This window comes from Cyprinodon tularosa, unplaced genomic scaffold (assembly GCF_016077235.1).
Source record: "Cyprinodon tularosa strain WSP-4 unplaced genomic scaffold, ASM1607723v1 ctg1032, whole genome shotgun sequence".
Taxonomy (NCBI): Eukaryota; Metazoa; Chordata; class Actinopteri; order Cyprinodontiformes; family Cyprinodontidae; genus Cyprinodon; species Cyprinodon tularosa.
The window spans coordinates 174,866-246,954 of record NW_024037819.1 but is presented as its reverse complement, the minus strand read 5'-3'; the positions used below and the strand labels follow the sequence as shown (position 1 = coordinate 246,954).

At 39.4% G+C, this 72,089-nt stretch overlaps 1 protein-coding gene and 2 long non-coding RNA genes across 3 annotated transcripts; 1 reads left to right on the top strand and 2 right to left on the bottom strand.

Annotated features, from left to right (window-relative positions):
• The first annotated feature begins 37,563 nt into the window (after positions 1–37,563).
• Positions 37,564–38,896, top strand: LOC119781030 (protein ALP1-like). Its single transcript, XM_038281336.1, has 3 exons — positions 37,564–38,385; positions 38,495–38,651; positions 38,802–38,896. Exons 1-3 carry the CDS (start codon positions 37,693–37,695, stop codon positions 38,894–38,896), a joined length of 945 nt encoding a protein of 314 aa, XP_038137264.1. The 5' UTR covers positions 37,564–37,692.
• Positions 38,897–40,118: 1,222 nt separating this feature from the next.
• On the bottom strand, positions 40,119–40,514 carry LOC119781015. Its single transcript, XR_005280485.1, has 2 exons — positions 40,400–40,514; positions 40,119–40,194 (listed from the first exon to the last, which is right to left on the bottom strand). It is a non-coding gene; the product is annotated as an uncharacterized LOC119781015 (long non-coding RNA).
• A 22,785-nt stretch (positions 40,515–63,299) lies between these two features.
• On the bottom strand, positions 63,300–64,198 carry LOC119781009. The gene is made up of 4 exons (XR_005280484.1): positions 64,098–64,198; positions 63,896–63,957; positions 63,418–63,820; positions 63,300–63,328 (listed from the first exon to the last, which is right to left on the bottom strand). It is a non-coding gene; the product is annotated as an uncharacterized LOC119781009 (long non-coding RNA).
• Positions 64,199–72,089: the final 7,891 nt, after the last annotated feature.

Sequence of the window (72,089 nt, the reverse complement as noted above, 5' to 3'; positions counted from 1 at the left end):
CCAGCACCCACTGTAGCAGCGATTAGACATCAGGATTCCACTAAATGACTCTTGGTCATATTTGGTCATGGAAATGTAATGAACATTTGAGGAACATATGAACACTAATGTTATATCAGTGTTTAAATCCTTAGTGAATAAAGCTTGTCTAAGCTGTAGCAACAGCTCAACACGTATTCCTGTAGCATAGCGTAGCATGCAGTCCATTTTTAGCATCAATTAGCATGTCTTTACTCAGCAGTAAACACACGATATGATTAGCATCATCAAAAGACATATTGCTTATTCTGTCCCTAATCATGCCAGACCTGCAAACCTTTTTCCATATCCATTTGGAAAGCTTGAGTTTCATCCATTTTGTATCTCTGCAGTCAGGGGTTGTTTGTCTCAGTCTCACAGCAGGGGTCCCCTCAGTCTCACACCCAGGGCATGGTTCTCATCCAGTTTGGCTCTAAAAGTTCTGAAACTCAAGAGAAATGTGTTGCAAAAGGTCTGTTTGCAGCAGTTCGGTTCTGACTTATTCTTGATGGTTCTGGAGATCTGGTTCCCCTGGGGCCCACATCTCCACTGCAGCAGACCCCATCTCCCTGGGCAAGGGAGAGGAGGCAAGGAGAGCAGGAGCCAAAGAGTGAGGAGGGAAAAAGAAGGCTGGAAAAGAAGAGAGAGAATTCTGTGTGCTCTCTGGTTTTCTCTGTCATTACAGAGAGGGGGTGGTTTTCCACACCTCTGGTGGCTTCCATGTGATTTGCCTGTGGAGGCTTTGGCTAAAAAGGGGGGCCTGCAGAAATCCCACACCTGATTCCAAATCATCATGTCAAGATCAAATATGGACACTGGTTCCCAATGTCCAAAAAGTATGATCATGGCATATTGCACAACATTCATGATTAAAAAACATTTTCATCTGTCAATATGTTCTATCCAGAACTCATCAAGTGGAAAAGATTTAGTTTCATCTGGTTTAATATAGTTAAAAATATTCTTAAATTAACCTTTTACTATCAATGTTGTTGGAAATTTTATTTTCTATTCATTTCTTCTTTCCTGTATTGATGTATGCTATTTGCTCTCTAAAAAATGCTTCTTAACTTAGTCTGTTTCACTTGTAAGGCCACAAAATGGTGGTTATAGTGAGGGGTGGTTATAGACAAGACGTACATTTTCCCATAACAAAACCACATACCTTTTTCAAGGTAATTGTTTTACCAAAGTGTCTGATTGTTTTGACTCTGCCTTTAAAGCAAGGGAACAACTTTGTCTAATTCAGAACAGGGTAGACCATCATACTGTGAATGTGAATGTCTTGTTCTCTTGTGCTATATATGCGCTTTGCAATTCCAAACCTGACTGTTTTCTCGTTTGTTTCACAAATTTTATTTAGTACTTTCCTCAAGCCTAAGTGTAACTGCATATCTGGTACTACCAGACCCATGAAATTGTCGCTTAATTGCTGACTAACATAGACCTGGGGTATACCTCACTCTGAGCTATGCAAGCCCTCTTGCAGGATATCATGTCCAGCAAAGCCAGACTGGTATAGCATATACATGACGAATCTGTCTGGTAAACAGATGGTAGAGCACGATTTCAAAGGTGGGACTAACAGGGTCGGCATCATCAGGTTAGAACCAATCAGAAAACTACTGATGTAATGCAATAACTCCAAACGACGGCCTCTGTTTTTTTGTAATTTCGTAGTTGACATTTGAATTATCTGAAGCCGTTGAAGAAACTCTCCAGTGAACAATTTCTGCCACTTTTGCCTAAAAAATTCTAAGGATATAAGGTGTGCCCTCTATTACATTCTTAATCAAGTGGGAATGCTTATGCATTCAGGAAATGTAACCCTCCTTTGTGTGGCATTTACAGTTTTCCGACAGTTTGGCCCAGACCGCGAAGAAGTCCACACTTTCCTAATAGAAATCCAATGAGACTTTCCAAAGATCACAGACAAAATCCAAAACAATACATATTTTCGTATCGCTCCCATTTCTAAAGTGCTTGATGTACAAACATGAAACTTGGTATAGAACATCTTTAGACCCTTCTAGCACTCACATTGGACAATTTTTTTCAATATCATTGACGGTTTAGCTGTTTATCTGACTTGTTCGGGCATAGGAAAATGCTGATTCTGAGAAAAATCCTCATATTCAGAAAAACCACATTTTTACATCGTCATTGTAAATGTATCCATGATGAGGCAGACAGTTTATTGATATAATTCATTGATACGTAATTGATATATGTATATATAGTTATTTACATTTCATATTAATTATTGTAAATATGATTGTATCTTTATATTGTTTTATTGAGTGACACATGGTTTGATTTATTTATGATTATTCTCATGATTATATCTACAAGCTTGTTCTTGCGCTGTTTTGAGAAGACGTTATTTCACCAACGTCCGTCTTGGGTTACCATGGAAAGAAACACCAATGTCAGTCTTTCATGGAAATCAACGGAGGTTTTTCACATTACTCACAAACATTATAAGCTGAAGTTTGTTGAGTAAAAACCAAGGACAGCATCAAGGACAATCACCTTTTAATTCACGGATAATTCCCTCATTGTGGCATGCAGCCAACGAGGTATTTTATTATTTGTATATAACGTTACATTGTTTCATTCTGTTGTAAGCCAGTTACAATGTACACTGTGTGGTTTGATGGTAGCTAATTAGTTAATTGTGTCAACTGTATTGTTCTGTACAGTTTTCACGGTGCTAATGAAGATTTGGAGGCTTCATTAAATCAGTTCAAGAAATCCATTTGTGCTTGTCGTGCCTGGGGGGATTTACAGTCACCGTGGCCAAATAGTTTTTAGTAGAAACATGAAAGTTGGCACAGTAGAAGCCGAAGGATGGCTGACGAATTTTTTGAATACCTTTTACTGTTTTGGCTCACCGCTTGTTTGTTCGGAGGGGAAGTTTTGCTTTTGACAGCTCAGCTCTACCATGGAACTCCATGGTATTTAACGAGACCAGCAGGTGTGAAAAAAACCTTTTTCTTTCTCCATCCCATTAAGGCTGTGAATGAGCTACAGTCATGAAAGTTACCCCAATCGGAGACAAAGGATAGCTGTCGCTTAGACTGAAAGAATTTTTTAGATACCATTTACGGTTTGTCTTCAGCACTTGTTTGTTCGGAGCTGATATTCCCATTCAAAAAAGCCTGAGAACAAAGGAACGAAAGTGATGCGCATGTCTCTCTGTCACTGACAGGCTCATTAAGCTTTGTCAAGGTAACCGAGCTTCAAAGAGATTTTACCTCCACCACTTTAAACAGCACATTTTAATCTAATGGAGGGAGACAACACTGATTTAACATTAGGAAATTGATACAATATGACTGCTGGCCAAGACCCTTCCCTTCACACGCAACCCTGATAGACTTTCAAAATAAGACTCCGGGGACCCTACAAAATAAAAGCCCGTACATTAAACTCATATTTTTTTCCCAGCATATGGCTTAACATTATGACCCAAACTCAACCACTTTTTAAAAATTAGACTCTAGGGGGGTTTTCAAAACACACCCCACAGCAAATTTCAAAATAAAAGCCTTCCACTGCCACTTCATCTACTGCCCTAATAACAGGGGAAAAGAGTGATTTTAAGGATTTGAAAGTCATCAAGTATCACTGCTGGGTCTGACCCTTTTTATCAACACACAACCATGCTAGACTTTCAAAATAAGACTCCGGAGATCCTACAAAATAAAAGCCTCTATATTATACTTGTGTATTAATTGATGCAAATGGCTCAGCATTATGACCCAAACTCTACCAGCTTGTTTCTATTAGACTCTAGGGACCTTTTCAAAACATACCTCAGAGCGAGTTTCACAATAAAAGTCTCCCATTTATGCTCTTATACAGCATCTTTTCACCCAATAACATGGAAAACAAGTGATTGCATATTTAGAAATGGATTCTATATCACTGCTGGGCATGACCCTTCCCTTGACACACATCCGTGATAGACTTTCGAAATAAGACTAAAGGGATTCTACAAAATAAAAGCCTTTCTTACATACACTCATTCATTGTGCCATATGGCTCGTAGCTATGACCCAAACTCAACCAATTTCTTCAAATTACACTACCAAGGCCTGTTGACCACACACCTCAGTGCATATTTCTTAATCAGGTTCTAAGATTTACACTGTAATAAAGCATCTGCTAACCTCGTAACATGCAGCCTAAGCCTGCCAACGGTGCTGTCATCAACACAGCGGCTCATAACATGCAGGTTAGGTTTTTGATAAATTCAGCTCCTTAAGTTTTATTAGCTCTCTTTTTATAAGCTTCTCTCTCTGTCCTTCCTTTGCTTCTTATGGTCAGTCTTGTACTTTGGTTTGTGGATTTTCAAGCTTCTAAGGATGACACTGTTTTCTCTTTGCTGATCAACTGACACATTTTAATTAATTTCAAATTTTTTTACAAGTCTTGACATTTCCACATATGATTTCAGACTTTAATACTTATTATACATATTCAACATCTATCTTCATATCCTTACGCTACTCATTTTTGTCTTCAACTAGTTAAGATTCAACTTTTTACTGTTTATGTTACAGTTTTTGCTATTTTATAAAATTTCTGCATATTTTTTTCCAATTTTGGCTTGATTCTGCTCTCTTTCTGGAAAGGCATTAAGCTTTTCTGCTTGCTGTTAATTCATAACATGTCTGCCATGTTGGCTTCAGCTACTTTTAAGAAACTAATTAGACTTTTTTCTTTTTGCTATTCCATACAATTTCAGCAGCTTTGACTTTAATTTTTTTCAGCTTGTTTCTGCCATTTTAACCTTACAGCTTACAGTTTAGCGTACAGCATTCACACTGCATTTTCGCAGGAAATGCAACTTTTTCTAGTTCTTGTTCACTTTTTATTTTTCTGACTAACTAGTCCCGCAGTTTTCAACCGATTTCAACAATTTTGGTATCAAAACGTTCAGCTTGTTAAGGAGAATCATGCTATGTCTTTTGGTAAAGATATTTTTTGTAGTTTTCGCGATATTCAGCTTTTTCTGCGTTTTCTTTTGTCCCATTGAAATGCATGTAGAATTCTTGCATTTCAGCAAATTTCAGCTAAAACTTCATCATTTTTGACCTTTAACTACTTCAGCATACTTTTAGCTAGAAACACCATTCAACTTTTAAAATGTTTCCATATCGTTCTGCTATTACTGTTTAACTCGGCTTTTTGCTAACTTCTACAGTTTTGCTTCAGTGAAGCTTCAAACTTTAAAAGAAAATTTTAAGATTTTTAAATTTATAATGGAAGTCTATGGACGGAATTCTTCAACCGCTAGAGTGCGTGCTCTAGCTTTTGAGCTGTTCTGGTTTTTCCGCACAAATTGTTCTCACTCCCTCATTTTTCACTCAGTTGATATAAATTATACATCAAAATGTAGGGATTTTTGTCAGGATTCAGGAAATGTAACCCTCATTTGTGTGGCATTTACAGTGTTCCGACAATTTGGCCCACACCACGAAGAAGTCCACACTTCCCCAATAGAAATCCAATGAGAGACTTTCCAAAAATCACAGACAAAATCCAAAATGATACATATTTTCATATCACTCCCATTTCTTAACCATTTGATGTACTAACATGAATCTTGGTATTGAACAACTTCAGACCGTTCTAGCACTCACATTGAAGGATTTTTTTCAATATCATTTATGGTTTAGCTGTTTAGCTGACTTGTTCGGGCATAGGAAAACGTTCATTCTGAGAAAAATCCTCATACTCAGAAAAAACACATTTTTACATCGTCACCGTGGCCAAAGAATTTTTAGTAGAAACATGAAAGTTGGCACAGTCGAAGCTGAAGGATGGCTGACGCCAACAGTGAAATTACTTTTTGAATACCTTTTACAGTTTTGGCTCACCGCTCATTTGTTCGGAGGGGAAGTTTTTGCTTTTGAGAGCTCAGCTCTACCATTGAGCTGTATGTTATTTAATGAGACCAGACGCAGACGCAAGTTTAGACTTTATCTTACTTTTTAGGTAAAGGTGATGGGTGATATGGAAAAGACTTTATAATAATAATTTCTTAATTTTAATCACAGTAATGACGACTGATGATAAAAAAGAAAATACAAATTTAGCATAACGAAACATTCAAACTGCCGGCTGAGATGACCTATTCAGCATGTATCTGTTATTATGTCTGAACAATACGGATAGGATTTTTTTCAAGTGTGCCCCAGGCCGCTTGGAAAATGTGATCCTACTCAACTCGTTATAAACCCATTTAAAAACAACTACAGGTACAAAGTGATGTACACATCACATAATATATTTTTAAACACAATTTAAATAATTTTGGCCTTTTTTAGGAAAAATCTCCTCAGGCATATCTGATCCACCTTCCTCCATATTTGTTATTTATTACAGACCTGATTTGGGCTGCAGGTGTGTGGCATCTACGTGCAGTACGTCTATCGTTTCCGTACAGGAGACGTCAAGGAATTCATCTTTTGGTGATATGAAAAATTATTAGTGTGGGGAATTATTTAAGAAAGTATTTACCACAAAACATTGCTCATCCGTGATACTAATTCCAAAAATTACAGTTTTTTAATGCAGTCGCCTGTCACTGTCATAATTTTGCCTAATCACATACCTCGTTATGACTGGCATCCTCTGCAATTTCAACCGTCCTCCGTCCTGGCCCCGCCTGTAGGAGGGTCATCTCTTCTGATGGTTTGGGAGTTCTCTCACAGGCGGTTTTAAGCAGGAAAAATGACACAGGAGTTCTTTTTGGGGCAAACCTTTTCTTAGATAGCAGAGTCTTGGCTTTCTGCTTCTTATTAAATAACCCAGGGAAAGACCTAGAAAAACAAATATAATGGAAAAACATACACAGTTTAAGATTAATTCAAACTGAAGATTATTTATTCTCAGAAGTCAAAAGGAGATAAAAATTTTGTAATTCAACATTTATGTTGCCTTGATGGAAATGACAAAAAAAACTACTATTACTACTATGCTGATCATTTATTCAGATGATGTTTATCAATATGCAAACAAAATGCAGAAAAAAAATTCCTACAGAACTTCTCAATGTCAAACGTTGGTAGAATTGAAGTAAAAAAAGTGATCCAACTTGAGAAGTTGAAGCATTTCTGAACAACATCCTAACCTGGCCATGTCTGGCTGCATATCAATTCCAGAAGATGCCTGTGCAGGTGAAAAGGCTGAATTTTGCCTGGGTAGGTTTTGCCAGTCTTGCCTTGTGTCCCTAGCGCTTGTTGTGGGGCTCACAGTGGTCTCACCCTGAGCTTAATTTGCAATAAATTCAACAAAGTTGGTCAGAAACAAGACAAGGCTACCATAATATAAGACGGGTTCTTAATATATTGCATAAAAAACATAATTGTCAGGACACAGCGATGCTATCATTAGACGCACGTCAAGCTTTCGACAGAATAGAGTGGAACTACCTATTTAAAGTGCTTCCTAAGTATGGATTAGGTGAAGCCTTTCTAAAATGGATAAGACTACTATACACTGATCCCACAGCACAAGTTTTAACCAATAATAACATGTCAAAACCTTTTAATTTGCAACGGTCAACCAGACAGGGTTGCCCCCTGTCACCACTGCTTTTTGTATTGGCAATAGAACCTGTGGCGATGGCAGTTAGAGCAAATACTGGAATATCAGGTATTAGAATTGGAGGAAGAGAACATCTCATTTCCTTGTTTGCTGACGACATCATATTTTTTATAGATAATTTGAAGACCAGTATTCCAAATTTACTAAATCTAATAAAAGAATTCGGTGAATTTTTCAGGATATAAAATCAATAACTCAAAATCAGAGTTAATGTTTCTTAATGAAGATGAAAGGAGAAGTCCCATTGTGACTACCCCATTCAAAACAACTACAAAAGGTTTTACATACTTAGGCATTAAGATCCCTCCCCCCTCCCTCAATTAAATAAACGCAGCAAATTATGAACCCCTTGTGGAAAAAGTCACAGAGATGTTAAATCGATGGTTAAATTTGCCTATATCCATGACAGGTCGAATAAATTTATTAAAAATGACAATCTTGCCCAAATTTTTGTACTATTTTCAAACACTTCCATTGCCACTGTCAGATTCATTTTATGACAATTTGGACAAATTATTTAATCAATTTATTTGGAGTGATAGAAAAGCAAGACCCCGTCTAAAGCTACTCTATTTGCCCTATGAAAGAGGTGGACTTCAAGTCCCCAACCTCAGATGGTATTATATGGCCGCCCAACTAACATCAGCCACCCATTACTTCTGCCAGATGGCGCCTCCAGCTTGGGTAGATATTGAACAGCAATCTGTTCCAGATTTCCCATTAAACACCTTCATATATTCTTCAGACATAAAGACATTAAAAAATAAGACAAAGAACCCTTTCTTAAAAAATACAATTATAACTTGGTACGCAGCACATAAACATGTAGGTGACCAACCAGAACTATCACAATTTACTCCGATTTGGGGTAATGAAAGGTTCCCCCCTGGAAAAGATGATGGAGGATTTAAAATATGGAAAACCAAAGGCATTCAGAAAGTTAAAAATCTTTATGCTGATGGCATGTTGCTTACATTTGACCAGCTAAGCAAGAAGTATTTAATTCCCCCAAAACATTTTTTTAAATATTTACAATTGAAAAACTATATGTCATCAAAAATGAAAGGAATAGTTGATATTCCACCCTTAACAAAAATAGAACAGATCTGTGTTGGGGACTTAAAAGGGAAAGGTTTTCTGTCGGTTTTTTATAATCTGTTGATGCTTTCCTCTAAGGATTCAGCAATTGACAAGTTAGACGCTTGGAGAAGAGAGACTTTTGAAGATATAGATGAGAAGGACTGGAACCAGGCCTGTTTAAAAGCGCAAAAACAAACGATAAACACACGATTTAAACTCCTGCAATATAAATGGCCTATGAGAATCTATATAACACCAGTTAGGCTTCATCATATGTCCAGTGATATTCCAGACACGTGTACTAAATGCTTATTTTAAAAAGGAACTCTTCTCCATTGTTTATGGGAATGTCTTAAAATCCAGAAGTTTTGGAGGGAGGTTATTAGGTGTCTATCTGAAGTGTTTAAGGTTAAAGTCCCATTAGAGGTTAAAATCTGTGTTCTAGGAATATACCCAGTGGAATTTATACAATCACAGACAAAAACCAAATTGATAGATTATGGACTTCTTCAAGCCAGAAGATCTATTGCATTATACAGGAGGAGCATGGACGCCCCCTCCCTGGGACTCTGGAAAAAAGAAATTGCAAATTCACTCGGACTGGAAAGATTAACATATATCGCCAAGGGTAAACAACAAGACTTTGAGAACCTCTGGGAGCCATATATGAGGATTATAGAGACTGAAGGCGGAGCTTATTAAATGGATGACTTGAATACAGTTTTTATTTCCATATTGTCTTATTACTTTTTCTGTATCATAATCTAAAGAGTTTTGTATTTTTGAACAAATGCAGGTTTGAATTATGAGTGCGTGAGTGAATGCTAGTATGCAGAGGTTCATGTCTGCAATGTTAAGTTTGTTTGTAAGTTTATTGTACATTAAAAGAGAAAAATTCAATAAAATATATTGGGAAAAAAAAAAAACAAAGTTGGTCAGGTCACTGTGTAATTATTGGATGCTTATTCTCATTAATCATAAAATTTTCAAGTCTGTATTAGACTGTATCAAAAAAATTTTTACAACACTAATTACAAGTATGAATCACCCTACTCTTATGCCTGAAATGACATAAAACAATGTATATGACAGCAAAAATCCATCAACCCACATGCATGCTCTCTACCAACAAAAAGTTAATAACGGGTTAGTGTGCTAGTTAGAGGTTAGAAAGCTAAACTTACTGTTTGCTGCTGGACCATTTATTGATGACCTCAACATAGCAACCAAATCAATGGCAGCTTTGCGCAATTATATTAAGGGTGAGGTCAAAGAAAGATAAAAAAAAATTCACAAAGAAAAGTAAACCACCCAATAAACCAATAGTTTACCTCTTTACTATCTGCCATGTGTTCCAACTGGGACGTTTCATTTATTTGGTTGACAGTGGAAAAGCACACAAACAAAGACACAAATAAACCGTGAAAAGCACTACAAATATTGGAATACATCAGTTAGCATCAGTTTGCATGATCACTGAAGCGCTGCAGTAGCTAACGCTAGCATGTAGCAGTCCAGATTTTTCTCTCGTGCCGAAACATTGTAACTATTAACTATATATCCCTAAAAATTCAAAGCTAGCAAATAGACTTATGTCATTCTACGGCTATTTATTCGAAGATAGCCCTACTCCATGAGAAATAATTGTGCTTTTTGGGGGTTGTGAATTCCGCTTACCTCACGTAGTGCAAATGATAGAGAAAGCGCTGCTTCACTGTCCCGCCTCGAGCCGTTGTCTTAACTGACGAGCTAGCTCAGTCAAATGCTTCCTGACACTACTTCCTGTGAGATCGTGTCTGCAAGGCCCAATCAGGAGGAGGCTTACAGTTGTCTCCGCCCAACCTGTCAAAACCACTTTTCCTCCGCGCGAGGAGAAAATCTGTCTGAGCGCAGAGACGCTTTCAAGAGGGCAGCCGTCTTCGAACGTGGCTGCTGGATAGAAAATTGTGCGTGAAGGGAGATCCCGCGCGCACGTGGGAGGGGCTGGCGTGCGCGGAGAGCTTCCGAGCGTGCGTAGAGGAGCTGGAGCGTGCGGAGAGAGATTTTCTCCTATTGAAGCAGCAGTTTCTCGCGTGGGAGTAGATAAACCATGCGCAGAAGTAGTTGAACATACATGCGAGTATGTTTATTTTGCTTGCGTTGGTTATGACATAAATGTAACGCCATACTTTACTCTGTCTTGTAAATTTTCAGTACTTAAAAAGTATTCTGTATAGCAGGGGTGCCCAACCAGTCGATCGCGATCTACCAGTCGATCGCAGGCGGAGTTTCAGTCGATCACGAGAAGTTTTACAATGTAGACTTATTTATGGCTATGACAAAAAAAAAGTTTTAAAAAACACTAATCAAACATTGATCACGAGAAGCCAACATCTATTTTCATAATAATAAAATGAAAAATAAAAAGTACGCAGGTGTTGGGATCTGGAGGCTTTGTCCACTTTCTCCACCAGAGGGCGCACAAGATCTCCTGGGGGCATGAGCTGACTGCAACACCTGTCTTCCATCTGCTCATCAGGAGGCTCCATTTAAGGAGGAGGAGGCTAACACTTCTCTGCCAGAGTGTTTGCCAGTAATGGTAGAACTAGACCTGAGCCAAACAACCTGATCTGTATCTCTGATTTTTTTTAACCTGCCTGACCCTGTTTCTCTCTGCCTCACAGATTGAGTCCAACCTGAAGATCTGAAATCCTGGAGAGTGATCTCTGTCTGGAATCTGCCTGCCTGCACTTAGTGAAATCCTGGAGAGTTTCTTTGTCTGGAATCTGCCTGCCTGCACTCAGTTAAGCCTCTGCCCTCAGCCCTCTGCCTGCCGACTAGCCTCTGGACCCTCACCCCAGGCTCACACAGACTCCGGTCTTACCGTTGCGGTGCGGTGTGTGCGGCGCCGCAAGGATTCCAAGTCATTAAAAAGACGTAAACCTCTCTCACCGGCTGCTGAGCTGTCCGGCTGCGGTTACCGAGACACTCCGGCGCTGCAGAAAATTCCGCAAGAAAGCTATCCTTGCGGCGTGCCGGAGCCCTCCGCAACAAGCTCTCGCAAAAATCCTTTATTTGGGCCGTGTTATCGCGTGAAGTTACGTGAACTCAAGTGAACTTCTGTTAAATCTCCGGACCTGTTGCCGGAGCCGCAGAGCCGCACCGCACCATAGTCAAAAGGGCGGTGTGAGAGGGGGTGTGCGGGAGTTGCGGTCTCCGTCGGCTCGGTAACTGCACCGGAGCCAGTGTGAGCAAGGGGTCAAGGTTCCCCCCCTCTGCAGCTCCGTTCCACCCTTGAGCAGGTATTTACCCCTACATCAGAAAACCTGCAGTTAACCTGGATCAAACACTAACCTCTCTGTCCTCCTCAGTGGTGATCCCCTCATGACCAGTCTGCCTACCAAGGACCAGTTTACATTTCATTGTACCTTTTGTAAATAAACCTTTGAACTTTTTCTCTGCCTCCTGAGTGTTTTCTGCATGTGGGTTAGACGCCTTGAACCCAACATGACAGCAGGGAACCTTTTTTTCTACATGCTGATTGCTGGGCATGGTTTGCCATGGTTGCTAGGTTACCAGGGACTCTAAAGCGCGAAGAGGAATCTGCAGAGATAATGAGATCTATCACAACTGATGGGGCTCCATCTATAGTTGGGCGCACTGCTGGATTTGTTGCTCTCTTCAAGCTGTCTGAAACGTTCCTGGATTTGTTGAGCTACCGCTGCATCATTCATCAACAGCAGCTGTGCGGCAAATTTTAAATATGAAGCTTGTCATAGACGTTGCAATGAAGATCGCTTGCTTTGTTCGGACCAGGAGTTTTCAGAGGCGTTTATTCTGTGCCCAGCTCGAGGAGGCAGGTGGAGACCACACTGACCTGCTGCTGCACCCCGACGTCAGGCGGCTGAGCCTTAGCAGATTCCTCAAAAGATTTTAGGAACTGTGTTGTTCTTGGATTCTATATAGAACAGACAAGGCATGTAAACTTGTTCTGTATATTTATTTCCAAACTTCCACAGAACCTTTCAGTAGCAAGCTACATTCAGAACTGCCCTCTCGCTCTAGCCTCTAACCTGTGACGCCACGCGCCCCATTGCATGCTGGGTATTAGAGTTCAAGAGCTGTCCGGCTAATAACATCACAGCAACTTTTGCCCGAAATTAAAGAAACAGTCACCAACCCATTCTGCTGTATGTTACATCTTCACATCCACATAGTTTGTTATTAGTATTTTCCTATTTTTATCTGTTTCCTGTTGAATTTTAATCCGTCGGCCAGTTTCTCTGCCAACGCCCAGTGAAGTTTATCATTCTGAAATAGTGGACTTCCCTTCTCCTTCTTCCTGCTTTGAAATGATTTTAGACTTTGACAGATTTTATGTGTCATTTTGTTTACACAAGTGTAAAACAAAAAGAAATTTAGTTTGGAACAGCTCTCTGGACAATTTCCTCTTTGTTTAAAGTGCAGCCTTGAAAACTAGTAAAAAAAAAGATTTGTTTTCTCTCTACTGGACTGTGTGTATCAATTGTACTTTTTTTGACTGCACAGCCTTTGGACATCTTGACTGCTCTTTTCTATAGTTTTGGTGAGTGAGTTTTTGCAACCTATTTTTTGAAACAATTGATAATTTCCCTGTTTGTTGGACTCCCAATGAGTTTTTTGGCCCACAACTATGACAAAAATCTGTCTAAATAAGGGGGGAAAAACAACCTGAGTGGCTGTAAGCAGAGACAGTCTGATTTTACTGAACAGAACCTGCTGCTCACCAGGTTAGCTCTGGGGTGAATGCTACTACTGTGAATGAAACGGCTTCAGGAAACTGTTTGTAAAATGGAAAACTCAGTTTCCCATATTTCAGGTTTAGAAAAGATGGCTTTTAGGAAACCTGCTTCTTGAAACTGACCCTTGAAATATTTTCAGTTTAATCTAGAAAAAAAATGGAAACAAAGTCATTCATTCATTTCATATTTTTTTTTTTTTTTACAATTTACTGAGCAAACATTCATATGTCCAGAGATTGTGGTGGACCCAAACAAGACTGTGTTGGCCACAGCAGTCTTGTTAATTATTTTGCTCTACAAAAAACAATTTTTTTACAAAAAAAAAATATAAGAGACACAGTTTTAATGAAGTGAATAAGGTTGTGAATCATTGCTTCTTACAAATTTTGTTTTTGTCTTCAGATTCAACATATCTGCTTCTGAACAATCTGCTTCTGCAATCTTCCAAGGTTGGATTACAAGCTTTACAGCACAGATGATCAGAGCATGTACAGTTTATTTTTCTGATGAAAAAGTGCACTGTCACTATTTGTTTTTTTATACAGGTTATGTTTATGTTGTCAATATATTGATAAAGTTTTATTTCTCATGTATTATAGAATGTCATTGCAGAATATTCTGAAAGGTGCTAGGAGTGGTCCATACTGCAAACCACCTCCTCTGAAATTTCAAGTCCTCCTGGAGGAAGAGCAAGATCGGGTCATCAGCTGGATCTTCAAACATGACACTGCTGTTCCGGCTGTTGTAAAAAAAAACAAGTTAGCTGTGATAACTGATGGAAAGTCTCTGACAAAAATTACCCTTTTTGAGGAATTCTCCTCAAAAGTTTCCCAGGGAAAGAATTATATAATAAGGGGATATAATCTCAGGGGCGAGAATCCGCCTTATCACATTTTTATCAATAAACAGACTCAAATTTTCGGAAGCTCCCCAGTTGTCTGCCGCGATGGGTTGATGGAGGAGGCAAATGCACTCCTTCATCCTCCATCTCCATGTTTTAAGTTAGACAACTGTCGTGGACACGGGTCTGCTCAGGGTGGAAGGGAAAATTGTACAGGTATGTTTTTGTGTTAAAAGTTACACACATACAGTCATGGCCAAACGTACTGAGAATGACACAAATATTATATTTCCAGCTGATCTGCTGCCCTCTGGTGTTCATGTCAGATGTTGCATCACATCCAGAAATACAATCATATTCTGAGTAACCAAAGCTTTTAATGACAGAATGAGTTAATGCAGCAGGTCAATATCTGCAGTGCTGACTCCTCTTCTTCAGGTCATTTCTCCCTGGCTGCTCTCCATCAGCTTCTGGACCAAATCCTGACTGATAGCGTCCATTCTGCTCCATCAATGCTTGCATTTGGTCAGAAGGTTTTCGTTTGTCCGCCGTCTCTTGATGATTGACCCAAGGGCGTAGGTTTGATTTGAACTTTGGTAGGGACACTATTCTTCTGTTTCATTGGTCCTTTGCAAAAATATGCATGCTCTTTTTTATGCTTAATGTGAGCTTCAGGGCTCATTTTGTTTAAAGAGAACAGCAGCATTTCTTGCTACATTAATACAAATCCTATAAGCACTACATGCACTAGATGCTGTTTATCAATATTTAAAGCATCACTGGCTCTGATGAATGTGGAATTAGGACTTTTTCCACTGAAAAGGATTGCATTTAAATTTACCTGCGACTAAGACAGTGTCTGTTTAACCAAATATAGTCTATAATATGTGGATTTATCCTGTTTTCTTCTGAAGATATAGAATTGTGCAGAGGTAAAACCCACTCTTATTTTTTTTATCTAATATGCTCTCTCTGGATCATGCAAAATAATACATTCAAGGGACGGCAAATAAATGTATTGTATTTCCATGTGCACTGGAACTAGAAGAGGAACTGACACTGAGCATTTAAAGTATTAATATTAGAAGTTGTACATCTGGGCTGTAGTTACTCTGTGTAGCTAATTTCATGTATTTTATCTATGGCTGAAACAATTAATCATTAACAAATTATTTAAATAATCGTGAACTAATTTAGTAATTGATTAATCGTTAACTGGACTATAGGGCCACTAAAATGTGCCTTTAGCCGACAGAGCGACCCACTTTTATATACCAGGATTGTAAAAAAATATGTAAACATTTTGCATTTAAGACAAAAAAAAGGTTTTTTGTCTGTCAATATTCTCCATCCAGAACTCCTCCAAAGGAAACGTTTAAACGTTTCTGTTTCACCTGGTTTCATTTCATTAAAGATCTTCTTTAAGGAGCCTTTGGCTATCTGATTAAAAGATAAAATAAAAGAAATCATAACGTTGTTAACTTACATTTCTCAAGTTCCACAAATCAAAAAACTCTCTCCTGCTTCTTTACAGAACTCCAATCCGAAGCTTTCGCCTGTTTTAGCGTAGATAATATTTTTTTTTATTCTGACTAGTTTCGTAGCCCAATATTAATTTATTTTAGCGTCTTTTTTTCGCGCTCCAAGCACCCGCGCGTGCGCACATACAGACTAGAAAACACGCAATCAGAAAGAGAGAAGGCGGAACTTAAGGCAGAATAATCAGAGAGTTAAACCGCGCAGCACAGTTGATGCGCTGCTATGTGAAAAAGGACAGGAAAGAGCAGGCAGCTGCAGCTACCAGGCAGAGAAGCTGAGAGAGGAAAAGAAGCGGCTGCTGTATAGTAAATTATAAACATGTTGTTCACATCCAATTATTGGCAGGGACAAATAGGTCCTTCCAAAATTTTGGTATGGACATGTCCCTATGCAAACCTACATCCATGGATTGACCACAAGTTTCCAATGGGATTAAGATCAGGGGAGTTTCCAGGCCATGGACCCAACATCTCTCTGTTTTGTTCCCTGAGCCAGTTAGATATCAGCTTTGCTTTATGGCGAGGTGCTCCATCATGCTGGAAAAGGCATTGTTCATCACCAAACTGCTCTGGGACGGTTGGGAGAAGTTGCTCTGGGAGGACATTCTGGTTCCATTCTTTATTCATGGCTGTGTTTTTAGGTCAGACTGGGAGAGAGCCGCCTCCCTTGGCTGAGAAGCAACCCCACACATGAATGGTTTCAGGATGCTTTACAGTCAGCATGAGACCAGACTGGTGGTAGCGCTCACCTCGTCTTCTCCCAACCAGCTGTTTTCCAGATGTCCCAAACAATGGGAAAGGGGATTGCTGAGAGAAAATGACTTTCCCCCAGTCCTCAGCAGTCCACTCCCTGGACCTTTAGCAGAATATCAGTCTGTCCCTGATGGTTTTCCTGGAGAGAAGTGGCTTCTTTGCTGCCCTCCTTCAGACCAGGCCTTGCTCCAAGAGGCTCCTCCTCACAGTGCAGATGCACTCACACCTGCCTGCTGCCATTCCTGAGCAAGCTCTGCACCGCTGGTAGCCCGATCCCACAGCTGAAAGACTTTTCAGAGACGGTCCTGGCGCTCGCTGGTCTTTCTTGGCGCCCTGGAGCCTTTTTGGCAGCAATGGAACCTCTCTCCTTGAAGTTCTTGATGATGCCATAGATTGCTAACTGAGGTGCAATCTCTCTAGCTGCCATTCTCTTTCCTGTTCGGCCATCTTTGTGCAGTGCAATGATGACTGCAGGTGCTTCTTTAGAGATAACCATAGTTCACAGCAGAGAACCAATGATGCCAAGCAGCAGCTTCTTTTTAAAGTGTCCAGTGGCGTCATTCTGACTGAATCCTGACACATTGATCTGCAGCCCTGTTCTCATCACCACCCACACCTGTTAATGGACCAATCACTGAAACCATGTTAGCTGCTCCCTTAAGGCAGGATAAAGTTCATTTTCTAGGCAAATGTTGACTTTGCAATTAATTGCTGTTACAGTACGCTGATCACTCTTTATAAAATTCTGGACTATATTGTCAGTGCAAATTGTCGTTATAAAAACTGAAGCACTAGACTTTGTAAATATTAACATTTGAATCATTCTCAGAACTTTTGGCCATAACTGTATATTAATCCTATTTTTAGCAACTGTAGAATGTGTGCTTATAAGAATATTCAAACAACGTAGCTGGAAATTTTACTAAATTTGAAGACATGTCACCCCTCATTTGAAGAGATTTTTTAGGTTCATCAAAATTTATAAAGCTGAAAATGTATTTTCAGGTAATGTGTTCAGAACTATTGTCTTTTGAACATCGAGGATGTCGGGTTTACACAGAAAATGTATGGTGGACGAAGTCCTGCAGTGTGTCATGTGCTGCTTGAGTTGCACAGTTTGAAGCTTTCAGAACGTTTTGTGCTTAAATTTGGTATAAGGTGTGTTAAGTGCCACCAAGACATCCAATGCCAGAGTTCAATAATTTAGACTTTTGCAGGTGAATGTGGAACATCAAACAGTCAGAGACTAACTCTGCTTTGTGGCGTACATCTTGTGCTCTGTTGTCTGTCTTCTGCCAGAATAGTGGTCAGCAGCAGCTTGTTGATAACAGATATCCTACCCTAATGCCCTTTTTTAATTTAAGATATGTACATATTTAGATATTTCATTTGATGTAAGTGGTGGAAAATGCATTGTTTCAAATTTGCCCACTAATTTAATTGTCCCAGAGGTGTTCTATTGGATTGAGGTCAGGCGAGCATGGGGGGGGGGTGCAATCAATGGTATCAATTCCTTCATCCTCCAGGAACTGCCTGCATGAACTCGCCACATGAGGCTGGGCATTGTCGTGCACCAGGAGGAACCCAGGACCCACTGCACCAGCAGAGGGTCTGACAATGGGTGCAAGGATTTCATCCCCATACCTAATGGCAGTCAGGGTGGTGTTGTCTAGCCTGTATAGGTCTGTGCGTCCCTCCATGGATATGCCTCCCCAGACCATCACTGACCCACCACCAAACCGGTCATGCTGAACGATGTTACAGGCAGCATAATGTTCTCCACAGCTTCTCCAGACCCTTTCACGTCTGTCACATGTGCTCAGGGCGAACCTGCTCTCATCTGTGAAAAGCACAGGGCGCCAGTAGCCGACTTGCCAATTCCGGTGTTCTGTGGCAAATGCTAATGGAGCTCCACGGTGCCGGGCAGTGAGCACAGGGCCCACTAGAGGACGTGGGGCCCTCAGGCTGCCCTCGTTGAGTCTGTTTCTGATTGTTTGGTCAGAGACATTTACACCAGTGGCCTGCTGGAGGTCATTTTGTTGGGCTCTGGCAGTGCTCCTCCTGCTCCTCCTTGCACAAAGGAGCAGATAGCGGTCCTGCTGATGGGTTGTAGACCTTCTACGGCCCTGTCCAGCTCTCCTGGAGTAACTGCCTGCCTCCTGGAATCTCCTCCATGCTCTTGAGATTGTGCTGGGAGACACAGCACACCTTCTGGCAATGGCACGTATTGATGCGCCATCCTGGAGGAGTTGGACTGCCTGTGCAACCTCTGTAGGGTCCAGGTAGCGCCTCATGCTAACAGTAGTGACAGTGACCCTAGCCAAATGCAAAACTGGTGAAAAAGAGTCTGAAAAGATGAGGAGTGGAAAAATTACAGCGGCCTCCACCTGTAAAACCATTCCTGTTATGATGGTCGTCTGGTTGTTGCCCCTCTATTTCACCTGTTGTTCATTTCATTAACACCAAAGCAGCTGAAACTGATTAACACCCCCCTCTGCTACTGACCTGACCAAATCAATATCACAGAAGTTTAGTTAACTTGATGCTATACTCTGATTACAGTGTTCCTTTCATTTTTTTTTTTTGAGTAGTGTAGTTTGTCTATGAACTAAAAACTGTACTGCTCTGGTAAAAGTAAGTAAGATCCCACAGCTGGAGCAACACACACATGGCAATGCAGGAGAGCACATACTTGGCTCCTGCTTTCACATCTCCACAATTTATACTTTCATTGTAGAACAGCAAGAAGCACATTGACCAGCTTAGCTTCTTGTGCTTCTGAATAGCAGTTGCTGCTTATTTTTAATTTCTATACTGTGATAGGTTAAAATCAAACTTTTGTAGGCAGGTACCAGGTGTCACTTTACACAGTCAGCTTGGAACATTCTGCTTAATGTCCCACCTTAGCTCAAATGGATTCCTCTTCAACACCTCACTACAACAAGCCATCGTCCCCTCCTGCTTCAAAGCCGCCACCATTATACCGGTGCCAAAGAAGCCATCTCCATCCTGCTTCAACTACTACCGTCCCGTAGCACTGACACCCATCATCATGAAGTTCTTCGAACGGCTGGTCATGACACATATCAAATCCATCCCCCCCCCCCACCCTGGACCCCTTTCAATTCGCATACAGACCCCGGCGCTCCACAGAGGACGCCATCAACTCAGCTCTGCACCCAGCCATCACTCACCTGGAGAAAAAAGACTCTTATGTGAGAATGCTGTTCATCGACTTCAGCTCAGCATTCAATACAAAACAAAACTGGGCCTCAGCACCTCCCTCTTTAACTGGCTGCTGGACTTCCTGTGCCAGAGACCGCAAGTTGTGCGCGTCGGTAACAACACCTCGGACACTATCACGCTGAGCACAGGAGCTCCACAAGGGTGCGTGCTAAGCCCTCTGCTCTTCACCCTACTCACACACGACTGCAAAACAACCCACAGCACTAACCACCTGGTGAAGTTTGCAGACGACACAACCCTGGTGGGACTCATCTCCAACGGTGACGAGACACACTACAGGACAGAGGTGGACCACCTAGCCAAGTGGTGCAGTGACAACAACCTCCTACTGAATGTCAGCAAGACAAAGGAGATTGTTGTCAACTTCCAGAAAGGTCCCTGCCGACGCCTGCCACTGACCATCGATGGCGCTGCTGTGGAGAGGGTGAGCAGCACTAAACTCCTAGGAGTGCGCATCAGCGACGACCTCTCTTGGACCACCAACACTGCATCACTGGTCAAGAAAGCCCAACAACGCCTCTACTTCCTGCGGAAGCTGAATCAGGCCAGTGCCCCACCAGCCATCATGACCTCCTTCTACAGAGGAGCCATTGAAAGCATCATCACCAGCTGTATCACTGTATGGGGCGGGAGCTGCACTGACTACAACAGGAAAGCCCTGCAACGTATAGGGAACACAGCTGGGAGGATCATCAAGGCACCTCTCCCCTCCCTGCAAGACATCTACTCCAGCCGCCTCACCCGCAAAGCCCTCACAATTTTGAAGGATGACACCCACCCAGCACACAACCTGATCCGTCTCCTGCCCTCCGGAAAGAGGTACAGGAGCCTATGGTCCAGAACCACCCGGCTGGCGAACACCTTCATCCACCAGGCCATCAGAATGCTGAACTCCCTCCACCCCCTCCCCACACGGTCTGCTCCAGCCACCAGGCAGACAGGAAGCTAAGACTGCCCCTCTCTCTCTCTCTCTCTCTGTCTCTCTCTCTCACACACACCCACACATACACTGTACCAGAGACTGCACCTTACCTGCACTACCTCAGCCTGGAACAAACTATTGCTGCTGTTTTTATTGCTTTTTATTGTAATGTTTATACTTCATACTTATATTTATCTTACCACTGTTACCTGTCATGTCCTGCACTTTATGTAAGTTTTTAAATGTCAGTCTTGTATATTTCTTGTATATTTGTATATTGCAGAGAGTAAACGTAATTTCATTTCCCTTGTATGTCTTGTACATATGTAGAAAATGACAATAAAAGCTGACTTGACTTGACTTCCATAGGAGTAGTCCTAGGTTGATAATGTGCAGAACGAAAAGTGCTACACATAATCTGGCTGGCCAAGTTAAGCTTTTCCTACCTACCTCAATGTAAAATTGATATGCTGATATGTTTTTTTTTTCTCATGTAAATTTTATTGAGTTTTTTGTTTTGTAAAACATACAACAGATATTTTATGCCACACCGACCTTTACAAATTTACTTTACCGTTAGCCAGTTGAGAAAGGCAGACCATGTACTATCATACTGATACATTTTACCTAGAAGACTGTATGTCACTTTCTCATAAGAAGCCAGTTTAACCATAGTCGTCAGCCATTCATAATAAGGAGGAGGGTTCTTTTTCATCCAGTATCTTAACAGGATCCTTTTTGCTGTGGTCAGAGCCAGAACCAGCCACCTCTTGTCAAAAAGTGAGAAATATGAGTCCGGGAGTTCTGCTGTGGAGCCTAAAACTGCGAGCTTGGCAGTGATATTAAACCTTCTTTCCAGTACTTCAAAAATTACTTCCATAATATTTTTCCACCAATCTTGAAGAGCAGGGCAGGTCCAAAGAATATGTAGAATAGATGCTCCCTCCTTGTTGCACCTCCAGCAGGTGTCTTTGGGAATCAGGTTCCATTTATGAAGTTGCTGAGGGGTTCTGTGCCATCTGTGAATTATTTTTAATTGAATAAACTTGTTACTCATTTCTTTATACATTGTGTTTACATTTTGTAAACATGAGTGCCAATCATCCTCAGAGATGTCTAAGGCCATGTCTTCAGTCCAGTGTTTTTTAACCTTTGATAATGGATCGCCCATTTGAACAAGTAACATCTTGTATATATTAGAGGTAATACCTTTGCCATTGGCCAGCTTGGAAAGCAAGATTTCTACAGGGCTGCCCGAAGGGCATCTCAGAGGGGTTCCCAGCCATTTAGACAGTGAACTACGTAGTTGGACATATCTCCAAAATTGATTGCGAGGCAAATTATATCTATCAACAACCTCATCGAAGCTCAGATAGTTATTGGTTTTGGCATCAAACAAATGGAATACACAGGAGATTCCCACCTCAAACCACTGTGGCCAGTTGACTGATTTTCCCCCAATAAGAATTTTGTTATTATTCCATAAAGGAGCTAATGATGACTTAATGAAATCCCAGCGACCTGCTCTGTGTAATTTATTCCAAATTAATTTGTCCGCCGTAATAATAGGGTGATCTCTATGAATTTTTGTTTTAACACCTAATAAAGTAGCCCATGGAGATTCACCTCCGTTCGCATCAGACTCCAGCTGAGACCAGGAAGGTTTATCAGAGGAATTGAAAGTGGGTAACCAAACTCTAAGTTGTTTTGCCTGCAAAGCCCAATAATACCATTTAAAATTAGGTAAGGAAAAACCACCCCTGTCAGGGCTCGCTTGTAACTTTTTAAGACTCAGACGGTGATGGGATTTACCCCATAGAAAATCCAATATTAAGGTATTTAGCTCTTTGAAAAAAGAGTCTTGAATATGTAGGGGAATATTGCGGAGGAGATAGAAAACAACTGGGGCTGTCATCATCCTAATAGAGTTAATCTTTCCCCACAGGGACAAGTGAATTTTAGACCATCTACCAAAGTCAGTTCTTATTTTTCCAATCAAGGGGCCGGTATTCATTTTAACCATATTGTTATAATCAGAGGTGATCTGTATGCCCAAATATTTAATACTTTTGGGAGACCAACAGAATCTCCAGTTTTTATATAGAGAGGAGGGGCAGTGTCCAGACATGGGCATAGCTTCAGACTTTTCCCAATTTACTTTGTATCCAGACAATAATGTGAAATCTTCAATACAATCTAATAAAATGGGAACAGATTCTTCAGGTTTAGTTAGAAGGACCAACATATCATCTGCGTACAGAAGAAGCTTGTGATGAATGTTGCCTACGTTAATACCATGTATGGCTGTATGATAGCGAATTTTTTGAGCCAGAGGTTCAATTGCAATCACAAATAAGCCGGGGCTAAGCGGGCAGCCTTGTCTCGTTGACCTTTGTAACGGAAATAGACTAGATATGAGACCGTTAGTTAATACACAAGCAGAGGGCTTATCATATAAGGTTTTTATCCATTTGATGAAATTGCTCCCAAAGCCAAATTTTCCCAGAATCTTAAAAAGGAACTCCCATTCTACACAGTCAAATGCTTTAGCTGCATCCAATGATAAGGCGATAGTTGGTTGTGTTGAGTCATATACATGATATTGTAAATTCACTAGTCTCCTAATATTATCTGAGCCACATCTGTTGGGGATGAATCCGGACTGATCTATATGTATTATGCTACCAATAACCTTTTTTAATCGAGTAGCAAGTACTTTTGCTAGGATCTTTTGGTCACAGTTAAGTAAAGAAATTGGTCGATATCCGTTAGGATCTAGAGCATCTTTACCTTTCTTGTGAATTAATGTTATAAGTGGAGAATGCATTGATTGTGGTAGGGAGCCATTCTGAAAGGCTTCATTATAGATATCTAATAACAAAGGGCTTAGAATATCTTCAAATGATTGGTAGAAGTCCAAGGGAATACCATCTAAACCTGGTGCCTTGTTCAGTGGCATGCTTTTATGGCTCGAGAGATCTCCTGAATGTTTAAAGGAGCCTCTAAATATTCCCTATCCTGTTCTGTGAGCTGAGGGAGGTTAAGATCTGCAAGAAATGTTTCGAATTTTTGGTCATCTAACTTACCTTGGGAACAGTATAAGTTATTATAAAAAGTGCTGAACCTATCATTTATCTGTTGGGATGACATTGTGACAGTGCCATCTGATTGTCTAACTCCTGGGATGTGGTTCATACTGTTAAGCTGTTTAAGACGGTAAGCCAGAAGGCGGCCTGGCTTTTCTCCCATTTCCCAGTATGCCTGTTTAGTTCGAAATAAGGCGTACTCAGCATTTTTGGTATATAAAGTGTTTAAGTTATATTTCACATTCACAATTTTATTCAAAGTGGTCCTACTCTTAGTTTGGGAGTGTAATGTCTCAAGAGCTTTAAGCTCTGCTTCCAGAGAAGTTACTTTTTCATTAGAGGCTTTTTTTTGAAAGCTGCATAAGATATTATTCTCCCTCTTAAATACGCTTTCAGTGCATCCAACCACGTACTTAGAGATGTGTCGCCCATTTTATTTGATTCCTTAAAAAATTGAATTTCCTCTCTAATCAGTTTAGTGAATGATTCGTCCCTAAGTAATGATACATTCAGCCGCCACCTGCGGCTTTTCTGAGTTTGTGAGAATTTTTTAACGCAGAGAAAAACCGGTGCATGGTCTGAGATTGCAATGTTTCCTATGCTTGAGTCAACTGAGTTGTTTACTATTGTTTCTGATATTAAAAAATAATCTATCCTTGTATAAACATTATGCACGGGTGAAAAAAAAGGAATAATCTCTGCTATCAGGGTGCATCAGTCTCCAGATATCCCGAAGGCCATTATCTGCACATAACTGCCTGATGGCCAATGCTGACCGGCTTTCTGTATTAGTGCGTGGTTGCGACCGGTCTAAATCTCTGTCCCAGATTTCGTTAAAGTCTCCAGCCATGATTATTTGAGCACCATCTGAATCTAGAAGAATTTGTGATAGAGTATGAAAGAATTCTGGTCTGTCTGAATTAGGCGCATATATATTGCAAAGAATTACTGGCGTATCCAATAATTGTCCTTTGACAACAACATATCTACCATCTTGGTCCCGTAATACGTCAGTTTCAGTAAAATTAACGGCCTTGTGAATAATGATAGACACCCCTCTACTATTGCTTGTTCCAGTGCTTGAAAAAACTTTTCCTATCCAAGAACCTTTAAGTTTAATTGACTCCGAATTGGTTAAATGAGTCTCCTGAACATAAGCTATATCAACTTTAGAGGACTTTAAATATGTCAAAATCTTTTTTCTCTTAACAACATTATTCAAACCCTTTACATTCCAGCTGGCCAACTTCAAGTCAGTTATACTTCCCATCAAGTTAAATAAAATGTATCATGTATATTACATCTGCATACAAGGATAAAGATTAAGGCTGGTCGGTTGTGGCACAAGATAAACAATACAGTAGAATATAAAAAGATAACACACAAAAACAGAACTTGAACCCCTTAAAACAAAAGTGGGGTAAAAAAATAAAAAAAGCAAGGCATAGCCATGCTGAAAAAGTGGAAAACCTTGAGCGATCACGAGCTCTCAGCTTCGCGGTCCTTCGCCAACAAATATCATCTCCTAGTAAATTTTTATAGTAACTTAAATGAATAGAAAGAGCAGTACTTTTAATATCACTGCAGAGTAAGAGACCATTTACTTTTTTGTTTCTCTCCTTTTTCCCTCCACCCTGTATCTCGATAATAAACAAAATAATAAACTCCGTTTTAAACATAAGTAAAAGCCGTTTTCCAGTCACGAAAATAAATAAAATAATTGTTTTACTTTCTCCCAAAGTCACGTCAAAATACGAATTATAAGATCCAGCAGGTGCAACCGGTGTGATGGGTTCCAAAACTCACACAGGAGGAGGTTTCTGTTCACTAATTAGTTGTCTTTTGGGAATTTCTTTGCAATAAATTCCGCTGCTTCCTCTGGTGAGGCGAATCTGTGGCGAAATCCGTTGTGTTTTATTTCGAGAATTGCAGGGAAACGAAGAGCATATTCCACCTGTCTCTCTCTCAGTACGGCTTTGACTTGGTTAAAAGACATGCGGCGCTCCGTTGTTTCTCTCGAGTAGTCGGGGAAAAACATAATTTTAACTCCCTGCCAAGTGATCTGACCTTTCTCTCTGGCGACTCGGAGTATTTCTTCCTTGTCTCAATAGCGGAGCATGTTGACCATCACGGGCCGTGGGCGCTCCCTCTCTCCCTGGGCGCGCCTCGGCGCTCCGACTCGATGTGCGCGCTGTATCTCCAGCTCCCCAAACGTGTGGCCCAGCATCAGTGGGAGCTCGTGCTGTAGGAACTTTATCATATCCTTCCCTTCTTTGGCTTCTGGCAAGCCCATGATTTTAATATTACAGCGTCTCCCTCTGTTGTCTAAATCATCCAAGTGGGCTCTCACTTTTTTTAACTCCTCACGAAAAGTCACCAGCTCAGTCTCCGACGTACCTCTGCTTTCTTCCAGCGCCACCACTCTCTCCTCCACGTCGTCCACGCGTGTTGTCAATGTTCCAAGTTTAGCCTCGATCACCCCAATTGACGATTTAATATCTTTCGTGTCTTTTTCTATGTTAATAGTCGAATCACGTATTGCCTGTATCTGAAGAGCCAGAAACTCTAGCGTTATTGTCCCTTCACCCCCGGCCGTACCTGGCGTAGCATTGGGTGCAGCATTAGTATCGGGCTGCTGCAGCTCAGTCGGGGCTTTGCTAACATATGCATCCATCTTTCTGTTAGTTTTAGCCTGTTGCTCGGCCGGGGGGTCGGGTCGTTGTGTCCTTGCAGTGCCGCGTCCAGGCATTGGTATTTCCGATTCAGTTCGACTTTATGTTAGTCTCACAAAAATGCCGTTCTTTCAACCAAAATAGGCGGATTAAAGTATCTATTTTCAATATATTTGGCTTGGGATCACGGAGCAACTTTTCAAGCAGCCATCTTCGCCAAGAGCCCACGTGATCCTCATGCTGATATGTTTTTTAATCACAACAGTACTATAATTGTTTTTCTGCATCTAAATGTTCAAGTTTATTTACACCAATAAATGATTTGGCTTATTGTTATTTAGCTTTTTACAGTGAAAAAGGTCAGGAGTGGAAGGGATGAGGTCCCTCTTCAGGAAGTGAAGCTGCAAGAGGTCAGACATGAGAAATTATGATGGAAGGACCGCTAATATTGTATATTTTGTTGGTATTTACAGAGCAAGCTTTCAAACAAAGGCTATGTTGCACAAAATTCAGTTTATTTCTATAGCGCCAAATTCACAACACATGTCATCTCAGGTCACTTTCCAGTTCACCAGATCATCCAGTCAGATTGATTCAAAGTTTTCTATCTAAGGAAAACCAGTTGATTACATCGACTCATTGACTCTTCAGCAATCCCTCACACTAAGCATGCTTGTATCCAATCATGTGGGCTTTTTTTTTTTTTTTGCACTTGGCTTTATTCAGAATAGAACCACTCTGTTATGCACAACTATGAAATTCCTTTAAAAGAAAATGATAGACAAATCAAACCAGTATTGTTTGAGATTTAGTCTTACAGCCGTCTAGGGTGGACTTACACCAGCTTCTGATTATGGTTTAAATGTTACAGAATTAAGGACAAATTTTTAACTCTTAAAAGTTTGATGACAATTTTTTCTTGCAAACACAAACTGTTTTGCTTCCACGACTCAACAAGATGGAAATACAGTACGTGTGCATTGTGCGCCGATGCACACTAGGGTCAGTTTGCAGAATAATTTGGTACTGACAAGGGTTTACATACTCTTTGTTTGGATTATTAATTGGCATAAACTCCCCCTCTCATTTGGAACTTATGTATTTAAATTGCCAAGTTTTGATTTATAACTGTTTATTTTATTATTTAATTTAGCTTTGTAGAGTGCCTAGAGGCAATCTAATGTCAATTGGCACAATATAAAAATTTTTGAATTTAATTAGTTAATGATTCCTAAAAATGATGACTTCAGTGCTAGCAGTGCTCTGTCTTTAATGACCATGGAAACCAATGGGAACATCAGAACTGTCTGAGATGCTGGAAGTTTTATCCATTAATTCTTTTCCTTTCCGACCTTTGTGTAATAACAGGTTGTTTATTATGTTGTTTGGACATAAATATCACATGTCTAAACATTGCTCTGCTATCTACAGGGCCAAACGTCTAATATGGTTACTCTGTGGAGAGAAGCAGCAATAGGGACCCTTGAGGTGGGAGCCTTTGTCAGGTTGACACACCTGAGAGTGGTATTTGACACAGAAGGACATCCCCTACACTGTAAAAAAAAACTGTTGTTTTCACGGTAAAACGCCGGCAGCTGTGGTTGCCGAAAAACCACCGTAAAAATAAAAACTGGTCCCAGAACATTTTCTTTTTTACGGCAAAATACCGGCAGCCGTAGTTGCCGAAAAAACTCCGTAAAAATAAGAATACGGCACCAGAACATTTGTTTCTTTACGGTAAAGTACCGGCAGCTGTGGTTGCCGAAAAACACCTGTAAAAATAAGAATACGGCACCAGAACATTTCTGCCTTTACGGTAAAATACCAGCAGTTGCCGAAAATGCCCATAAAAATAAAAATACGGCACCAAAACGTTTTCTCCTTTTAAGGCACAAATCTGGGAGCTGTGGTTGCCAGCTAGATCTGTAAAATAACAGTGGCATGACATTATTTTGTGTTTTGTTTACAGTAAAACCGCAGCAGCTCTGGATGCAAGAAAGCCTGTGTAGATCTACAGCAATTAAACATTTAGATACTGTTACGATATGACTTGTCAAATATGGAAAAAACAATCATTCATTTTAAGAGTTAACACCATGAAATAGTCCTTCACTATTAAATTAAATCAATTAAACTGCAACTTTATCATATGCATGTAAAAAAAAAAAATCTTAACTACACACAGTATTTGGCAAACCTTTGACTTAACTGCTGCTGTCATACTACACACCCAGAGTAGGGTTTTTAGTCATTCTGCTCTGTAAGCTTAACAGACCAAGCATGAATTGATATTTTTAAATTCCAAAATGTACCACAAAAATATCAACCTGAGATTTTTAAATGTAGAATGCATTTTATTTTAACATATTTTAGGCAGTCAAACATAAGATGTCTTATTTTCATCTGACATTTAAAACACAATTGCCTCAATAACAGCAAGAAAAGAATAACCTGTGAAATCCTAACGTACTTTGCCTAAACCTATTTGTAGTACTAAACTACTGCAGTGAGGTTGAAAAAAGAATAGCTAATGAAAAAAATTAGCTTAGTTTGTGAACATTAAATGCAATTTTTGACCAATTCTAGATGCAAAATGTTAACAATATATATGCATATCTTTTTCACATCAAATACAAAAGTGCCCAATGGAAAGCAGAATTTTTACATGTTGCACCATAAATCTCAATATCCACTGCCTCAACAACATAGGGAAATTTTAACACAGGAAATTCCTGGAACTGTCAGGTTTACATTTTTCAAGCAAAGAACAGTCGAACTGTACTCTAAACACTGAGCCAGGTATTTTATCAAGTAACATTTAAAGCTAACATTCAGAAAAATATAACTCTGGATATACAATATCTATGGTGTATGCCACACATCTTCATGACATCATACCAAGAAATCCTGGATAGGTCTAGATCCACTCATGGTCTGCAATGTCTGTAATGAGAGTAAGGACTCTGGGGTTGACAGCAAGCAGTTTTTTCTTCTTGCTCTCGACCTTGGTGCCTCTCTCAGGGTTTATGGAAAAGAAACACCTTTATAAGAAAAAAAGAGAGTAAAAGAAAAAGACAGCAATATTAAAATCCGAGACAGGTGTCAAATGACTATTTTACATTGGTATATATAATAAAACAAACATCTACCGTTGGATGAACTCCAGTGTTGATCGCAGTTCCACTGGGTAGTGTATGTTGAAGCAGTAGTAGCTGCCAAACATCAGGCAGATGGCGGAGGTGAAGGTTGTAATGTGGTCGTTGACAATCTTTTGGTCGATGCTTAGCATGAATGTCTCAGCAGCAAAGCAGTTTGATCCTAAAAATAAGCAACATAATTAAAAAACCTTTACTAATGGAGGCTTTAATGTCAGCAACATACATGCATACGTACAGAAAAATATAAAAATCTCAGAGACACATTAGAGAACCTTCCCCATAAACAGTGGACCAACATACCTGTCAACAGGTGCAGACGTCCTTTTGAACATTATAGAAAAGCCCTGATTGCAGTGATTGTCTCAAAGTGTTGCTCAATAAAATTCCAGCTTTGGAGTCCCATCATGCTTGTTTACTTGTTTAATTTTTTGTGTTTGTTTTAAATTTTTCTGTAGAAGCACAATTCAAAATCAATCTCACAATTTTTTTTATAATTTTTATTTATCATTACTTTTGTCAATTTCATCTTATTTCACTGACAGCTGATATTTTTCCCATCTTTAATTGGAGGGTATGAATAATTTGACGCTACTGTATATATATATATATATATATATATATATATATATATATATATATATATATATATATATATATATATATATAGATGAAACTAAACAGGCTAATAGTACAAGAGGATGACAATTACAACATAAGAAAAAAAATTGGATTTTGTTTTGTCTACTTACCGCAAACAATGATGCAGGGTGTTGGTGGCACTTCGTCCATCGGAACTTCCGCTGCAAGGCTTGTTGTCTCCACGCAATGGAACAGATGCTCTTTCCTCTCACCAAAATGTGCCAGTAAGAGGAGCACCATCTCGATGGTACCTTCTGAGCAACCAGTGGGCTGGGTTCTTTCAGCCTGAAGCTTCAAGAGAGCATTTAAGACTTCTTTGTGTTTTTGTGCATCTACATATTTGAGGAAGTTTAAGAGACGTTTCCCCTTTTTGTCCACATTGGCAAGAAAGGTCTTCATCAGATCCACACCAGTTAGTTCCTGGAAATGTGCTGTCATTCCAACTTCCTGAAACAGAAAGGGCCACTCCTGGCATAATTTCTGCATGCTTGCACCTTTGTTGATTTCTTTGCGCTGCGTGTAATACGTGCACTTGACCAGGTCTTTTACAACATCTAGATTGTAGTTGACCTCTTTAGACAGCTTCTTCATTTCTTCTTTTTTCCCAAGCTGACTCTCCACAGTCTCAGAGAGTGGCAGGTGTTTTGGCTCCCAACTAATACATCCATATGTGTCTTGAACACTTGCTGTCTGTTCTGCAGGTATTTCGTCTGTGTCATCATCAGACGTGGTCTTGCGTTTTCTAATCTTTGGTGTGTCAGGTCGTTTGACATTTTCTATTCTTGCCTGAAGTTGTTTTACCAGGGAATGATATCCAAGTCCAATAACATCACCATCAATGTCATCTTGAAGGGACTTGGGATATTGAGCCACCATCCTTTTTGCTATGTCTGTTGTGTTGTGTTTGGTTGGATTCTTGCAAATCTTCCTCATTTCAGAGACCACGATCCTTACCATTTCTCGTCGTTGACGTGCACTTGGCCTTTTCTCTCTTTCCAAGTTCTGCACTAACTCCTCAGGGAGCTTCTGCCATGGTATCTCAAAACTGTCTGCCCAGTTTGGTGCAAATGTAACACAGCCACCTGAAGGTGAAGAGGTGGATGACGCTGGTGAGGAAGGAAGTGGAGATGGAGAGGAAAGAGGAACGACTGGAGAGGGGCACATCCTTTTTGGTGTTGAAGTGCTCGAGTCTGTAAAAGAAAAATAAAAGACATCAAAGCATTAAACTTGGAATTTTGTTTTGCAACTGTATTAAATAATTCAGTGCACTGATATACTTTTAGATATTAAGGCTACATGACATGGACAGAAATTAATATTTCAATTATTCTAGCAGACAGTTTTAAATTGAATAACTCAAACCGTTTAAAATTGCTTAATTAGTGTCACAACATTTATTTACATGAAAAGCATTTAATTATAATGTGACACTTGCACACAACAAGACTCAACTTTTTACTATTAATAGGGAAGTATTAGATAACAATTCCGTGTAATTGTGTGGTGTTAATGTTTTACACTTACCATTTTGAGTCCAGGCAGTGACCAGTCTTCTGGCTTGTATGGGCTTTACCACTGGCAGCAAGTCTCCCTGGGTGATGTATTTCAAATCATCTGTGGTTGTCACACCAAGTGCCTCCAAAGCATCTTCTACTGACTTAACAACTTCATCAGGAAGGTCTGGAAGCACTTCTAGTATTGCATCACTTATCTTCTGTGATTCCGCCATTTCTGTAAAGACATTGACAACAATGTTTTTAGTTTGACAAGATGCTGTGCTTCAGTGGAATAATCTGCTGTCCATTTCTCAGGTAAGATGATAATGGCCACATGTCAATTAGTTCACTGGCAAGTTTGCACTCCAATCTTCCAGTCTCATTACTGATTGAGTACATGTGGTAGCATGAAAGAAACTCTACATCATAAACTCTCATGAGAAAATGAAGCACAGAATCCTCTTTCACAAAAATGAGCAGGAGTTCACCAAACTCCACTGTATCATCATTCTTGGTAACAACAAACTGACCCTTCTTGTAAGTTATTCCGTTGTACTGTACATCAACAGGAATTTTTGTATTCTTTTCTGTGAAGTCAAAAGGTAGCACTGCATCTTTAACATCCTCACTGTAAAGCTCTGAGTAAAATGGTGAGCCATCTTTTATTTGCAAAGCTGGAGGACTCACTAAGCCAGCAGAGAGGTAGGCCTGAAACATCTGATGTCTCTCTGAAAGAGTCAAACACAGATTCTTGAAGTTTTTGAGATGTCTTGTACATCTTTTGAAGTAACTATGTTTGCTCTCAAAACGCATGGTCCACAGCCTGATGAGAGGGCCAAATTTCAGGATCAGCCCTGGATAATGTCTTAAGTAGTGGTGTTTCGGTCTCAATTTGACCTCTGGAAACAGTGCCTTTCTGGTTTCCAGATATTCTTTAATAAGAACATCTAGATAAGTAACCTGTGCTGTAGAAATTTGTTGAGCACATATGAGGTCAACAATGTCTTTGAGCTGCAAAGTTAACTGCCACACATTATCTTCGGGGTTCTGCACTTTGTCTCCAATTATGAGAGGTAAAAGTCGCAAAAAATTCCAGTTTTGAACAGCTTGTCCACTAAGTTTCATTGTTTTTGGACTGACTTCGCAAGGTTTGGAGGAAGCATCTGCTCCTATGTACCTAAACTGTTTGATACGCCTGTTCAAAATTGTGTAGGTGAACCATTTATTTTTACCGATGAAGAACTTAAGATAAAGTGCAACATCGTATGAGAGGACACCCTCGAAGATGTCGTGACCAAGACATGGAGGCATGCCAGGTGTGCAAACATCAAAGTTTTGTAAAGAATTAAAGACAGACCTGAACTTTATCCCTTGTACTTCTGGTAGATCTTCTGTTTCCAGCTGTTCTGTTGCAAATCTGTATGCTTCTGGGGTCCGCAGAGGTCCACAGATGGCTGGATCAACCCCCTGAAAATCAGTTCGAGTTAAAAGACAATATCTGCAAAAGAACTCAGATGTACTGAAATTTTCAGTGAAACCACCAATACAATGAGAGCCTAGGTTGTCTCCAGCAATGCAGTAGAGAGCTCCTCTCACAACAGATTTGTCTGTTATTGTTATCCCGCTCTCCTCTAGAACCTTCAGATCAGTCAGGAGTTCAGAAAAAACTCTGCCGTGGCCAAATTCCTTGAAATCCTTCTCTCTACAGAGTAAAGCAAGCTGCATATGATCAGCATTTGATCGAGCGTGAGGGGGTATGTTGAGTAGGGAGAAGTACACGGCCAAAATCTTGTGCTTCTTTTTTGCAGAACCAAGTGGGTTCACTACCTCAAATGCATCCTGGTATAAAACCAGTTTGAGACAACTTGGATTTTCTTTAAAGAATTTGTTAGACAGAAACACCTTACCATCATAACAATCACTGAGTACATCTGTTTTGGAAACCTCATTATGATCCACGGAAAAGAGACCTTGCCAAAAACCAGATTCCAGCATACCCTTCAAAGTATTTAGCACAGGAACATAGTATGCAAATCTGTCTGTCCTATTCTCATCACTACCCAAAAAAATCTTTTTGGGCTCCACATATTTGAACACATCTTTGAAGCACCGGTCTCTAGAGTAAGTAGTTCTCATGGGTCCTGTGTGACAAGCTGAGAACAGGTCAGATTGTTTAACTATATTACAGATTTTTACAATGTCTTCATTTGAAACTGACATGTCTTTCAGATGTGAGCTTATCTTATTTAAAGTATACATCTGTCCCAATTCGTGTATATTCTGCATTTCTTCAACAATGGTTTGAATGGTAGATGCTGGAAGTAGGTGCTGCCCCTGTAGTTTCATGTAAAACATACATATATTTCTGAGATACAGGTCACTAAAATTAGGTTCATCCACAACAGGGTCTTCAGCATCTGAGACACTGGCAGCTTCCTGTCTCACAGCACTTGCAGTGGGACTTTGAGTGGGAGTTTGAGTGTCTTTGACAGGTCCACAAATCACATGTTCTAAGCAATGTCTGTGTTTTCTAGACATATGAGAGGTAAGTGAGGATTTTACAGAGAACATGACCTTGCATCCTCTCACTGGGCATGCCACATTATGTCCTTCATCAATGTGTTCCTTTAAGTGAGCAATCAAAGCTTTAGTTCCCTCACACTGCCATTCACACAGTGAAACTGTGCATTTTAATCCGATTAAAGTCATATCTTTATACACTGTTGTAGTACCAGAATGGTGACGGTAAAAGTGAGACTTTAAAGCTGCATAACCTGAAAACACCTGCTTACAATCTGCAACAACGCATTTAAAAATGCACCTGGGCTCATTACGATGCAGTTTGCAGTGTAAAACATAGTCTTTCACAGACCTAGATGATTCTCCACATATGTTACAGGAATACATGTGTAATATAAAGCACACCGAAGTAATAACCAGTCAATATAGCTGCAAAGTAAAAAAAAAAAATAATAATAAAATAAAAAAAAAAAAAAACGGGAGTCCAAAGCAAAGACTGGATGTGAAAAAAAAAAAAAAAAAAAAAAAAAACGTTAGCAAGCTTTCTTCAAAGTCTAGGTTGCTAACATATATATTTTAGACATAAGTTAAACCTCTTATCCTTTGCTAACTTTAATATAGTTACTCCATGCTACTCCGTGCTATTATAAAGCACACCGAAGTAATAACCAGTCAATATAGCTGCAAAGTAAAAAAAAAAAAAACGGGAGTCCAAAGCAAAGACTGGATGGAAAAAAAAAAAAAACGTTAGCAGGTGCGATGGATGTTAGCAGGCTTTTTTCAAAGTCTAGGTTGGCTAACATATATTCTAGACATAAGTTAAACCTCTTATCCTTTGCTAACTTTAATATAGTTACTCCATGCTCTTATAAAGCACACCGAAGTAATAACCACTCAATATAGCTTTAAAGTTAAAATAAAAAGAAAAAACGGGAGTCCAAAGCAACTTTTATAGTTACTCCATGCAAAGTTTTTTACTTACCAAAATAAGCGAAGATGTGCAGTGTCTTCAGCAAAATCCTCCCGATTCAAAAGGCAGACAAATCCACTCTTACTTTAGAAAGTAATTCAAGTAATACTCCGTGTGAAAAGATGCAAAGTTGCCGCCGCTGTAGCTCGTCTGCTGTTGTACAGACGTAACAGTCAGTGCTGTTGGAACAAAGCCAAGTGCAGTGCGCTGGTTGGCCAGTTTAAATTTGAGCGCTTTACTTTGTGGAATGATGGCCCAGCTGCAGACGGGGGAAAAATATTCTGGGATGCTTTTTTAAACAAGTTGTATTTAAGTTATATTTACAAGAAAATAATTAAAGCGGTATAAAATTATATATATATATATATATATATATATATATATATATATATATATATATAGGCTATATATATATATATATATATATATATCATATTGGCATCATGATATATATATGTATTAATATATTGAGGTTGGGAGTAAATCAGTTATGGCATGGCGTATGTATATATATATATATATGTATACATCTATATATATATATATATATATACATACATACATATATATATACATATATACATCACATATATACATCACATATACATATATATACATCACTGCCAGAGAGTAAACAAACACATCTTATCACAAGTTTATTTACAGAAATATAATCACTGCAGAAACAAATTAATCCCTCACTCCGTCTGTCCTGCATCTTAGCAGCAGATAGCTACAGTCAGAAGGAAGAAACTTGAATTATTGGTGTAAAGAGTGGTCTGAATACCAGGATCAGTTTGGCCTTTTTCACTTAAAGGGGAAGTTCAGGATTTTTGACATAGGGCCTAGTTTACAAGGGAGCCAGGATACAACTTATCACCGAAGACATTTTCAACATATTTCATCCCAATATTCTAGTTCCAGGAGGTTGCCGATGCTAATGCTAGTGTAAGCCAATAGGAATCTGCTAGCCTGTCATTAAAACCAATGTTATCCACTCCACACAACATCCGAGGCAAATCAGCAAGCCTATCTGTGTAAATGTTGTGTTCAACTGGTAAACTTGTATGTTAAACAAGTAAAATTAGCCTTGTATGACAAATGTTCCATTACATATAGGGCTTGGTCGTCATGACTACCGTGTACTGTACTCCCTCTCAGCCGTGTTTTAATTTGATTAATTTCACCTTAACTTGATTTCAACCATGGTAAACCCTTGCCGTATTGTGGGCTGTAACAGCGCAACACATGATCGCCATGGGAAAAACATAGAAAATGGGTTAACTTTCCAGCGCTTTCCTGCCTGGAGGCGCAACCATGGAGACCAAGGCTGCGTCTCAATTCGCAGGCTGGGTACTTCCGAGGACGCAGCCTACCTAGCCTCCGGAGGACCCAGCCTCGGTAGGCTGCTCCGGAGGATCCTCAGCCATTGGTAAATGGGACGGTCTAGCCTTTGGAGCACTTCCTGGTTACGTCACGACGTCATCACGTCTACACAAAGCCCGGGAAAAACCGCGCCATTAATCCGACAATTGATTATTGATTCAGGCATAGCATAGCAAAATGGAAACTGCAATTTTTATTTTATTTTATTTTATTTACCTGATGTTGGAGGAGGAGAGTCGGATTCGGCGGCAGCAAAACCGGCGACAGATTTATTTGAGGCTGGCAGAGCGCAGTGGAGAGGTAACATTTACCTTTATTATTTTCCCCCACTAGGGTCTGCTAATGATCAGAATATACCAGTTATTTATCAAACACTTGTCAGCAGATTAATGAATATCATTAAATATCAAATTTTAAATATATATTTTTAAGACTTGGTATAAGCTTGTTTGTAACTTTAGTAATTTGAATTGAATAGTTAAATGTTTCCAATCCCTGTAAATAACTGACTTAAATCACCACTTTCACTATCACTAAGGTTGTGTGGAGAAGGCATACTGTATTATTGAGAAATAAATCCTTATTTGTCTAAATTGTTATCCACTTACTGCCTGATTTTATTTGCAATTATATAGCAGAAAAATAATATAGGTAAAATAAATATAAAAACGAAAAAATAGGTTAAATAGTGGTTCTAGATTAAGTAAAATAAGTAAAGGCCAGAATTGTTTGGTCCCAAATTGGCAACACCAGGCGTTAAGGGGTTAACATTCACTAGAATTGTATCAGCTAAAATGAAATTGCTCTCATCTAATCCTGTTCTCAACCTTCATCTCTCTTTCCAGACCAGGCCGATGTACTGCCGGATCAATCTGAACGTTCCCGTTCTCCAAATATTTTTTAATAATGAAAACACCAGACCAGACTTTCGGCTGAGCAGAGAGTCTCTGGCGGTGCTGCTGGACCTTCTCTGCCAGGAAAGAAGACATGGATGGGGGGGCCACAATAGAGACCTTGGTCTTCCTCTTCTGGCTAGTGAGTGGGGCATCCTACAGAGTGGTGGCTAGGGTGTTCGGGATGCCTCGCTCCACAGTTCACCGCATCGTCCACCGGGTTACTGAGGAGGTGGTGGCCATCCGCCACCGAGTCATCTGCCTCCCCAAAACTGCAAAAGACCTGGCAGCAGTAACCCAGGGGTTTGAAGGGCTGGCAGGACACAGAGCTTTTCTCCAAGCTGCTGGAGCGATCGACGGCTGCCATGTGAGGATCAAGCCTCCAAGCGGTCCTGATGGTCAATGCTATCGGAACAGGAAACTGTTCTCCTCCATCATTCTGCAGGCAGTTGGTGACCATCAGGGCCGCTTCATCGACACGTACGTGGGCTGGCCGGGGTCGGTGCATGACTCCAGAGTGCTCCGAAACAGTCCATTGTATAGGCGGGCCATCTACCCTCCTCCGGGCCACTTCATCTTGGCAGATGGTGGTTACCCGTGTCTCCAACACCCACTCCCCCTCATCACTCCTTTCAAGCGGCCGGTACAAGGTGTGGGAGCCCTGCGCTTTAATAGCCATCATTCCAGGGCACGCTCCATCATACAGCGTGCCTTTGGGATGATGAAGACGAGGTTCAGGGCCATCTTCCTCCAAGCGCTGGAGGTGCACCACACCTTTGTGCCTCAGGTATGTTACTAAATGAGAGAATTATTGCTTATAGATAAATGATAAAAAGCTTTAAATTAATTTCTTCAAATATACTATAAAATGTTTTTCTCTTTTTTTTTTTCTACAGGTCATAACGGCATGTGCTGTCCTGCACAACATCTGCCTGGGAGCTGGTGACATCATGGCCCCAGAGGATGAAGAGCAGACATGCCAGAGGACATGCCAGAGGATGAGGGGGAGAACGTGTTGGAGGCAGTCAGTGGTGCTCACTGGCGGGACCAGCTGTCTGCCAAGGTGTCTGCCCTGGAGGAGGGTCTGCCCGACCATGATTACATTTAGATGGCAAGTAGAATCACATTTTAGCTGTTCTCATTTCAGGGTTATTAAAACAGTTGTAGTAAAGTCATTTTCTGTGTCTTCTTAAACATTTTTAGTAACATGGCAGCCGTCGTTTGGGTCAACCCTTCAAACCCTGATGGACGATGTGGTGAACAGTGGAGAGAGGCATCCCCCTCCACCCCCCAGATGATGTCCCACTCGCAGTCAGAAGACTCCAAGGTCATCTGTGTGGCATCGCATCCAGACCAGCACCACCAGGGACTCCTGCTCAGTCGAAATTGTATATATATGTTCTTTTAAATGTTCTGTAAGTAGTATTTAAAACTGACTGTAAATAGTTTAAAATATTTTTAATAGTTTGTTATAACTGCATCTCAAAAAATAAATTGATGTTGTCACTGAGAATTGTTCTACGTTTACTTAAATTGTCAAGAAGTGATGAAACAGATGATGTAAAAAGGTTAAAAGACTTTAAGAACACACCGACAACAATAACTTTGATAAACAATTTAATAATTTAATTTAATAACAGCAACACATAACTTGAACTTGTAAACACAGCAACAACGAAAAAAAAGAACACACCAACAAAAATTAACGTCTGTCCACCATCCTCTCCAATAAAGTAAACAGTCTGTCCATCCTTTCCCGGCTCTCTCTTTCTCTTCTCTCCTCCGCCTCCCTCTGCAATCTCATATCCTCCCTGATCAATTCAAGCAACTCGTCACTCCTCCTTCTTCTCTTCCTCCTTTCCCTCCTCTCTCCTGGCCTCTCATCCTCACTCTCTTCCTCATCATCGCCCTGATGCTGCCCAGCCTCTGCAGCACCTGGCACTGGTGTGTCCTCAGGGATGGAGGCAATTAGGACAGGTGGGGCAACAGAGGGCCTCTGTCCTAATACCTCATCCATGAGGACAAACCAGGGCCAGGTGGCAGCAGTAGGCTTCCCACTGACCCCCTGCCCAGTCCCTGGATCTTTGCATTCCTAAAGTAGAGGAAAACAATTTTTGTCAACAGATGCAATTTTCTGTAGTGTTTCTTTAAACCTAGAAAAAAGGAGTGTTTCATGATTTGGATAGATTAATAACATTCTACAGAAAAAGAGACGACTTTGGAATAATAACTTTGAGATGACTTTTTTCAAGCTAATTCAAAGTGTAAATGAACCTGAATATAATATATGTAAGATGTCATTTCCCTACACATTTACACACACATCTATCTATCTATCTATCTATCTATCTATCTATCTATCTATCTATCTATCTATCTATCTATCTATCTATCTATCTATCTATCTATATATATATATATATATATATATATATATATATATATATATATATATATGTGTGTGTGTGTGTGTGTGTATTTCATTACATTATCCAAACCTGAACATACTTTGTATTTTTTTTTTAGGTTGTCCCACTTTTTTTTGGCCTGTTGTGGCTCAACTTTTCCCTCCAGGCCCATTTTCTGCAGGATTGTTCTAAACAAGAGAAATGAGAAGAGATAAACACACTAGGATCACTTCTATCACAAATATAAGATTGATAAAAAGGGGCATCTGGGCATCATATCATGTGATCAAAAGATTATATTTGTACGTTGGTGTTTGAACAGGACTTATTTTATCTTGTGTGACTTTTACATAGAAATGCAACATGTATATGGAATTATGCCTCAACTCTTACCTCCAACCAACTGCTGCAGTATTTTTGGCGCCGGTGAAAAGGTGGTCGTTTTGCCCACGGAGTTTGATCAACTCCTCTGTCTGCTCCCTGCTCCCTGGAACAAAATGACATGTAAAGCATATTTCTGTTAAGTCAACAGGCAAAATGACTGTTCTGTATAATTACACCGGCATTGTTCTTCAAGTGAATTATACTTTAAACCTTATTTTACTGTATTGTAAAATAACTATACATTATTGAGTATTAAAACAAAATGTTTACAGTATTAACAGCCCAGTACAGCTGGACTCATGTTATTTCTTCAGCTGCATTAAGCTTTGACAGTTCTAATCCTGTGTAATAAACTGTATGAGAATAAATAATTCCGATTAGTGAGGGCTATCAGCAAAGTTACAAGATGTAGGTTAATAATTGTGACATTTTTATGAAGGCTTTCAATTGTTGTTGAGCGTCTCGTATAAACAGGTTAGCTCTTAGCTTTAGCTTTAGCTGGTCTACACATCCCGGTGGCTCCGTTACCGTCATGTATTTTAATACATGTTCAGTAAAATAAAACAAAAATAATACTCACATTTAAAAGTGTACTCCATCGTAGTACTGCCGGCGCTGCTACTGCTTTCCATTTTTTCCGCCTTTTTTTTCTCTCTTCTTCTTCTTCTTCTTTTTCTTCAACTAAAAAAAAAAAAAAAAAGCGCGCAAAGCACCTCGGGAAATCTTGCGGGAGGCGAGGCCACTAAGGACGGTAGCGATGCATCCTCAGAATTCGGGGAAAAGGAGGACGCATTTTGAGGCTGCATTTTAAGCGTCCTCAGAATTTTTGCCAAATGGGACGGCCTCCGCGCAGCGTTGTGACGTCACCGGCCTCAAAATGCGTACTACCAAGTACGCAGCCTGCGAATTGAGACGCACCCCAAGTGTCAGAGATAAAGAGTCGTCTGCTAGCTTGGATCGCGGCTGTAAGACGACCGAACTTAACTTTCCACAGTATCCCAATGTCAATGAGAGTGTGTTCCCTGCATTTTCATTCTGGTAAGTTAATGATGCACGGTTTTATTTTATAGCCTACATTGTTTCTTTCCTTCAAAGTTGGGATCTCTTAAGGGAAAATAATAAAAAACTGCAGCAGGAAAAGGCTCAAATACATGAGAAATCCCGGAGGGTTTGGGGAGGGTTGGCAGTTAACATTACTAACTACACCTTTGAAACACATAGCAGCTAGTTAAAAGTACATTACATGCGTGAGTGGTTGTTAGCACTAGCGGTTAGCAGTAACTAAACTAGCAGGTTCCAGAGCTCGTCTAAGCACAGCTTACCTTCGTACGGATTACTGTGTTCCCACTGTTTGCTGGCTTTATGATTTGCAGCTCCTGAACCCATCCATTCATGAACTGCACATGAGACTCCAAGGACTTGTGGCTTCAGAACTGTTTTAAAGTATAGGCGCTCACTCACCGGTGCTCCACTCATTGTTTGGAACTTCATATGGATCCAAATTATTAATAATGCTGATTTTGTCAACATACCGGTCCGTGGCTTCTCTATTTAATGTGTCCCGGTAAATTCCAGATCCTTTTCGGGATTTTAACATATTTTTTCTCTCTACTTCTACGTCTCTTCTTTCAAAAACAACATTGTATCAGAGCTATGTTTACGTTCGCGTAGCCCTCAATATGGCCGCCACATCCCACAATGCAACGCTGATCCCGAGCCCTATTGAGGAACTAGTTTTTTACCAGCTGCGGAATTATATACTTTGCTTCTGGGTGGTAGTGTTACTTTTGTCAGTGTATTCCGGTTCATAGAGATATAGAGACAGTTGGATGAAAAAAGTTTGAAATTGTCCTCAAAACCCGATATATCCTCATGCCATTCAGACGTTACCATTATTTATGACTGTAAATTTGTGTAATCAAATTCCTTCATGCACGTAGCAGCAGGTGATATCAATCCCGCTGCCTAATACAGGAAGTACAACTTTGTAAAGTGTCTCATTACCAAGTTATAAATGATTTGCCCCAGATGTTCTGTGGAGTGGTTAAGATTGTTATTAATGACAGGCTAGCAGATTCCTATTGACTTTCACTAGCATTAGCATCAGCGATGACCTGGAACTAGAATAACGGAATGAAATATGTTGAAACTGTCTTCAGTGAGAAGTTGTATCCTGGCTCACTTGAAAATGAGGCCCTATGTCAAAAATTCTGAACTTCCCATTTAAGTGAAAAAGGCCAAACTGATCCTGGTATTCAGACCACTCTTTACACCAATAATTCAAGTTTCTTCCTTCTGTACTAGTGCTGGTGGCTATCTACACTGCCTGGACAAAAAAAAAGTCGCCACCTGGATTCAACTAAGCAAATATGTATAATTGTATAATTACTGAATGGGCGATTATCTTTCAGCTGGCAACAAGTTATTTAACCCCAACTGGTGCAATGATTTGCTTCTCATTTCCTAAACAACCATGTCGAAAGACACATCCCGTGGTCGTGGAAAGAAGTTAGTCTGTTTGAGAAGGGTCAAATCATTGGCATGCCTCAAGCAGAGAAAACATCGAAAGAGATGCAGAAACTACTATAATTGGGTTAAGAACTGTCCAACGCATTATTAAAAACTGGAAGGATAGTGGGGACCCATCATTTTCAAGGAAGAAATGATAGAAAGAAAGAAAAAAAATCCTGAATGATTATGATTGGCGATCACTTAAATGTGTGGTAAGATCAAATTGAAGAAAACAACAGAACTCAGGGCGATGTTTAATACTGAAAGTAAGAGCATTTCCACACGCACAATGTGAAGGGAACTCAAGGGATTGGGACTTAACAGCTGTGTAGCCGTAAGAAAACCACTAATCAGTGAGGCTAACGGGAAAAAAAGGCTTCAATTTGCTAGGGAGCATAAAGATTGGACTGTGGAGCAATGGAAGAAGGTCATGTGGTCTGATGAGTCCAGATTGACCCTGTTCCAGAGTGATGGGCGAATCAGGGTAAGAAGAGAGGCAGGTGAAGTGATGCACCCACCATGCCTAGTGCCTACTGTACAAGCCTGTGGGGGCGGGGTTATGATCTGGGGTTGCTGCAGTTGGTCAGGTCTAGGTTCAGCAACAGCATGTGCTCAAAGAATGAGGTCAACTGGCTACCTGAATATACTCAATGACCAGGTTATTCCATCAATGGACTTTTTCTTCCCTGATGGCACAGGCATATTCCAAGATGGCAATGCCAGGATTCGTCAGGCTCAAATTGGGAAAGACTGGTTCAGGGAGCATGACACATCATTTTCACACATGGATTGGCCACCACAGAGTCCAGACCTCAACCCAGTTAAGAATCTTTGGGATGTACTAGAGAGGGCTTTGTGCAGCGGTCAGACTCTACCATCATCAATGCAAGATCTTGGTGAAAAATTTATACAACAATGGATGGAAATAAATCTTTTGACATTGCAGAAGCTTATCAAAACAATGCCACAGTGAATGCGTTCCGTAATCAAAGCTATACGCAGTCCAACAAAGTATTAGAGTGAAGGACCTTTTTTTTTGGTGGCGACTTTTTTTTGGCCAGGTAGTGTAGCTTCCCGCTGGTTCATGGCAAGGCCTCATCCAGTAGCAGAGTAGTACAACAGCACATTCTAGCTGGCTAATGGGACGCCTTAGCTTTAGCAAGCTTTTTAAGTTAAACGCCTTAGAGCTCTCCAGGTTAGCTCTTTAAGCAAGCTATAGATAGCTTCAAGTACAATGGTGCATCATTTGCCCCCACACTCATAGCCACTCTCTCAGCTCTAGCTTTATGCCCATTTTTGTTTATTCTGAGAGTGACCAGATGTGCAACGTTGCCAATGGTGAGAAAAGCTGACCGAGTTCAACTGAGCTCTTAGAAATGTATGGGTGATTGAAGGGTTGTCTTTTATTATACATTCTTTGGATTCACATGAAATTCATTAAAAAATATCATGTAATGAATGTTGGATACAGCTTCTATTTTTAGCATTTATGAAACTGTATTTTGTTTAAGGAATTAATGCTAACACAAAAGCATCACATGGAAAAAAAATCATTGAATGTTGTTAAATGTGCAACCATGCTGCGGTTAATAATCATATTAATTTAAAAAACCAAAATGTTAAAATTCCAGAGTTTTACTGTAATAAATATTATGGTGATTTTCCGTTAAATGAACAATAGAAGAGGCCTTTACAGTAAGAAAATGTATTTTTTTCAGATAAAACATGTGAAAACGGCAGTTATTCCTATCTTCTGTAATTACAGAGATCTAATATAAATTGAACAATAACAAACCGTTCTACACTTTACAAATCTTTACTTTCATGGCTTTAAAGTTTTTTGCTGTAAAATTCAAAGAACTTTTTAAGATAATAAGTTAATTTTGCATTTACAAATTGTTTTCTTTACAGGAAAAACATACAAATATCGTACATATTGTAAATGTAAAGTGTGAGATACCGTTTCCATTTTCAGAAAAAAATTTAGTATTTTTGATTTTGGAAACTGTATTTTTACATTAGATTAATGCAAAAATTACGGTGTCAGATGTTAAAGATATAGCGGAAAATTATTGTTACTTGAAAAGACATTCAGCAGTGAATAATCGCAATATTAAGGGGAAATGAACGCTAAAATTGCACTGTTTTACTGTAATAAATATTATGGGAATTTTCCGTTATAAAAACACTGGAAGAGCAAGGCAACGTATTTCCTGCGGAGAGAATTTGTAAAAAATACAGTTATCCAATTTTTTTTAAATGACACTGATTTAACATAAATTAAACAGTATCAAACCGTTTTACAGTTTACAGATTTTTACTGTCATGGTTTTACAGTTTTTTACCATAAAATCTACGGACATTTTTTTTACAGTGTACAGTCCACCAGGTTCACCAAGGTGGAGGTAAATTTGGCATTAAACTAATAATACAATCAACAGTTCACAGGTATAAACCAGATTAAAAGTTTTAGATCAAGAGTATCCAACCTTTTGCCGTTGAAGTGAACAGTTTTAAGTAAAAGTACTTTGAATATCTGTTTTTCTAGAATTTATAAAACCCATTTTCTCTAAATTGCTTTAGTCTCTACCTTTTCAACAATAACGTAGGCAATATATTTGAATTCAACAAAAGTATTTGTCAGAGTCCTTAAGAAAGTTGATGGATCAGAATCTAGTAGGTTCGCAGTTACAAGGGATTTGACTTGATGTTGATGGTTAGCTATATACTATATACACTGTGCATTAATGTCATGCAGGGGGTCTGGAGATGCTACGTTGGTGTAGCTTGTGGGTCCTGAATGGGGAGGGAGAGAGGCAGTATCATGGGGTTCTCTGGGTCTTGTTGATAAGATTGGTAGGATGGGAAGAAACTTCTTGTGGCGTGAGGTTTTGGTCCTGTTGGACCGAAGCCTCCTGCCAGAGGGAAGAGTCTGAAATAGTTTGTGGCTCAGGTGCGACACATCAGCCACAATCTTCCCTGCATGCCTCAGAATCCTAACGGGGTACAGATCCTGGAGAGATGGAAGATTGTAGCCAATCACCTTATCTGCAGACCAGATGACACGCTGCAGTTTGACCTTGTCCTTGGCGCCGGCATATCAGATGGTGATGGGGTAGTAGAAGTGCAACATCTTTGTCCTAGGCTGATTGATTTTTTCAGCTTGCTCAGTAAGTACATCTTCTGCTGGGTTCTCTTGGTGAAGGAGTTGATGTTCAGCTCCCACTTTGGGTCCTGTGAGCTAATAAGTCCCAGGAAGCAGAAAGACTCCACATTGAGAACCAAATAAAAATTTGTCACAGGTTTACTAAAAAAAAAATATTAAATAAACCAGGTTTACAAAAATAAGAAATAATAAGGACAGGGTGGCGGAGGAGGACATAAAGTATGGTTCCATTACTTGTTTGGCATAATCTAACTAAAGTCCTTTTGTCCAACAGATGGTGACAACCACAGAGGAGGCTGAGGGTGTCGAAGTCACTGGTGTGATGGAGACAGAAAAAAAAGGAATCCTGGAAATCCTCCTTGCAAGTGGGAGATCACTGGAGGTTCAGGAGGAGCTGTGGGCCCCGCCTGAGGACCACTTTTCAAAAGAAGTGCTTTTTGTGAACTTCAAAGCTCAAAACGATAAGATAGAAGAAATCAGGGTTGTGAAAGGGGGAGATATGGAGGAGTGAAAACTTTTAATATTTTTCTACATAATAAAAAATACAATAATAAAAAAAAAATTTTTTTTTAAATCTACATGTTACGGTACGGTTGAAGTTCTGGTTCTGAAAGTTTTGTGTTGTATTTTTTACATTGTATTTTAATGTAAAAAAAAAAAAAAAGATGAATTAATATATTTGATAGAATTAAATTACATCTATTTATATTACTAATATATTTATGTTGTGTTAATTCGTGTATTATATTAAAAAATAAAGCTGTTAAAACGGTCTCAGATCTTTCTGCTTTTTGTTCGTGGCTACATTGCTCATCCTCGGCATCCACGTCTCCACATCTCCCAAAACACATTTCGAAAGTAATTCCAGCCCTGCCAGACAGACTGATATTCTGCTAAAGGTCCAGGGAGTGGACTGGTGAGGACTGGGGGAAAGTAATTTTCTCTCATCAATCCCCTTTCCCATTGTTTGGGACATCTGGAAAACAGCTGGTTGGGAGAAGACCAGGTGAGCGCTACCACCAGTCTGGTCTCATGCCGACTGTAAAGCATCCTGAAACCATTCATGTGTGGGGTTGCTTCTCCGCCAAGGGGGTCGGCTCTCTCACAGTCTGACCTAAAAACACAGCCATGAATAAAGAATGGAACCAGAATGTCCAGAATGTTCAGTGTACTCTATAGGATAACACTGGTTTCAGTGAATATATAGGTCCAACAGGTCGATGTTCAGTGAACACTGTAAAAAGTGTAAAATATATACTCTCAAAACAGAGTTATATTTGAACACCTGCAGAGTTTAAATGTGCTCTTATAACTAGCACTTTTGAACACCTGCAGTGTAAACCTAGAACCTTTGCAAGCTCATAATTTAACACTTGGAGAGTACAAATGTACTCTAACGTTTCAATAGTTTCCAACACCTGCAGTGTAAACCTAGAACTATCAATGAATGAAAAATACTCCAAGTCAGTGCTTTTTATGCCTGTTTTATTTAACAGTTCGTGGATTTTCAAAAACCACAAACCATACAAACACATGTACAGGAACCACATATTGATAATCTCTATCAAAACCATAAGTAGTTTGCAGATCAAACGGCTTAAAGAAGTGCAAATTATCAACTTTAAGCATGGAAACATTCTGATCATTTCCCTGTGTCACATGAAAGGAATGAAAAAGCTCTGCAAAACAAAGTGTCTGAAAGTCGTCTGTAACCAGAAAATATTCTCGATTAAATGCAATGACGTCTTTTATCTGACTAAATACAGGCAAATCGTCCTCTGTGTCTGTGCAAACTAAAAGGCCTGGACGATACTCAGTTCCAAAACAAGTGATCCAAGAAGTCAGATCAACTTCACAGTCTAAATCAACCTGCAGTTCTTCAGCAATCATCTCACCATGTGGCAAGTCAATGAGCTGAACAGTTTTTACTGGCCCACAGTCAATACTTTTAAATGGCATTGATTCCCAATGGTATGCTATGGCCATCTGATGTTTTTGGGCCAATGACTTTGTTATATTTTTGAAATTTTTGATTGTGTTCTTGAAAAACCTATGTTTGGCTTCAAATCTCTTTGACCAAACATGTAGAATTGGACCTATTTTTCGAATGACTCTGGGGTAATGAACCATGAAGTGATGTTTAGGGATCATTCTGCGATGTGGGTAAAGCTCTTTGAAAAGTTGGTGATGGTCAACAATGAGATGCTTCAGACATATTGTCATTCCATCAGTAACAACTGGAGAAAATATAATGTTCATAATTTGCAACAGCAGCAACAAGAGTCTATAGTGGGCATTTCCTTCTCGTAAAACATCTCCAAATATCAAGGGCATATCCCGGATTAAGCAAGAAGTTTGAATGGCATTGAGACCAATTCCGTTTCCAGTCTGCTCCAAGTTTATTCTGGTTGGACGATTTTTTTGTCCAACAAAGCCATAATTGTATGAGTATATTCGGTTACAAACATCTGTCTTGGATATGATTTTGTTGTCTGAGAGGTAAGTAAACAGCAACTTTAGCTCAAATTGCCCCACTCCTTCCAATATGTCATGCATAATGTCTACAGCATAATTTTCAGAAAAATGAAAGTACTGTAGATTATTGAATAAACATTGTCGCTTAACTCCAAATGTGGATGGCAGTGTAGGATCTACCATGAGATCATTGCAATGCTGATCATGCAGTGCTTTATTACGCAATGTTATTCTTGGATCATCATCCGTGAAAACCGTTTGTGAGGTCTGTTTGTCTACCAGACAAAAACAACAAAAAAATTTTTGCACTGAATGATTCAACATACCTGAGTAATGTGTGCAATCCCAAATTGTCTCCAGTTACTTGTGCAATTGTTCCGTAAACTGGTTCATCAGAGAAAGGAACTTAAATTCCTGTGCACTCAAGGACTTTCAGATCACGTACGAGGGGCTGTAAGATTAAATCAAATCCATACTTCTTCACATCCTCTGTATGAAAAAGTGCTAAAAGATGAATATAAGAGCGGAGTTTATCTTTGGGGATAGGTTTCGTAAAACAAAGTATATACTTCCAACCTTATGGATACCATGCTGGAATCCGAGTGGATTTGCCATTTCACAATCATCATAGAATATCTGTATTTGGAGAGAGTTTGGTTTTTCAGAGAAGAGGGGGGTGATCTCTAAAATAGTTACCATCACAGAAGTCTTTGTAAAACCCAGTTTTCTCACAAGGCTGCACAAAATGATCACAGATCTCTTGGTTGGTGAATATAAACTTCAAAGTTTGTAATAGAGGAATATAAACAAATTTGGCTGTGATGGGAACTTGATCATATGTGCCAGTAGTTCGATTCCTTCTAGTGTCATACCTCACTCCTAGGGCTACCTCAACAGGTTCTACAATACCCCATTTCTCACTGAAATGTTTTTTCCTTTTTGCCTCAGTGTTCAGTTTGCTAAATGGATTTTCAAGGTTGTCAAAATAATCTTCAAACTTTGTTTTGATCTCCTCATTGTTAGAGAGTAATTTTACAACATCATCTTTAACATTTGAATGCAATTCCTCTACAAGTTCCTCCATATTTTCAACAACAGTCGTTATGACATTAGTAGCCACACCACAGCTTTAGAGATTTGCAATAAGGGATGCACACATTTCTTGGGTATGTTGCCTGGTGTCATTACAGCCTTGAGAATTCTCTGGTTGCTCTGGAATTAAATTAACCATGGATTCGTCAAATACATCAACTGTGACGAGCTCGTTCTCAACTGTGACGGGTGCGTTCTCAAATTGATCTAGATTTTTAGCACTGTGTTTATTATGGAGATGTTTTCTAAAGCCTGAAAAAGTCCAACATCTCTGGTGGCATCCAGTCTGGTCACACATCAATTGAAACTTCTTACCAGGATAAAAGGCATGTAAAACTTTGAGATGACGGATCAACATTTGAACGGTAACAAAACTAGACTTGCAAACAAAGCATCTGAACATCTGTTTAGTTAAGGAGCTTAGCTCTTAGATCCTTAACTCTGGGAGTTTCGTGACAATGACCTACATCAATGTTGTAGATGGTGGTCTGCACAAATGTGTACACGCCATTTAAGGCCTGGTCGTAGGAGATGCCGAAAACATAATGTGCTTTGAAAAGTTCATCAAAGGCTGACAGGGATGACTTGCCCTTGCAGGGAAGGAGATCACCATCCAATGCAATGTAGAACTCGTGGATGTGCTTTCTTGTCGTCCCAACTGCCAGGGTGTAGGGCTGCCTCCGCTGGTTTGGACCAGAGTGCTCCTGAAGGCTGCGACATGACTGTAAGATAACAATACACTGAAATTCATCTACACTGAACAATACATTTTGATGGATAAGACACACTCTGATAGAAACCTTTGATGGCACAGTTAGCTTTCCCATGCAGAATATATTCAGCATGTGATAAGGCATCCAAGGTTTTTGTACCACGGTCGCACAAAGAGAAAGAATTAAACAGACAGGTCATCAATGTTGGTTACCTTATCACATGTCCCTGCAAACTCCAATACGTAGACAAACAGACAACTAAAAATAAGAATGAACGAGCTCAAGACTGCAGTCAAAGAGGTGAACCACACTCTCTCTTGGCTATGCACTTCAAGGAGGCAAAACATAAATTATCAGACTTAAAATTCTGTGGAGGTGACATTGAAAAGAAACCGATCAATAATCTGGGGGGTTACACAATTGCTTTTTGACAATGGCTATTGCCATGGGAGATCAGGACACACTGACTTTATGAAATTTGACTACATGGTCCACAGCTGATCTTTACAGCTCCCTTCTTTCCACTTGGAGGTGGTGGCAGTAGGTAGACCAACGGTAGCAGTGAGGCCATGTCACTATCCCAACCTGAGGAGGCAGAAGCGTATGATATACACCTGAACAAAACCTTTGAAACTACATCGATATTAAAACTCAAAACTCTTTTCAATAACAATACTAGTTCTGCAACTAAAATTTTTTTTGATAATCGATTAACCTGTCAATTATTAATCAACTGGTTGGCTTAAAAGGCCTGTATTTTATCAGGGAAATTTGATTCTGCACAATGCTCTCCTTCAAACATTGTGCAAAATATTGTGAAAAATATTCTTTGTGGACTATACATTGTGAAAAATATTCTTTGTGGACTATACATTGTGAGGTGTGCGGTTCAATGTTCTATAGTAACAAATATATTTTCTGTATTACAGTAAATAGTATTATTATTCAGTAAATGTATGATATTTTTAACATTTATATACAATTACATAATCTCATTACAGTTACTGCTCTCATAAAAAAACAATTAGTTTTGTTTCCTGTAGAGTTTAAAGATAAATATAAAATCAAACAACATATTTGATCAAAATTAGTATTTTAGTCAAGGGTCATTGCGCTTCCATTCCGACCACCGTTTGATTGATGCACAGACTTGCGCTCATTCAGTGAAGTTTACCGAAGACTAGATTAGTGTCAGGACTTTGCGTAAAATGCTGAGGAAAACATCTCGAAACACATAAAACATCACACATTTATCACAGCATCTGACAAGACAGGCAACATTAATACAATTACGTGTTTGAATACAATTAAGTCAGTTTGAAGAACTTCATATAAAACTTTCTCATGTTTTGTATTGTGCAATTTTCCTGCAGCAGCAAACTCTGCTACCTCTGCTCTGTTTTTCAGATGCGTTTTATGCATAGAAATGCGTTTTTCACCATTGTGAAGTAACGTCACTGACTGGGATTTTCCGCAGTGACGTCACAGACCAAACTAATCGATACTAAAATTCTTTCTCGATTATTTTCACTATCGATTTCAATGATTTGTTGTTGCAGCCCTAAAAAAATATATTTGTCTACACAGCCATTTGTCATGCTAAAGAAATTAAACAAGTCGACATTTGAAAGATACACACCAGATTCATGTCAATGATTTACCTGGGACTTCGTCATCCTCTTCAGTGTTCTCCTCTGCAGACTGGATAAGGTGGTCTAGCAGGGGTGTCTTGCTGATGTTCTTGGCTTGCTCTTTTACTTTGGCTTTCAGGAAATCCCATTTCTCAAGGAGTTTTGATGAAGTCTCAACTCCAAACAACAGCTCAAAGTCTTGTGTCACCTAAGGGGAGGAAGCAAGCTTATGTGTATTAATGATGGTGGTATAATGGTAGGTGACCGTTTTCATCTTTGAACAGCTGTTCTTGACATTGCAAAAACATAAATGTGCTTACAAAAAAAACTTACCAGGCCTCTAGTGTCTAGAAACCTTGGGAACACAGTAAGCACTGTGCTGCATTGCTCAGGATCATGGATCAACTTTTGCCTGTGCTGGAAGGTTTCTCTGATTTTCATGAAGATCTGTTCGTTGTCTGTGCTGTTTCAGAAGAGATATTGCCTCACGACACTGGTCTCCCTCCAACTGCTGCACTGTAGTCACTTCTCTCTCTAAGTTTGGTCCGCTGCTGCCTATAGTGCGAGAGCTCCTTCTCCTACCCCCATTGGTACCGCCATTGCTGAGTTCTCGCTGTGTGTTTTTAATCTTCCAGGCAATGTAGCCCTCATTGCTGTCTATGTCAAAAAAGTGTTCCTAAAGACAGTATCAACAAAGATGGAAATGTATTAAAAAAAATAGTTTCAGTATGGATTAATAGAGATCTTTAGAAAAGAAGAGTGAGACTTCTAAAATGCACCAGAACATTATTCATTTGTTTATTAAGATTAACCTTACTTTTAAATATGTACTCACATAGCCTTTTCTGGAGTAGGGATCTTTTAGAGAGGGGAACAGTGTTACTATCCCCAATGCATACTGGGCTCTTTTATCCATAGGGGGAGCACATCTGTGGAATAAATGTTATGTATTAAAACCAACACACCGGAAAATCTATGATCTGTGCAAGGCCACAGCTCAATGGCCACAGTTGTCATTTAATGAGCTATTTCATTACAACTACCATATCTGCAATTTAATACTATGAATATACACTTTACCAAATTGTGCACCATAAATAATTTTACTTACCCATACTTTTCAAACATTTCAGCAACAACGATGCCGACGAGATCACGGCGTGCTCGGGCCTTCATCTCTCCTGTCATTGCATTGTATGCAAGGATTTTATCCCCTCCAGGCTTTTGTTCTAGAATTCTTTTGACAAGCTTGACAACAGAAAAACATTTTGTGGTAACGGTAACAGGTAAATGTAATATTTACAACATAAATAAAAATGTTCTGAAATCACCTCTTTGGCTTGTGAAGAACTGTCATCAGTATGTAGACTTTTTGGGGACATCACAAAGGCGTCATCAATGCGCTGTCTTTTTGGGGACATCAGAGAAGCATCACTGTCCGATGAGTATGATGATAGTGACAAGGTGTCTGTGCACAAGGATTGGATCGGAGACTCTGAAAAGGGCAAAAAAATCATCATTCAAAAAAAATAGCGACACTCAAAATTACCCTAAGGGAAAATCCTTCACCTTGACAGCCCTATATTGTAACCCTGCAATGTACACTGTAATTGTACAACCACTTACCAGAAACTGAATGAACATTAACAATGGTCCACAGGATGTCTGCTTTTTCCTCCAGGATGTCGCTGAAGACCTCTTCGTCAACCTCTGTTCCACTGTCATCCAGCACATACATGTTTGTCTCAGGGGGTATGCTGAACTTCTGTTTAGCTTTGAGTACAGAAAAAACATAAGTTGTTGTGTTTAAAAAAGCAACAAAGTTGGAGAACAATAATGTTTTATAGCACTATTTCTATCTTAATGGGCAAAGCTTCAGTAGACTAGCATGGTGCTAAGAATAATATTTCATATATAAATCTACATCTAAACCAGTGGTTGTGTAACTGTGCGTTCACACCAGACACAAATAGCGTGTCAAATTTGCGCCTACCACGTATAGTTATACGCTTGACCACTTTGTGTCCATTTGCGTGTCAAGAGCGAAATTGACACGTGTAAAAACAAAAGTTTGAGGCGAAATTTACGCACGTCAGAGGCAAGAGTTTCGAAACCTGTTGGCGGCCATCTTTTTTAGATGTTTATCGAGCATTAGCATTAATTGAGAGAGTCACCGCTCGTATATGCTCTGGAGAGCAGAAACAGCTGCATAGGGGACATTGTCGCTGTACTTGGGTCCACCAGACCCTCCGGACGGTTTCAGGAGTTTCACAATTTGCTCCAGAAGCTAGGTTTGGTGGACCTAATGGTGAGGACGCTGACGAGGACAGCTTAGGCCATATAATGCCTCGTCCTCGAGTGGTCACTGCCTGACGAGCCCGCGCTCTACAGCCCGGCGCGAGGTTCACCCTCGCCCGCACCCACCTAATCTGTGATTTATTTTTGTTTTGATAATAAATGGAGCCAGCCTCAAAGTGAAACCTGTCCTGTGCACCATAATTTATTTATTACTCTATTTTAATTTTTATATTTCAATTATAATACTATAAGCTATTAATTATAATAGCTTTCAGTTTAATTCACATTTTCATTTTTAATCATGAACTTACAGGATATAGGAGCATATAGGCTAGATTATGCAGTTTGTAATATATGAAGAGTTCATAGTCAGGGTTTGTACAAATTCTGATTATCTTTTCATTTTTTAAGCACTTTTCAAGCATTTTTAAGGTCCCTAAATCCATTTTCAAGCAGCAACACAATTAAAGAATATAAATAGTATAAACAGCACCCCTTTAGAAAACTACAAGTTAAAATATTAGAATCTTCAATATAAATACAACTTATGTATATTAAATCACTCTTTGGATACTTCTTAAAAATGTGGTTATATCTTTGTACGTATATTTGTTGTCGGTTGAGTCTTTTGTAGATGGTTGGAATAATAATAATGATAAAAATGAGTATAATACATGATTATCTTCCTTAAATACCTTAAAATATAATTTTAATAAATAAACATTGCTAAGAGTGTTAAAGTGTTATCAATAGACTATTTAACTGAATCTAAACATATTCAGCCAACACTGACTTGTTTTATTTATTCTTTTTAGTGGCAGCTCTATTAGTATGTATTTACACAACAAGAAATGATGCACAGATCTATATTGTCATATCAGATTTTTTTTGTCTATGGTTACTACTATCACGAATATTTACAGAACTCACTCTGGTAAACGTGGTGGTCACTCCCGAAGGTCTAATCCTCTTAGCATCATGAAAAACTAAACTTTTGATTGCATACAATGCTGCAGATGTTACAAATTTAAACTTTTGCTTTTGTAAAAAGAAACCAGAATGCTCACACAAACGTGCACGACGGAAAGACCCTCTCCTCAACATTACAACTATATATATTGATTCGATATGAATTAATTTAATAAATTAATGTTTTTAAGGAATTCATTCAAATTCATAATTGCATTTCTTTCTTTGTCTCCAATTACCTTTCGAATGGCTGGTGAAGATTGATTCTCACATCACATTTATCATCTTCTGGTCAGTTATCGATAAAATGACAGCAAGCAACTCTCTTAATTTAGCTAGGCCTAGATGTTTGCGCGCCAGTCGAATACACGAGGGCACCAAATACATGGAATTACACGAGGCTGCCTCGCGAAATTAAACAAAAAATAACGATTACCAGCGATTATTTATATTTTTAGTTACATCTGATGTCCTGAAGAAATAAATTAAAATCAAGCATTTTCCAAACTTTAGAGACTTTGTAGGAACCCTGATTTGACCCTCAGATGTTTCCGTCACTGCTAAAAAAAAAAATCAATCAATGACTAGGTTTAAATGACCTCTGATCTAAACTTAAATTATAAAGAGAACGAAGAGAAGAATGCCGAAACATTAACTTACCCTCCCTGAGAAATGCTGGATATGATGCTCCATTGAGTTTGATGTACTTCTTCTTTCCTTCGTACTGCACTTTGAAAAGCATTGCTGTAGTTTTCCTCAAATATTACTACAACATAAAAATGCAATTGGTTTATTGAACACGCACAATTCCAAATGTAGTGCAATTAAACTCAGACAATATCATTTCAGGGAATCTCTAACTTAACATTAACTTTCAAGGCTAGCTAACGTAACGTTAGTCAATTTTGCACAAGGCCGCGGCAGCTATGAGTGCTGAAAAAAAAACTGTTTTACTAGATTTAACATTCGCAATTACTTTAGCTACCATTGGTATAGTAAGTTAGCTAGTTAAACTACTGTATTAGCGTTTTTAGTGATTTAGTTATGAGAATTAAAACAAGAAGACCTTGCCTCGAGACAAGATATCCTTGCGCATGCGCATGTTACGCACCATTAAATAACATAGAATTTAACATACAATTAACCCTGACCCTAAGATACAAAACAGCAAGCAACCTAGTTAGAGACCTGAAGAAGTGATTATTGCACTGTTTTTCCCAGTTTTACGTCCCTCCGCGGATCTGCTTTTTTCGTCTGTCTGGCTGCGCACTAATCTGTATTTTCGAGGAAAAACGTCCAAAACGTACAAAATACTGTGCATAACTTTTCGTACGATTTCATACAAACTGATAATAACAATATGTTGAACAGGAATATTCGGCATGATTCACTTGGTGGTTTCTTACCTACAGTCCCGCGGAATCAAAATGTCGGCTTCGGATGTCAGTTGGAAACTGGTGTCCGAGGCTGCTTCATGATTCAACTAATCACAACGCATTGTCAATCTGATGACGTATCAAAACCTAAACTCATATGCGGACGGGACAGTAACTACTCTCAAAGAGTTCATCATCCCACCATTCACACTACAACAGCTCCACATCAACACTAAACCAATACTTAAACTTGAGAGAGTTTCTGGTGAAACCTGACAAGTGTACTTTAAGCCCAGTTTACTCCAAAGTGTATAAATTATACTCTGGTCATCAAAACTCTGGGATTTTAACACTCTGAAATCTGCTGTGTAACTGTCACTAAAAGCTTGTGTTACTCATAATATGATTGAAATTGTATTTCTGTATGTGATGACATCTGACATACACACATAAAAACCAGAGGGCATAGTTAAGGTGAAAATCTAATATTTGTGTCATTCTCAATACTTTTGGCCATGACTGTACACATTTTATGCTCCTCAAGTCCAGAGGAGGACACTGATCCCAAAAGGGATTTGTCATAGCCCCAGGCTCACACGACTCCCGTCTTACCGTTGCGGTGCGGTGGGTGCGGCGCCGCAGTGATTCCAAGTCATTAAAAACACGTAAACCTCTCTCACCGGCTGCTGAGCTGTCCGGCTGTGGTTACCGAGACACTCCGGCGCTGCAGAAAATTCCGCAAGAAAGCTATCCTTGCGGCGTCCTTTATTTGGGCCGTGTTATCGCGTGAAGTTACGTGAACTCAAGTGAACTTCTGTTAAATCTCCTGACCTGTTGCCGGAGCCGCAGAGCCGCACCGCACCGTAGTCAAAAGGGCGGTGTGAGAGGGGGTGTGCGGGAGTTGCGGTCTCCGTCGGCTCGGTAACCGCACCGGAGCCAGTGTGAGCAAGGGGTAGGGCATCAATTATATAAATGATTTGAAAAAAAAAAACAATAAAAACTTTGAAATTGTAATATAAACATTTCTTCTGATGCATAGTAACTATGTGATGTTTTGGTCTGGTCACTATGATTTTTTTTATTTTTTATTTTATATACTCTAATAATCCCAGAGGGAAATTACCTCTCTGCATTTAACCCATCCCCTTGGGGAGCAGTGGGCTGCCATTGTTGGGCGCCCGGGGAGTAGTGTGAGGTTAAGGGTCTCGCTCAGGGACCCAGAGTGGCAGTCTGTGGGAGTGGCTTTGAATTCTAATCCTGGCTATATATGCAAACATTTGGCTGACAGGATAATATGTATGGGCTGCAGCTACTGGCCAGTTGTGTATTCCTGTAAAAAAGGAAACAAAGCACCCAAGAGCCTGTAGTGCAAGAACTTCAGAGCGTTTGGTTCAATCCCTGCTAAGCAATTTGCTTAATGTGTACCAATTCTAATGTTTCAATCGGTTACATCTGATGAGTTGCTAGTGTTGTACCAAAGTTTAATAAGAATTGACAGGACCTCTGACTACAAGATCAATCTCTGCTTTGAGATGTGTGAAGAAATTATTTCTGAATGTTCAATTTAATAATTTTCAGCCTACAGAATTTAATCAATGAAATAAAGTAGAACTTAAGTACTAATTAATTAAGTAGAATTAAATTTAATAAATTTACTATCCTCAAATTTTCTATTTATATAAAAAAATAAATATGAAATAATATTAAAACTTAAGTATGATTGCTGCACCGAAATGAAAATTTCCGAATGTTCTTGAATGCCTCTTCCTTTTCCCTTTCCTGTCCGACCTGGAGGAGAACCAGTGTTGCCAACTCAGCGACTTTGTCGCTATATTTAGCGACTTTTCAGACCTCTCCAGCGACTCTTTTTCAAAAAAGCGACTAGCGACAAATCTAGCAACTTTTTTGGTGTCTGCCGTGGGGCGCCTGCCCCCGTCCAGTCCCGTTTTCCCGCTTCCGCAGGAGTCCCTCTCAGCACTACAGTCAGAGACACAGCATGTTTAGCCTCAGCGTCCAGACTGCAAATGAACCGCGCACATGCGCTGGGATTGACGGCACAGGTTGATCACTCTGGAGTCAGCTCCCTCAGTTGCTGAACCTGCCATAGAGAGCCTTCACCAACATGACCATGATCCACTCTTTCTGTGAGCAAGCAGGCACAGCCTGTGTGTGTGCAGGGAAATCTTATTAGTTAAAAAAAAAAAAAAAACAATCATTACCATTACCATTTGCTCACATTGTCATTGATTCTTTGTAGTCTTTTTTTCCATTTAGATTGTTAATGTTAATGTAAAAAAAATGTTATGGTTCAAAATGTTCATGTTTTAGCATGATTTTTAAGGTCCTTAGTGGACCACAATGGAAAAAAGAAAAAGTAAAAAAAAAAAAATAAAGTTGAAAAAAAAAAAAAATATATATATATATATATATATATAGCCTATATATATATATATATATATATATATATATATAAATATATATATATATATATATTTATTATGCAAATTAGACAATAGCTACGTTTACATGGACACAAATAATCAGATTGAAGGCCTGATCAGATCAAAAATCCGATTCGGTCCGATCGGAAATACATTTTATTCCGAAAGAGAGAGGTGGTTTTTGCCGATCGCCATTCTGATTGGCGTCCATGTAAACACCCATTCGGATCTTAAGAGTAAAATAATCTTCACTGCGCATGTGTGCGACGTCAGCGTGACGTTTTTCCGCCTTGTCAACAACAGGAAACCACCGGTCGCTCTCGCTCTTGTTGTGAACAACATGGCGGGAGGAAAGTCGAAGTGGTCTGTCACCGACACCTGTTTCTTGCTTGAAACCTTAAGGGAGCTCAACATAATTGAACGCCTTGATGGCAGAAAGTCTAGGAACGCCGACTTATACAGTCAAGTTCGTTTAAAGCTGCAGGAAGCAGGAATTGACAGAAGTATCGACCAGATAAAAAATCGATGGAAGAGTTTGAAAGCGGCCTATTACAAAGCTAAAACTCAAAACTGCAAAAGTGGGTCTGACCCAGCCTGCTTTGAGTTCTATGATCAAATGGATGAAACGATGGGAAATAGGCCGTTGTCAAATTTGTCCTCCAACGGCGTGGATGTTGGCTTGGAGAATGAAGAGGACTACAACTCGGACATTCCTCAAGAAGGTGGCAGCATCACGGGTAAGCAAGCACAGGTTCATCACATTAATTACAGTTAACTGACGTTGTCTAAAGGCGGGAACATACAACAGGGAAATTGGGCCGATTTTTGTCCCGATCTCCCCCAGCTAAAGCCAGCAGAGGTCTGACACGTTTAATGTTTAAAGCTAACAGCCGACTAACAGCTGATTGACGAAGAGAAAGTAAAAACAAACGAGCACAGCCATAGCTCACAACCCTGCTCTCCAAGCGATCAAAAATGCTTGTGGCATATATATATATATATATATATATATATATATATATATATATATATATATATATATATATATATATATAAAGATAGATAGATAGATAGATAGATAGATAGATAGATATAATGCGTGTTTTCCCCCAGAAAGTCAGAAGAATTAGTTTGTGTGGGTTGTGCTCTGTAGTGCGCACCCCACACTGTATGATCTTGTGCTATATGTCTTTTGTATTTAAGTGTGTGGTCTCTACATCTGTGAAGGTTTGAGGAATTATGTAGTGTGTACCTGGCTTAACCCATTTAGGCCTAAAACGCCTGGAAAAAACACCTTAAAAACCTATGGCCGATTTTAAAAAATACCCCTAAAACCTGAAGTTTTTCTGTAAATTCAGCAACTGTGTCAACGCCTAGTAAATTATTGATATCTCAGCTTCTGTAGCAGATAGAACTCAAAATATATTTTATCTTTGAAATTCTTCCAAAAAAAAAGTGAAAAGCAGTAATCAAAAAAAAAAAAATTCAACCTTTTATTTTTTCCATATGTGATCATGTCTTCATTGAGAATGTGCAATATAAAACGTTTTTAAAATAAAGAACAAACATTACATAAATAACTATCTGATGATTACTTATTAACAGTATTATTATGCATAATAATCTATATGTCTGTGTTATAAATTGCATACAACTTACCTCCAGATGGTCACAAATCTGTCCCGGTGTCGTGCCAAGGTAGTTATCCCTGCCAAAATTTGTATCCCCTCGTCGGGAGCGCGCACGGAGTAGAAAGAACAACCCGAGTTAACTCCGCGTCAATTCCAACGTGCAGAACTTCAAATTTTAAAGGTTTTATGTGTATGAAAGTTGAGCTTTACTGTTTTATTCTTTACTTCACATGTTATAGCAGAATATCGCCAGTGATATTGATTTAAAACTAATAATAAAACACAAACGTTTGCTTGAAAGCTGGTCGCTGACAGCAGTGTCTACTCCTCCCTCTGAAAGCAAACAGATCCTTGTTCTTTTCCTCACGTTCATTAAAAAATATCTCTCATTGTTTCACAGTGTCCAAATGTTCTCATCCCATTGAAAACTGTTGTAAACCATATACTTGTAATAAAAATGAAATAGAAAATGGAGTGCTCGTGTAATCATTAAAGACTATATGCAGAAGGAAAATATTTTTTTCCTGGTTAAAATTTAGTACTTAAATCTATATTTGTGTTTATAGTAACGTACAATTTATCTATGTTGTACTATCCTTAATAAACAGTTTGTCTTCTAACATCAGCCATTTTATTTCATCCCATATTGCCAGAACCAGCAATATGGGATGAAATAAAACCTGCCGTAATCTGTTCCCCCTGTCTAAATCAGGCAAAAAAGGTCCCAGTTTTTCCATTTTTGGCTTATAAGCATCTTTTATGATGACAACTAATCCCTGAAACTTTGGGGGTGATTGACCTTTATTTCTCAAAGTTACAAGGGGGGAACAAAACCTGCCGTAATCTGTTCCCCCTGTCTAAATCAGGCAAAAAAGGTCCCAGTTTTTCCATTTTTGGTTTATAAGCATCTTTTATGATGACAACTAATCCCTGAAACTTTGGAGTTGATTGACCTTTATTTCTCAAAGTTACAAGGGGGGAACAAATTACGGCAGGCCACCTGCCGTAATCTGTTCCCCCTGTCTAAATCAGGCAAAAAAAGGTCCCAGTTTTTCCATTTTTGGCTTATAAGCATCTTTTATGATGACAACTAACCCCTGAAACTTTGGGGGTGATTGACCTTTATTTCATCCCATATTGCAAGAACCAGCAATATGGGATGAAATAAAACCTGCCGTAATCTGTTCCCCCTGTCTAAATCAGGCAAAAAAGGTCCCAGTTTTTCCATTTTTGGTTTATAAGCATCTTTTATGATGACAACTAATCCCTGAAACTTTGGAGTTGATTGACCTTTATTTCTCAAAGTTACAAGGGGGGAACAAATTATGGCAGGCTACCTGCCGTAATTTGTTCCCCCTGTCTAAATCAGGCAAAAAAGGTCCCAGTTTTTTCATTTTTGGCTTATAAGCATCTTTTATGATGACAACTAATCCCTGAAACTTTGGGGGTGATTGACCTTTATTTCTCAAATTACAAGGGGGGAACAAATTATGGCATGAAATAAAACCTGCCGTAATTTGTTCCCCCTGTCTAAATCAGGCAAAAAAGGCCCCAGCTTTTTCATTTTTGGCTTATAAGCATATTTTATGATGACAACTAATCCCTGAAACTTTGGGGGTGATTGACCTTTATTTCTCAAAGTTACAAGGGGGGAACAAATTATGGCAGGCTACCTGCCGTAATTTGTTCCCCCTGTCTAAATCAGGCAAAAAAGGCCCCAGCTTTTTCATTTTTGGCTTATAAGCATCTTTTATGATGACAACTAACCCCTGAAACTTTGGAGTTGATTGACCTGTTTCTTAATTTACAAGGGGGGACAGGCTTTACCAGCTGAGATTTTTAGATGTAAAAGTGTCTTTATGGTAGTTACTGAAGTAAAATTAAGCTGACAGCACCTACTCACTGCACGCTTAAGTAATTGTAAAGTGTGGAGCCTGTAACGTAACCCTTTAGGGTAATAACTGTCACGAGGACATCTAGTAGTCTAACCCAAATGCAGAAATCACTCAGGAGGAAGGGAAAAAGTTCAAAGGTTTATTTACAATAAAGTACTATAATCACAGGTTCTGGGTTCTGGCAGACAGTAGCAAGTGGGTTCGCCACTCAGGAGGACAGAGAGGTCTGAGTGATCCGGATTACTTGCAGGTTCAGGAGGACAGAGATATATTCCTGTCCAGGGGGGTAACGGTTCTGCTGAGGGGGTGTAGAGATGATCCAGGAATATTGCTGGTGGTTTGATGTTCAGGTGAATTTCTGTTCTGGAGTGGAGCAGAGCTGCAAAGAGGGAAACCTTGAGGGTCCAGAGGCGAGTAGGCAGACAGAGGGCTGAGGGTTTGCAGAGATTGAGCTGAGTGCAGGCAGGAGGAGAACTGAGAGCTTGGCAGAGGCAGTCTGAGTGCAGGCAGAATCCCGGTTGAGCTCTCTCTCTCTCTCTTGAGGACTTGGCTGAGGCGGAGGCAGAGCTTACTGAGAGCTTGCAGGCAGATCACAGACTGAGTCTCTCTCCAAGTAATCTTCTGAGGGCGGGCAGGCAGATACTCACAGAGGAAGCTCCCCAGAGTTCGACAGAGAGCAGGCAGGCAGATAACCAGCAGAGATAACTCTCCAGAGTTACTGGTAGTCAGGCAGGATCTATCTGTGAGACAGAAAGGGGAAACTGGTTCAGGCTTGGTTCATAAAAAGTCAGAAGACTCAGACAGGCAGGTTGGCTCAGGTTTTGCTAACCGTTACTGGCAAACACTTTGGCGCTGGAGTGGTCTGATGAGGAGATGAAAGACAGGTGAGGCAGGTGAGCACAAGCCCTCAGGAAGGAATCCTTGGCGCCCTCTGGTGGGCAAGCCTCCGGATCCCAACAGGCAGCACAAGCCCTCAGGAAGGGATCCTCGATGCCATCTGGTGGGCAAGCCTCCGGATCCCAACAATAACAAATAGTAGCAAAAAATTGTAATTCAAAGTTTTGCTTATAACTTCTCAATAAAAAAAAAAAAAAATTATTACAAGATAGAAACATCATAATAGAAACAACTTAACAAAACTATTGACATGCAAAGCACACGTAATCCTCTTGGGGATCTGGGTTTCCAACACATTGAAGGTGGTACCATCTGAAGCAGTCGTCACACTGAATCTGTTAAAAATAGAGAAAGAAATCAGCATAGAAAGAAGGGAATTCTTACAAGCACCTGGCAATATTGTCAAATACCCAGATGTCTTCAGTGTCCGTGTTTTTCTCGCCACAAAAGTGACAGAGGTTGCTCAGGTCATCTGTAAGACATACCAAAATATGCAATGAGCCTCAATTTTTTTTGACAATATCACATCAAATAATACAATGTTAATGTTTCCAATAGTTAAAAGCAAGATACTAATCATGTAAGACAATCCAAAGGTAATTGAATACATACCTGTGCTGAGAAGGAGAGTGGTTGCAATTTTCATCCTGTGCTTGTTTATTTCTTTTTTAGTTGTCGGAAAAGAAATCTTTTCTTTTCTCAGGATTTTCTCAGCAAACTGTAAAAAGACATTAGATTTTTTTTTTTAGAAAAAGACATTTTAAATGTCTTTACAGACATTATATTGTACATTGCTAATAGGCGAAGCAGCTTGAAACTAATCTAGATATTATAAGTTACATATATGAATCTTTTCAATTACACAGATATGTCTTTTTGTACATAACTATGTATTTTGCATATTTGGATGCCTGCCTTCAAGGTGAAGAGTCCACATGATGTGCCATCTGTCTGTTTGGGATGCATAACTGTGTCACAAGTCCACCTGGAGATGTTACATCCCATTTTTCGCATAAATGCCCTGTAAACACATTTAAAATTTTAATAATGCATGACTTTGCGTTTGTGTTATGCAAATTTGAAAAAGAATTATTTCAATATCCATCCTTTCAGTGGTCCAGGTTTTATTTGTTTGTGTTTTCATGATACATTTCAGTTTGAAATAAACATTACAAATTTTTTTTAATGGGGTCGTAATTGTGCTATTGTTCTGGACTTTTGGATCAACCTTGTACAAGAACATAAAGCTTAAATTTTTAATGTACCTTACTGCGTTTAGAGAAAGGTTCATACTGTACATAAGTGTAAGAAACACATTGAAAAAATAAGCCTGCATTACTATTTAATCTCTGTAATGTAAATTGTGACATCCACAAAATTGGACATTATTCACAATAACATTTTTCAAATCAGGCTTTGTAAGGAAAGATATTTTGACATTTCTTGATTTTTCCTTGCCTTGTAGTAGCCCGACATGTCTGTATGTCCTGTTTACTCTCTCCTAGAGGATCCAGAAACACCGACCGCTTGTCTTGTGGGTAGATTACCTATGATTAATTTGATTTAATAACAAAAATTCCTGGAATCACTCACTTTTGATCAGTGTCCTCTTCACATTAACAAAATTACACTTATTGACATTTTCGTAAAGGAATAATGAACACGGAAGGGTTAATTACCACTAAAATCCAGTGATGATGCTTGTTCACAATTCCCAGAATTACACCATATTCCATTGGTTTTATCTAAAATGAATGATGTAACATGTTAGTAACTTCATTATAACAGCGATGAAACATATACCCAACACATGAATAGAAAAACAAACCAAAACAAAGATAAAAAAAAATATATATTTTTACTAATCCAAATGATAAGTGCTAAATCCTGTTTAGTATTTATTTGAAAGATTTCGGAAGCTCTGGGTCAAGGCAGCAGTTATCTAAAAAACGTGTGTTTGGATAAACAGATTGAGTCGTTTCTACTTGATTATTCAAATGATAAAGTTTTCCCATGTGATGTCAGCCTATGATCAATAATAATACAGGTCTTTTGAACAAAGCTTCTGTAACTTGTTTAAGGTTTCATTTCTCAGTTGTTGTTTTTTTTTCTTTTGCTCTGTGTTGTGGTGAAAATGTATATTATTTCTTAAAACATTCGTTTTTATCTTCCGTCTAATCTATTTTTTTGCATTATTGGTATTATGTACTCATTGCTATAGTTTGTTAGTTATTTATTCTGTTATGATTAGGTTTTATTTTCCATGGCTTCAGTTATCTAGAGTTCCTTTTTTATCCTCTAGTTTTTCACTTGGTCATTCCTTACTTTGTAGTCATTATTTTAATTCACATTTATCCTTATGTTACTTTCTAGCTTTAGTTGAACCCTGTTTTCCCTGTTTGCGGTTTGTTGTTGCTCCTATTGCCAGTTATTTCCTCTTATATCCTTCTTAGCTTTTTCTAAACACACTGGCTCATAATTACCTGATAACACCTGTTATTGTTCTGTCTCCCATATACTCTCCGCCTTTGCGGTTCCTCTGTGCTTTATACTCTTCTCACCTACAAGACACCATCTCTACCCTGTGTCTCTGCTCTTGAGTCCTCCACAGAACCAGATAGCTTCTAACCAAATATTTTTGACATTATATAATGTGTTCAACACATTCAAGTAATTCACTGTCACCATTGAAGCATTTACATGATTCTCTGAGGACAAGGTTCCAGCTTTAGCAATAACAGTTTTTCTTCACATCATTTACATGTTGTGAAAAGTTGATTATGAGATTTTACATAATTTTCTCTATTACTACACAAACCTTGTGTCGCGGAATCTTCCCATTCCATATGGATGTCATTGCAAACGTGTCAATGAAAGTTGATTTTGTAGTTTCTGCACAATTGTAGTCATTTATAAGGAGGTGAAGATAAGCGTTGATTGACTGTTCATAAATAAAAAAGCACATTAGTCAGCCATTCACAGACTAAAAAAAACATATGTTTTTTAAGTTTGAAATTAAACTTTCCATTTTGCAATACCTCGCTTTCCAACTCCATGTCTGGACCAAGTTGCTTTATGTCCCAGTAAAAGAGCTTATAGGCACTGATCTTTGAGAGTAACACATTGCATGTTTTTCCACCCCATGCCTCAAGTACATCTGGATAAAAGAGAAATGGTGACACATTAAGATCGTTATACATGAACAGTTATACATTTATAACTAATCTGTTACACTTCCCATTGTGACTTCAATAGATCTAATCAGTTAAGGTGCAAAGGATTTAGTTCCCCTGATATATGTCAGTAACGCTTTGTTTTACAGTACAACTACCATTCTGTCTAACCATTTATAACATGGTAATAGCATAGCAAATTACACTATAAACTTTATGCATAATTTTGTGCTGTGCTTTAAGTTCTAGGCAGACAAGAAAAAGTCAGACTTCTTAAATGTCAATCCGTTATTACCAGCTAACGCATTCATTTCCCTAACAAAAATAAATGAATGTGTTTTTATCCAGTTATATGCAGTTTATTACTTGAAATATAACAGAAAATGATACCTAGAATACGGCATGCCAATTTTCTTACCTATCTTATTTATATGTAACTTCAGTTGAGTTATATAATGCTTTATTTACCTGATCATAGGTTAAAACTTAATTTGCAAGCCATTGGTAGGTGGTGGGCAATAATAGAAACATTATGTTAACTACAACCTTATGGTAATTACCCAGCAAAAGTCTTCATTGTTACATAGCAATGAAACATGCAGGCAATTACTTTATTATATACATTAATTTGGGGTAATTACCAGATAAAGTTTTTATTGTTACCTAGTAATATAGTGTGACTAACCTGTTATTACATGCTTTTTGATGTACTGTAAAACAAAGTTTTACCTATGCATCTACATAGAAAACTAAAATTTAAACATTAGCTGTAAATTTTCATTTACATTTGTTCAAAAATATAACTATTATTATTTAAATTACACCAAAAAGTTAAAGACAAACTACAAAGAATATATTCTTAGAATGACAGAAGTTTTTCTTCATACATTTTTCTGCATCTGCTTTGCTGTACTTTGGAAAAGACTCAGATTTTGAAGGAGAATCGTTGGCAGCAGCTGAGCATGGTAGAGGAGATGCACAGGGTGGAGGAGAAGGGGATGGTGGAGGAGCAGCGGTGGCAGCAGCTGAGGGTAGTGGAGGAGATGCAGGGGGTGAAGGAGATGAGGATGGTGGAGGAGATGGCGATAGTTGAAGAGATGGAGATGGCGGAGGAGATGGGGATGGTGCAGGTGCAGCAGTGGCAGCAAATGGGGATGGTGGAGGAGATGGGGATGGTGCAGCAGTGGCAGCAAATGGGGATGGTGCAGCTGTTGTGCAAAAATAATGTCCTGCAGATAATGAATAGATGGTTAACTAGAACTGGAGTTATAGTTAATTATTATCCTATTCAACATCGAAGGCCAAAATCAATTTAGTGTTCTTAGGTGGATAATTATAGCCCTGAGTTATCTACTTACCGGTTGTTGATCCACAACTGGAGGGTTCCGGGACCGGCTGTTAAAATCCAGGTATCCACCAGTCTAGTGGCCCCGGTTAAGTTATCAGCAAAGCTATAAAATTATCAATAAAGAACCTTCTATCTCTGTTTATTCGCACTATTACCAAAAGGAATCGAGTTTACTCTGAGTGATTAACCCTCCGTTATATGAACGACCAAAACCACTACAGATTAACCAATGATGTCTTTATTCTAATAATTCAGGATTACAGAAATCTAACATCTATGCAAACACTACACACTACTAGAAAAATAAACACGAGGTAGATTAAATGACTAGTTCAAAAGAAAAATAAAAGAAAAATCGAAGATAAGGAATTAAACGAGATAGAAACAACAAAATAACTATTACTGGCGTCTGAAATTGTCCAAAATATGCCAGATATTAATACATTCATTAATGTCCGCTAGCAGCAGGTATCGTGCAATTGATCAGTGTAAACTAATACATCCAACTTAAAATCAGCAAATGATTAAATGCATTAACAAGCAGCAGGTGTAATGATAACAGTGCAATCGATCATGAACATTAATACATCCAGCTTAGTATTGGTAAATCATTGAACATGTATTAACAATAGCAGCGTTCAGCAAAAACCCCTTTTTGCCTGGCAATGTAGTGATGTGTGTGAATGGTTGTGGCTAAATGGGGACCACCCCCCTTTGTTCTCCACGCGGTGAGGGGAACAAAGAGAAATGGGGGGGGGGGCGACCTGTGATCAAGATGGCGGCGACCACGGGACCCCACGTGGCTGAATGTGATAACTTTATCTCTATCTCAAAGCAGAAACAACGGAGAGGACAGGAAAGCTAAGAAAGAAAGAACAAGCACACACTTATTTTAACCAAATAAACAAACCCTTAATCAGCACAGATTAAAAAAAAAAGGAACACCAGCATTAATTAAAAACCCTAAACTGCCTTTCTCTCGCCTGAGCACAGCAATTCTGATGCATCAAAAGAAACGTAAATTGATTTTACTGCGAGATGCGTCGTCCGAGGGAGGTTGGCATTTCCACGGCAACCGCAGCTTGGTTTCTGTCGGGCAGAGGTTCTCGGCCACCGGTCCGCCCCTCGGGAAAGTTCAGTCAGCTCGGGCCGCGGCAGAGGGGTTGATCTGCTCACGAGTTGGAAGGGAGGGATTTCAGGAGGTGATCTTAGGAGGTGATCGGCAAGAGAGCGTCCTCTCAGCCGATTCGTCCAAGGAAGGGGAGAACGAAACTCCGCGGTCAGCTTCAAAAGGCTTTCTATCTCCCAGTCAGCGCGGTTGCTATGCACGATGGAACACTGCGATCCGTGACTTTCGATGCAGGAAAATGAAAGCTACTTCCAGTCAGCTTTCTTCTGATATTTCACGTGAAATGGGCCTCTCCTGACGGGCTGCAAACCCATGGAAAAAGAGAAAGAGAAAATGTCTGCTTCTGGCTTTTAAACCATGTGTGACACGGGAGCACTTCCTGTGACAGTATCGGCTGATTGGTCTGTGCCATGTGTGACATGGGGGAACTTCCTGTTGGAGTATTCGGCTGATTGGTCCATTTGAGGTGGCCGCCTCCCACAGTGGGCCAGGTCTTCTTTGTTCTTGTTTTGGAGGGAATCCTTTGTTCTCCCTTGTGGAGAAGAGAAGGGGGATGGGTTCCAGGTGGCTAACAAGGGGGATGGTTCAGCCCACTGATTTAGCTCCATGTTGGTAATATACCTCAACACAGCAGTGTCAGCAAATGGGGATGGTGGAGGAAATGGGGATGGTGGAGGAGATGGGGATGGTGCAGCAGTGTCAGCAAATGGGGATGGTGGAGGAAATGGGGATGGTGGAGGAGATGGGGATGGTGCAGCAGTGTCAGCAAATGGGGATGGTGGAGGAGATGGGGGTGGTGCAGCAGTGTCAGCAAATGGGGATGGTGGAGGAAATGGGGATGGTGGAGGAGATGGGGATGGTGCAGCAGTGTCAGCAAATGGGGATGGTGGAGGAAATGGGGATGGTGGAGGAGATGGGAATGGTGCAGGTGCAGCAGTGGCAGCAAATGAAAGCGGTGGAGGGGATGCAGGGGCAGGAGAAGATGCATGTGGTGGAGAAGCACTGGCCAGAGAAGCAGGGGGAGTAGCACTTTGTCTCTTTTTTTTTAAACCCCAGTGTGGCACTCTTGCTGTTGGGATTTTGACCAGTTTAAGATGATCTACATTTACTTTTTCGAATATGACACCATTTGAATCCTTAATGTCTGCGCTTTTGTCCTGGATTGATATTACAATGAATGGTCCTAGATAGTTGGCCTCAAGCTTCCCTCCTTTTCTTTGTTGGCTTCTTATGTTGGCTCTCAAAACGCTGTCACCAACTTTAAGGGTTTCAGCGCTTGTTCTGCTTTTCATCCTTTTCTTCATCTTGTCTTGTGCTTTGCTGACATTGTCCCGAATGACTTCCATTAGCTGTTCATGTTTTTCAATGTCAAGTGCCACCTCTTCTTGTCCGACAAGATTCTCCACACTGCTGTCCACCTATTCAACAAAACAAATTTGCTGTAACAAATCTTACAACTGTAATATTTTATAAAAGAACATATTACAGACAGAAAAACTTCTAAATTGATCAAATTAAAGTCAATTCCTTGATAGCTCTTAAGTAAAACTGAGTTTAATAAAGAGCATTATTTGTAATTATGATGGTTTTTGTAACTGGTAGAACTTATACCAACCATTAACTGCTCTGGAATTTGTGATGGGTAACGAGCCTCTCTGCCAAACATCATGAAGAAAGGAGAGTATTTGGTGGTCATCTGTTTTTTTGTTCTAATTCCAAACATAATGGCGTCAATATACTCATCCCAGGTGTCCGGATTGTCCCCCTACAACTTTACAGAGGGCTCTGACAGCATGAAGAAACACAAACATTAATTAGCATGATCTATTTGGTCATGTAGTGAAGACGTTGAATGAAAGGCAACCTAGTTTTATGGAGAAGCAAAAGTGACAAAATTTGAAAAAGAAGAAGACATATATTGTGTGTTGTGGATGTTGAAATGATGGAAAGAATGGGTTCATCAAAGCCCCCCTTCTTACCCACAATAACCATACCAGATTATTTTGAGGTCATTAACTCACTTTATTTTTAGGTGAATAATTTTAGTTTTTGGGTGGTTTCTTTATCTCATTTATTTATTGTTCGAGGGTCTATTTCCTTTAAGTATATGAAGTGGTGTAGGACCATCATTAATCGGGGTTGGGCATATGTTTTTTTTTTTTTTTACCAGAACAGGAGAAGCACCAGGAACAAAGACAATGTTGATCTGTATTATGAGTTTGCTACCAGGATGACTAAACATTACAATGCAGTCTTCAATTTTTTTGCATTAGAATTCTTTAGAATTCTACATAAACAATATAAGCCCTGTGTAGTCATGGCTTGTTTGAATTTTGGGACGTTTCATTTAAAAAACTTTCACCAGTATGATGTTCTGTCCACCTTAAACTTTTGCCAACACAACAAAAACAGGTTGTTGCCGCTCAAGATAAATAACATAGAGAACAAAATGAATGTAAAGGACTAATAAACAATAAAAACAAAGCATCTTTATATACAAACAATGCCTACATAATGGCAATGATAAACAAAAAACATGCATGTTTTTAGGTCAATTGAAATCATGGCCTTGAGCCCAGGAGCTGAAAGCTGCATTGGTAGTTCATGCTCTCAAGGCCCAAATTAAGTTTAATATTATGTCTTTTCTGCTGAGGAAAGCAGTGGTACAATAAATGTTTGTACCCACATGCACAGGGATTGATTGTTTGATTATGCTGTTGTGAAATTCTAATGTATATGTCTTTATCCATTTGTATTAATAGCTGTAACATTCATAGTGTGAGGGTGTAAATATTAATTGTTACCTCTGAATTGTGCCGTTCATCCGCTCCATAAAGCCATTTGTTTGTGAATGGTATGGTGAACACAGGCTTCTTTGAATGTGTAGCATTTCACAGATGTTTTTGTTCAGCTGCACAAACAAATTAAACAACTTGAGTGTAGTACATTTCAAT

Bases quoted from the DNA above. Each gene is read 5' to 3' on its own strand.
- LOC119781030 (XM_038281336.1), top strand. From the start codon at position 37,693: ATGGATGGGGGGGCCACAATAGAGACCTTGGTCTTCCTCTTCTGGCTA. The intron at 38,386-38,494 runs GTATGTTACTAA...TTTTTTCTACAG, and splicing joins ACCACACCTTTGTGCCTCAG to GTCATAACGGCATGTGCTGT. The intron at 38,652-38,801 runs GTCTGCCAAGGT...AAACATTTTTAG, and splicing joins GCTCACTGGCGGGACCAGCT to TAACATGGCAGCCGTCGTTT.